This window comes from Saccostrea echinata, unplaced genomic scaffold (genome assembly GCF_033153115.1).
Source record: "Saccostrea echinata isolate AGI-Se365-2 ecotype Australia unplaced genomic scaffold, CSIRO_AGI_Sech_v1 ptg000033l, whole genome shotgun sequence".
NCBI classification, from domain to species: Eukaryota; Metazoa; Mollusca; class Bivalvia; order Ostreida; family Ostreidae; genus Saccostrea; species Saccostrea echinata.
The window spans coordinates 28268763-28340851 of NW_026889782.1; the positions used below are offsets into that span (position 1 = coordinate 28268763).

The following is a 72089-nucleotide window of genomic DNA, read 5'->3' on the forward strand; positions in this document are numbered from 1 at the left end:
ATGCTGCAAAAAAATGATTTGGATATCCCTAAAATGATGGTAACCATGGATACATTTTGCATACAATTTACAAGCTGAAAATGCTCAGTATTCATTAACGATAGGTGTAATGTGATGAAACCTAAATGCCAATAGTAAAAAAAAATACCCAAACAAAACAAGTACTTGGCCTTATGCACAAAGACTATAGCAATCTATTTTGAAAATAGATATGGTTACTATGGTAAAATATCATAGAAACACACAGTTTGTGGTTAAGGTTTGATTAATACTGTCAACTTAATGAATGAATACTGCTAAATATATATCTTCAAGACCTTGTGCGTGACACAGACGGTATAAAGAAATATTGAAAGTTATTGCTATATTATGGTGTAGCCATGGAGACAACATAGCTGTATTAATTAAAGTGATAATTTTGGATGTTCCAAAGGGTGCATCTGTCATAATGGCTGGGGACATAATCAAATCCAGGAAGTACTCTACTTGTTGAGATGAAACTTTTTATTTGACTTGCTTTTTGTCAGGGACAGGAGTTGCAACACCAAATGTTGCAGCATGTTTACGTGCAGCAGAATACTTATAACGAGTCAGCTCTGGGGTATTTTTTTCAAATCATTATAGCTGTAGTGTTGAACTAATAAACTAAGAATCTGTCTCTGAGCTCCCCAACTTACAATACTATTATAGGCACAAGAGGCAGATTCTAACATCTTCTCTGTATCTGGCATTGAATATAAAGCATTTTCTATTTTCGATTCCTGTTCAGGGACCTGAATCTGTAAAACACCATGCATTATTTGCTTCCCTTTCTTGTCGTAATCATTCTTTGTCCTCTCAGAAGCTAGGTCAAAGTCAACACTCAGAGTTTTTTTTTATGGGGCTTATATCTACTGCTGATAAAATTCAGTCAGTGCTGCTTTTCTTATTCTTGAGGGACTCTCCTGAGAATCCTTCCACTCAGAATTCAAAGAAAACTGTGAGGAAGCTGTTTCTGTCACTGAAAATTCATCCTCTCCTTGGCTGTCCATAAGCACTTGCCCCTGGAAAAAAAAATTTAAAATTACAGTACCATGTGCTGTGTCATTTACATGAAGCTAAATCCATGAAGGTGTAAAAATCATGCATAGTGCCATATTTCAGCAAATATGTTCTAATGATTTGGGTTACAAAAACATAGTCATTGCATATGTTTGATTTCACGTTTTGGACGGACAGACAGAAGGCACAAGACAAATTGTGATCAGAAAAGACCACTTTCACTTTCAGCTCAGGTGAGCTAGAAAGTCTGGAAAAGTAACTATAACAGAATGATAGAATAATGGAATGACAGAAGGAAAGGGGCAAGACTTGCCCCAACCATTTCATGGTGGGGATATAAAAAATAATTGGCTTTATGTTTGCATTCCTTTACCTTATTAGGCTGTTCACTCCTAGCTTCATCCAAGAAAGATACACTACTCTCAGCATCCATTTCTACTTCAGAATACATTTCCTGAGCCTGGAATAATTTAAGGAATATACATATTATCTTACCAGTTCTTTAGAAAAAAATTAAGAAACTCTCTCTATTTTTACTGTTTCTTTGATTATTCCCCCTAGAAAGGGGCATGATTCATTTGAAAAATTTTGAATCCCCTTTACTCAAAGATGATAAGTTTGGGCGAAATTGACCGAATGGTTTTTGAGAGGAAGTTGAAAATGTGAAAAACTTATAGACAGACAGATGCCAGATGACCAGTAAAATTCACTTGAGCTTATAGCTCAGGTGAGATAAAAATCAAATGTAATCATTTGTTCTTCATCAATGAATTTAGCTTATCATTTGATGATACTGATCTTATATCTTAGAATATCACGACAACTATATCATAGTTGACTAGGTCATTCCTAAATATCCCCTCACTTCACCTGATCTGGCAAATTAAGTTTTTATTGTATATATGTACATTGTTATTTCACTCTCCTGTTACCTTATACTTGTACAGGTCTGTATTTGTTTGATGGATGAGCTGTAAGGCTCAAAGACAATAAAAAACTGGACTCAGCATTTACACAGCAGTGGTGTAATTTAAACATGCATAATTGACAATTTATAGTGTGCTCACCAATTTCAGTTTGGGGCGTTTCTAATTAAAGGATTTTAACATTGTTGTGTGTTGTGGTGTAATATTTCTCAGTACATATTATAATTTGTTAAACAGAATGTTTATCTTCTTTTGAAATAAATATATTTGACAATGATATATTGTAATTTATATGGTAACTAGTATACATGCATGTACACTGCAATATATTTCAGGGTTCTCCACATTTGAAAATTTAACCATGGAGGAAGCTGCGCGAAGGTGAAATGTGACCGAAAACACGAATGTGTGTTAGACTTCCTAACCTTCATTAATCAATGATTGGTTTCACAAAACTTATAACCACTGCAACACAAAATGTTGAAATAACCAATAATTTTTAAAGCTAAAAATAAATAAGATTATGTATCTTACTTTACAAATGTGTATCATAATTGGCCCAAACCTATAGGAACAGTTTGAAGGAATTAAAACAAAATATTTCAGTGATAGAGTAACCATGGCAACATTATTCAAAAACTGATGTACAGAATTGATGTTGCCTGTTGTATGAAACTTTTTATTTAAATTTGACTAAAACTGATAAATGGGAAGTATTTTGAAAAAAAAAAATAGTTACAGACACACAAATAAACAGACGCACGAACACCGACATCCTGTCTATGTCTAAGCTTTTTAACTGCATGAAACCTTACTGATGGCATGCATGGTAAAAGTAAATTAATATAACCAGGGGCATATATTTGACATAACTGTAATTTTCCTTTTCTATTCTGTTTTTTCTTCTAAAACTTCTTTTTTTTTTTTTTTTTTTTTTTTTTACATATTGCAATTTTCGCCGAGTTTCCTCCATTGTTTACTTCTCCACGTGCCCCAGTGCTAAAAATAGCAGCACGCGACGTTTCCTAAAACAGGACGTAACTCTAAACCTAAGACGTCGATTGGCTCTTATGTACATTTTATTAGAAAGATAATAAAGTTAATACTTAAAAACAAAGCATGAGGAATTGATTAAATACAAAGAATAGGAAATTTTGAAAGGGTTAATTTTTTTCTGGGCACAGAAACTTGAATCGGATGCGTGTCGATTATCATGTTGTTACTGCTCGTTATGTCATCTTTTGTAAATCTGTATATCGTATAGTGAACACTTTGGAATTTCCCGAAATTACATGTGTAAAGGATAATTAACTCTCAAGATATTGATCATCAGCTGATTGACTCTCCACGTTTCACAGCATATTCGCCGATCAACGACCGTGTTTGTTTAGCCCAGTCGGACGCTTCCCCTCGTGGCGTGCGAGGTGCATGGCAGTCGTAGTATAAACACAATTAACTACTCGTCATTAAAAAGGAGGTATCAATACTGAAATTAAATAAAAAATTAATCATGGCGGCCGCCGATTTTAACCATGACGCAGCTTGTTTAACCATGGCGCACATAAATTTAACCATGGCGGGCCGCCATGGTAAAACTCCTTGTGGAGAACCCTGATATTTACCATTATAGTACTGTCTTTTGTAGCTTCCATTCTTTGGAGCAGTTCTGTTCTGGGTTTATTCCCCGAACGTCTACTGGCTAAAAAAACTATTTAATTATCACACTCAATTAAGAGGCCCTCTAAGGGGTCCAGGTAGAGTTTACCTGTGTTACCTTGATTGAACAAAGTAGTCAAAATCAAATAATTTAATATTTACTGATAAAACTGTGTACTAAAGCATAGATTTATTGATTAAATACTTGCTATAGTTGAAGGCACTAAACAATTAAATATTTTTTCATGTACATGTACATGTAATAAATAATTTATTATAAATTATTTTCAATTAAGCATAACTTTTTTTAACCTTACACTTGGCACTTAATTGAAGCATCACTTACACCACATTTTAACATTTTAAGCTTTGTTTAATCTATATTAAACATGGAGAACTTTTTTCACATTGCATTTACAGGTCCATAGAACGAAAAGGGGAGAGGGGGCATTTTTGTGAGCAAAGACTTTTCCTGTAGTATAGTCTATTCCTCTAGATCTAATATGTAAATTTTCATTTAGATGTTGCCCCCTCTTACACTCTGTTGCTGTAAGGTCGGGCACTGGCGAATATTCCAGCACTTGAAAAAAAAATCTACAAACAGAGAAAGTCCACCCCTTCCCATACACGAACACACAAAATAGGATTTTCAAGGTTTTTTTTTAATTTATTAAATTTTACTTGTTAGATTTCGCTGGGGATTGCCCCTTCTCCCACTGTTTGAACCATTGCTACCTCTTTGTTTGGAAGCAATATCTAAAGTTGGGGGGGGGGGATTCAAAATGATTTTTTTTTTCCAAATATAATCGTATCTTACTCTTCTTGATAGATTTTCTTTACCCAAATAAATTACATGTATATTGTGATTGATTTTTATGATACAAACTTACAAAGATTTTGAAATTATTTATTGTTATAATATTGAAAATTAATGCTTTGAAATGATGATTAAAACGAAATTAAATCAAAAGTATCTATAAAGCAAAATTTATTTAAAATGACATATGATCGATAGATTTTTCCTGTTTAAGAAAGAATGCTACTTACATGTTCACGGAAATTTTATTTTACCGATCTTTAAGACATCTCCTCTGAAATATGGCTTAAATATGGAAAGATCGATATTAGTTTAAATTATTTTTTATGAATTTTGGGGGCTTTTTTAGGAGAAAATGAAAAGATTGTTTTAATTGCAAATAAGATCCTTTAGAGTTTAAAGTTTGCCCTAAATAAATGGATAATATAAATATTTAATAGAAAATGTCAAGAAAAATCAGATAAGGGTTTTTTTTTTTATTTTTGCTAAAAAATTATTTATGAAAATAAAACATTATTTTTAGCATTTTTTAACTAATGCATAAAATCTTCAAGATTTTTACATTTCCCCTGAAAAAAAAATCATGTTAAAACAATAAATATCTTTTATCAATATTTCCACGCTGAAACCATGTTTCAGAAGAGATGTCAAACATTATTGTTGCTGTAGAATTCCTCCTTCAATAAATACATGTAAAGCTAGTTCATAAATGATTGTAGATCCTACCTGTACCCCTTAAAGGGCCCCTTAATTGAGTGTGATAATTAGATGTTGGTTTAGTCCAGTAGACGTTCGGGGAACACACCCTGTTCTGCACTTCCCACATATTCCTACAAAAATGATTGATTATCAATATATTTTTGCATACAATAATGTGTAAGTTTTCCAGGTTTCACAAGATGTTGACTTGATAGTAACAAGTGACAAATAACTTTCTCATGAAAGAATAAAAAACAAATAAATCCTTTAAAAATTAAAAGACCTGAGAAACTTTTGTCTGATTTATTTCATAGCATTCTTGACATTTTTGATAAAATAAAAATAATTGTGAAGCAGCAGTTTACCTGAGCCAACAGAAATAAGTATATTACCTTTATCAAATATAAATTTGCTTTGTTCAATGCTGACAGATGTGACAGATGTCTTCTCCAAAGCTTTATATGGTTTTTTACTTCCTCCCTTCCCACACTGAATCTGCACCATGCATAAAGATGATCGTCACCATTCTGTGCCGTATTCTGTCCTATATGCACAGGTCAATCAGTAATGCTGAAATTTGGGTCAAAAAAGCCTCCCCGCAGTCTTTGCAAATCAGCTTCACTTTGTATATTTTCCTTCGATAAAATAAATTTGAAAAGGTGGTCCCAGATGTCTTTTTACATTGAGAAATTGATAGTATGTTACATTTAACTGTCTCATCTAATGTCCTCAGCCTGCCTTCACCACATATTTTACTTGATATTGCTTGAAATGTACATGGGAAATCCATTTTTGTAATTCTGAAAACAAGCGATAAAATTACTCAAAAATTTAATTCATTTCGGAAGTAACATTTGTAAACAAGTTAAATGATGATCAAGAAGTTCACATTTAATATGCCGGGTTTATAAATGCAAAACAAGATATTGATCTCATGCCATATTAGGGGATGATATAGGCCCTTTATCATATTCATTTTCAGTAATCAGTGAGTTAATCCATTTAAATAAAATCATCAAAATATTTTATTAAATGGTGTATATGTAATAAATTTATTGAATAAATACAATATTCATACTCCGACATGAATTTTGTTATGATCGATTTTTGACTGTTGATATCAGATATGTATTGTAAACATATATAGGTGTGACATCTGCAAATCAAGACATTTTGTATGAATTTGAAATTATTACAGATTCTAACTTCACCATTAACTAACTAAGAAAACTTGATTTGCAGGAAAAAATGCAAATGTATACATTACCTTTCAGGAAATTGTTGCAAGTTGATGTCTGATGAGCACTGATTATTCATTTCTTCCTTTAATTCTAGAGAGTTCGCATCAAGGGGGATAATCATTTAGTAAAATAGAAGGAACTAGTGTAGAGTGTTTTTAGCTTTTACAAAAAAAGAGTAAATTGTTTTACTGTTTTTATTTACTATATTGGTAGCATAAGCAGCTGTCTTAAAAAAGGCATGCACAATTAATGATAAACTCGTTGTGCCTCAGAAAAAATAATGTCTGAAAAGAAGTTATAAATGCTCTTTTCTGACCTTCATTGATGACACATAGTAACACGATGCACAATTCCAGTATTTTTTACTTCTTTATAATTTACTATCACTATGCACAAAAGTGTGAAAGTTTCGTTCAGATTTGTGATTTTTGCACTTTCCACTTTTTTAAAGATAATTCTCAATGGTTACAGACAGCTTCTCTTAAATACATGCACAGTTATATTAAATGTCTGTTAAACTGCCAAATACATGTGATTGTTTATAGAAGATATTTATAGATTACACTCAACATATACTTTATTGTAGATAAAGTATTATATTGACTTTTTAAATCGTATCAATATGGTATCATTTACTACTTCGTTTAGGTCGAATATATGAGCCATGAAATAAGAAGGTAACAAGCAATATATAGCTCAAAAGTCCCTCGAAAAAAAAAATAAATTTGGAGCCGAGCAAACAAGGATCTGTTAAAACATGTTGCTTTGTTAACCTATACTTTATACTTAACTATCACTGACTTCGACTAGTCTAAACCCCGCTCAAATATACTTTACAGAATTAGATATTACGTTTATAGACTACATTCAAATAAAACACACTAGATCGACTTAGCTATCACTTACTAATGAGCCATCACTATGATAGTTTTTCTCTTCTTTTAACATTTTGCGTCCTACGCAGTACAGTTAAGGCAAAATTTTCTATAAACAGGCACCGAAAACGATACACTTAATATTCAACCGTCTTATTTTTAAGCATGAAACTTCTTCATGCCCTTTTTAAGAGTTTGTCCATCGCTTTTCACATCGGTATTTTTTGTCATCATGTGACCCTCTACAGTCACGTGGGCTCCTATTTAGGTCAAAAAATTAAATGTCGAATTTATCCAAAAAGTGCTAGGGCAAGACAAACAAAAGTTTTATTGCATAATGTTTCAGTGTGCCCTATGTATCTATCCTATCTCAAATGTAATGCTATTCCAGTCAGTAATCCGAGATATTTAAGTTATTCAGTGAAAACAAACACCAGTTTGTACGTATTAAACTGTACAAACAGTATTAAAAAATACTGTTTGTATTATTGAGTATTAAAATACTGAAAACAGTATTTTTTCTTTAAAAAAATGGAGACGCCACCATTTGCCGGTGGAGAGCTGCATATTTCTGTCCTATACTCGGCACTCAGGGCCATTGAGCAGTGAGGTATCTTTTTCGTGCCAACACCTACTGCGACACGGGACCTCAGTTTATACGGTCTCATCCGAAGGACCAGTTTCCACGTCCCACAGTGGGATTCGAACCCGCGACGTAAGGATCAACTCTTTACTTCGCGACTCTAGAGCAGACGCTCTAACCACTGCACCACGCAGGCGACTGCAGTAGAAGAAGCTAGGCCACTACCAAACAAACCTTCTCAGGTTCCTACAGCCATGTAGTGTAACTTATATCGACTAAATCAATAGAAATACCACATTTTGAGTTCAAGCAGTTATCTTACTCACTATAATCTAAACATACGGCGCGATTGGGGGGTCCGAACAAATATATAATTCGTCCGAACAAACATTTTTTTAAATCAAATCCTTCAGCGACGTCGTACTTAGACATGGTTTGAAAAAAAATAGTTGGACTCAATTTAAATTTTAAGGACTGCTCGCCACTTTTTCAAGCTTTTTTTAAAACTCTTATTCTCATTTACCCCCCCCCCCCCCTTACTCTAAACAAACATTACAGTTACATATGAATTTACCGTTTGTTAACTCCACATATTTCACTGTACATATTTGTGTTATTCTCTGATAGTCGCAGATTAATTTCAGTCTGATATGAATCGCAGACAAAAGTTGTGAATACTTGCTGATTTGGTGAGATGACTACAGACAATGGCATAAACAGCTCGAATTTACTTACATCACGGGATGTTAAAGTTTGATATGCTTCCTATTCATTAAATTATTGGATAGACGGAGTTGAAAGTCTCTTCTGTAGTATATTTTAGATAATGTCTTGACACTTAATGAAAACAAGCTCTATACGCCAGAGATAAGAGATCTCCATTTATTTTAAAGAGAGAGAGAGAGAGGTTGTCAGGGACGTCGAGGTTGTTTTTCCGCTTGTCGGAAAGGCCAGAGAAGTTGCGATTGGATTGCAGACTGTAAAAACGCAGATCGATCACCAGTACCAGTACTTTAACTTATTTTCCCCAAGTTTCACATTCCTATCTCATCATCTTACAAGTATTCTCTGTTTTCTTGGGGAAGGGGGCGGGGGGTCCAAGGTAATTTTGGGATAAATATAATTCTTTTTTGCATATCTCTTAAAATCCGACTTTTAGATTCTTCAATGTCCGAAGATTATGCCCTGTCTCATCTCCTCCTATGGTTGTTTGTATACAATTGTATAATTTACATTTTTAATTATATCCTATTCATTTGAATTTTGCGAAGAAAACAATTGGTTCTCACAAATTAAACAGCAGCAAAAAGGATGCTTAAAGTAAATTCTCATCCCCATTACTTGGTGATGTGTCTTTAAATATTTGGTGTGTAGAAATTGATTGCCAACCATTTTTCTCCCCTGGACAACATGGAATGGGTGTGAGTAGAATTAACCCCACAATTGGTCTTTGGCTGATATAATTCAAGGACACTTCTTGTATCCCTATGCTTTCCATCATTTTACAGTTCTTAGATACACCCTCAGTGACTCTTAATGCAGAGCTAAGTTGTTGTAAGAACATAAGGTGTGTGTTCAATTTTTGTATGAAAAACATATTAAACATTGAGTTAATGATTTAGTGTAATTTGTTTTTTTAAAATACAATAATCTTAATATTACATGTTAAAAATTAATATTTTAATGTCATACAATAATAAATTGGCAAACAAGGTTATTTTCCCTTATATTCTAATTTGTACAATATTGAAATTTATGTAGATAATTGACTGAAATGGGACCTCGTTATTTATTCTGTTAATAATGATATTGAGCATATTATTAAATCTGTAGGTAATTACGTTGAGTTTTGATACGACAAATCGAAAGTTAGGTGAGGGATTTTCAATAAGATAAACATAAATTATACTTTTTTTATTTTTACTTTTAGCCTTAAAAAGAGTATATGTAATGAATTTGAAACCGAAAGTACAGCGAAGGGAATTCCCGTTTCAAGGAACAGGTTTGTCTATTTTATTAACAATTTCACTTTCTGATTATTTAATTGATAATTTTTTTTTTAAATTCCTTGAACCTTTTTTAATCTCAGACCTGTTTACTCCTACGATTTCGCCGTATTTTGTACGGATTTTAAGTCCAAAATACGTCTCACGTTTTGCTATTATGAAAATACGGAAATTTTCCTGTCAACCATTTCCAAGGGTCAGGTTATCAATCTCCACGGTGTGTTCCTGCTTTGTACACGTATGATAATTAATATAGAATAATCTTAGTTTTACCAGTGTGTATATGAAAGAAAAATGCATTGACTTACATTTTAAAGATGCTATTAATAATTCTACTCTTTTCCGTTTTACCAGCAAGCAAAGCATTTAGGTAAATATCTAACCTTGAAAAATATTCTTTTTGCGCATATTTTTTTTATGTCTGATCTAGATATGAATGCAAAACGGGAACAAAGCATAAGGAGTCATTTTAAGGTTTAAATTTATAAATCTTACCTAACTGACAGATTAGGCTCAGTAATGGACTAAATATAGCATAAATGTTCTGGTTTGATTCGCCTTTATTTTTAATTTAAAGTTTTGAAATAATTCTACACCCTCTCTCCTAAAAAACATATTTTCTTTAATCTGTATAGGACATTATAAAGTTTGAAAATTTTTGGTTAAAGTGTTGGATGTAGTGTTGTATTATGGTAAGGGTTTCCTTTTCTCCTCGAAACTTCTTGTAATTTTTTGTCAGGAATTGAAAAAAAAGAATCCTATTATCCTGGAGAAGTTTTAACTAATGCATTCAAAATTTATTGGACCATTACAACCTTAGGAATGATTCAGAATGTCTTTCAACAAATTCAAAGGGATTTTATATCACTGCTTTTTATATGTAACAGCTTGATAAATCCTGCATACTCGGTTGTCCCAATTGTTTCAATACGGAGAAAATAATGTTACATTTTCTTTTTCAGATTGCTGCTATTAAATAATTCAATAATACCTTGGAATGAATCACATTCCTCGACTATCAGAGGCGGTGTATGTGGGACTGTGTCGTGAATTAGGGAGTCCCACAGAAGTGAAGTTCAGGAGAGAAGTGATGGACACTGAAGAGGTTGTACATAAACCTGTGTACATCATGGGGGGATATGAAAGAATGAATAGTGGGAGTAAATGTAAGGGATTCAGGCTGAGAACCTCAGATGAAGATTTAATGCTCTGGCGTCCAGATCATATAGTGATCTGTGATCTCTCTCAGATAAATCTTTATCGTATCCCACAACACACTGTGATTCTGATGGAGTGTGATGATTTACCACCGGGATTCACTAGATTGAATCTGATGAGTCAATCAAATAATGAAAAAATCTTATCATCGTGTGTAGTTTTGAACAACAATATATATATTTCTAGTACATTGTTCCGCGATAACTTTTTATGTTCACTCCAGAACATCTCTGTCGCTTCTTCATCTTCTATTCCTCACGGACCTTGTTCTTCATTTGTCATAGACCAACAAGTAGAAGTTGACTTTGCATTCTGTTTCCGGTCACATCACTGGCCTACAACAGCTCTACCATGGCTACAAAAATGTCTTCAACAAGGTTGGCCATCAGAGATTATTCTTTCGGAAATATTAAGCGGAGGATTCCATGTTGTTCCTATCGGCAGCACACCTGAAAATGTAGAAGAATGGAGAATTTCATTCTCACAAGCAGAACAGAGGCTTGTGTATTCAATGAATCACTGTCAGTTTTTGTGCTATGGTCTCTTCAAACTTTTTCTAAAAGAAGTAATTAACTTTCAAAATAATACACCAGTTCTTTGTTCATACTTCGTGAAAACAATTTTATTTTGGGTTATTCAAAATAATACTTCCTTAACTTGGACGCCTGATAACTTATTGTCTTGTTTTTGGGAATGCTTTAAATTATTAATACACTGGGTACATATTGGAGAATGTCCAAACTTTTTTATTCCACAAAACAATATGTTCCGAATGAAAGTCATCGGTTCTGTTCAAGCTTCACTGTTCAGTCAGTTGCATGATTTGTATCGTAAGGGTATACCATGTTTACTATTAAGCCAAACCTTGAGACCTTACCTCAGTAAGTCTTTATTAAACAGAACGTTGAGAGTATGCACAGACGAGAGTAGTATCATATCTACCACCAAGTTAGAAATAAGCTTATTTGGAGAATTACCATCATTTAACATACCTATTGATTGCATTGAGGAATTCGTTGTTTGTATGAAACAAATAGAGAGAATGATTATGAGAAAGTTATCGCCCTATCAGACAGTTACATTACAATGTAGAACATCAGTTGTATTACGAAAAGCTGCCTTTATGCTACATGATAATATATATCCATATAAACATCAAAATAAGGTTTACTACAAAACTAATAAGGTATCTGCATTACTGAAACGGTCGTGTACATTTGGTTATGCATCCGACATTATGTACCTTGCCATGTTCTTCTATAAAACTCATAGGTATGAACATTCACTCACTTGTTTACAGAAAGCACAGTATAGAATGTCATTGCCTTACATGATATACCATGATCATGCAAATATAGATATGCATATATAAACTGCATGAAAGTGGTGTCTCTTGGCAAAAAAATCAGGAGAGCCTTAGTGAAAGATATTGTGTTAGACAATGACCTCACTTACATTGATGAACTAGTTTTGGAGCAGAACATCAGTAACAAGAATGGAGAATTTAATTTATATATCCCACCTCTAGTGGTGTTACACATGTTGTATGTACTGAATTACCAGAGACTGGGTGACACAGTCAGGTCACAACAATCTCTACAGGATCTACAGACTCTGCTGCTCTATGATGGCGGGGTTTCTGTACCTTCTCATCTTAGAGATATTTCATGGCAAATACTGGGTATCTGCCAACACATCTTTGGGGACTATGTAGGATCTCTACAGTCGTTTCAATATTCGTTACAACAAATACCATATCACAAGATTCAGGATGCGACATATTCTAGGATGAACACACATGTTCACGGATTGTTGTAATTTTATTTGTTGTAATTTCAAGTTTTTTACATATTACATATTATCTAATTCTCTTCATTTTTTTTATTGATATTTTTCATTTCTGTACTCAATAATCTAATTTTAATTGGTTACATTTTTTTCATCATGCATGATGGTGTACGTATTTCATTCTTTATTTTCTGGTATTGTACACTTTATTTCATATGATGTTCTTTTAAAAAATACTGATGATATCTGATGATCCAGGAGAATATGAAGAATAAAAAGAGGGTTCTCAAGCCTCAACGCCATTTCAATCTTTTGATGCTTTCAAGAGTAAAATCGTTTTTGTAAAAACATTTTATGCCAACCAATGCACTTCTACACCATAAACAGCCAGAGTCCGAGCTTGTTTTGCGTAAAATAGACATACCCTAACAAAAAATACTATAGTTAACTATAGTTTACTATAGTTAACTATAGTTAACTATAGTGAATCAAAGTGTCAAAGTTATCACTATAGTAAATCAAAGTTTTCAAAGTTATCACTATAGTAAATCAAAGTTTTCACCATAGTAAATCAAAGTTTTGGTAGTGATCACTATAGTAAATCAAAAGTTTTCATAGTTTTCACTTTAGTAAACCAAAGTGTCAAAGTTATCACTATAGTAAATCAAAGTGTCAAAGTTATCACTATAGTAAATCAAAGTTTTCATAGTGTCAAAGTTATCACTATAGTTAACTATAGTTAACTATAGTAAACTATAGTTAACTATAGTATTTTTTTGTTAGGGTAAGACCCATATTGTGTGAAAAGGTCATTTATTCACAAAAGCACTTTACTCAAATTATTGAATAGTATATAATTAGCATTTGGAAAATGCATCATTTGATATTATTGAATAAATGACATAGATTCGCAAAGGTGGGGATAAATAATGTTACCACCTAAGATCAAAAGCATCTAGAGTTTCTGGCAAAAAATGAGGGAGGTCGGTGGGTGGGATTTAAATCGTCTTTACAGCGAGAAGCCAAATCAAAGAATACCACGAACGATGCATACCCCTGGAAAAACCCAGGACGACATGTACAAAAAAAAAATTAAAAGCGCGCATTCCGAGGTATACAGAATGTTGCAGAGTTAACTGCGGCTGACAGCTAAAATTGACTCGCATTGAGTCATATTTTATTTCCGGCAATTAAGTACGCTTAAACTCTATATGCTTAGGTTGAATAAACAGTATGAAATAAACACAATAAAAAAGTTATATTTAATCGTGTTGTCATAAATTATTTTATTTTTGTTCATAAAATCAATTAGAAGTTCAATTTGAGAATTGCATATCATTCTTATTGTGTGTATTATAAGATATTTTGCAACTTTGATGACAGTTTTATTAATTCATAGCATATAAATAAAATGTTGAGGTATTTGCCCTAACAAAAAAGTACTATAGTTTACTATAGTTTACTATAGTTAACTTTAGTTAACTATAGTGATAACTTTGACACTATGAAAACTATAGTTAACTATAGTGATAACTTTGACACTTTGATTTACTATAGTGATCACTATGAAAACTGATTTACTATGGTGAAAACTTTGATTTACTATATTGAAAACTTTGAAAACTTTGATTTACTATAGTGATAACTTTGACACTATAGTGTTCACCACTATGACACTATAGTGATCACTTTGAAAACTTTGATTTACTATAGTGATAACTTTGAAACTTTGATTTACTATAGTTAACTATAGTATATTAAAGTTAACTATAGTTTAGTATAGTATTTTTTGTTAGAGTGAAGCTGACCGATGGTAAAAATGGCAATTCTGGATTCACTTTTTATATACAAAGCAGAATGGCATGTGATAATTAAAAAGAATCTTGTAGGTTTCAAAGTTAAGAACTAAAACTATATTTCAGAGCATAAATGTGTTAACTGTTACAGAATCTGTATCAGGGGGCATATTTGATCATGCAGGAATTTCTTATTGTCTGTCATAGCTATTCATTTATGCGACCAAAAAACTGTTTATATTATATTCAGAGTTCAATTTTGAATGTTCAATAATGCCTACAAGGTATTATTCGTAGTGTATGTATTATCAGACATTACCAAATTTTTAGTATCGTCAATATGATTTCAAAATAAATATAATGCAAATGAAATATTAAACTAAATTACGCATATAACATTGTAGCTCTGCTGAAAGCTCAAGGGAGTCTTTCTGATCACATTTTCGGCATCAATCACTTTCCTTCTGTAAATAAACATTTTCGACTTCTTCTTCAGAGCTACTGAGCCAATTTCAACCACAATTGCCACAAGGCGTCCCTGGGTAAGGCGAATTCAAATTTTGCAAATTAAGAGCCAACCTCTTTTCTAATTAGAGATAATTAAGAAAAGTGAAACTTGGGTGCCATCTTTTAGAAATCTCCTCAAGAACCACTGGACCAGAGAAAAAGAAACTTACAAAAAAGCTTCTTGACATAGTGAGATTCAAGTTTGTTCAAATCGTGGACTCCATAGGTAGGGAGGGGGTCACAATAGGAAATCAAAGTTTTACATCGGAATATATTTAAGGAAATATAATTTTAAATCTTCTCAAGAACAACAAAACCATGATTTTTCATATCCATATACAAGAATTCTTAGGTGGTGTAGATTCACGTTTTTTCAAAGCATGGTGCCAGGGGGTGGAGGAGAGCCACAACAGGAAATCAAAAGTTAACTTAGAAATATATCAGTAAATAATTCTTCTCAAAAATCCTCAAGTTATGAAAAGTCAAATTAATTTTCAAGCATTATTAAACATCATGGTAGCTCAGTCGGTAGAGCGCTCGCTCCGTGATCGGAAGGTATTGTGTTCGAATCACGGCGGCGACTGACCTAAGTCGATAAAAAATAGGTAGCAACTGTTCCTTCGCCAAGCGCTCGGCACTTTGAAGTGAAAGTTGCGGGTCCTTCGGATGAAAGCCGAGGCCCCGTGTCACGGTAGGCGTTGGCACGATAAAGAACCCTCACTGCTCAGTGGCCCTGAGTGCCGAGTAAAGGTCTAAATATGAAGCCCTTCACCGGTATAAGGTGACTCTCTATATGAGTGAAAAATTCTCGAACGGGACGTATAACCACATACAATCAATCTATCAAGTATTATAAAGTAGTGTTGATTCAAGGTTGTTTAAATCATTGCCCCGAAATGAAGGTTGGTTTAGTAATAGGAAGTCAAAGTATTATACAGGGATATTTATAGTAAAGTATAAATCTACTCAGATGATGTAGATTGAAGTTTGTATAAATAATGCCCACTTTCCCCGGGGATAATGTATGGCCACAAGCATCACAGTGTGTATGGATTTAAGTATGTTTAAATCATAATCCTTTAGAGCTAAGATGCTAATATGGAGTCAAAATATTTCATGGAAATAATTTAGAGGAAATAACCACTTCAAAATCTTTCATTAAAGAACTGCAGGACCAAGGAGATTAAGTTGACCGTTGTGGCCAATGCGGCTCTAATTATGTTCATTTGAGTCAAATCTTAAAGCATCCTTAGGAAAAGGAATTCAGGTTTGTTTTAATAAAGGGCCACATGCTCTTTCAAAGGAGCATAATTAATTAATGGCAACATACAATCAAATACGTATGTTGGATCATTATCTTTTATCATTTAAAAAGCTTTCTTCTTCTTTATCGATTTACATGCAACCAAATTCAAAATCATTTTGAATTTTAATAATATACATAATAATTATTAATTATATTAATATTATATTATTTATATTTTATTTTATATTATATTATATTATATATTATATTATTATTTATGTATGAAAAATTTATATTAATTATAATAATTATAATAATATAATAATTATTAATATTTATTAGTTATTAATAAACTATTAATTATAATATATAATATATGTATTATTATATATATAATAATATATATATAATTATAATATATAATATATATGATATATTGGTTGAGTCTGATAATATATTAATTTATCCTGCAACTACCCCTTGTATTGACCTAATAAAGGTAACCTAATAAATCAAGGCTTTATTCGGTCAATGCCCTAATAAAGCCTCGTGCACGTATTGCAACGTTCTAAAAGCATTGTTACGTCATGAATATTGCAATGTTTACGCCATGGCGTCTTAATTTCAACTGCAGAGATGTACCTAAATCGGTTTAAAACAGGTCTTTTTGGAGGTCCTGTAAAAATTTGTTGCAGGATAAACAAAATACATGGAGACTGTCTTGAAATATAAGCGATATTTGGGCTCGGGTCGAAAACGTGATAGAGGGCTCGGCAAGCCTCGCCCTCTATCACGTTTTCTTACCCTCGCCCAAATATCGCTTATATTTCAAGACAGTAACCATGTACTTTATACATCTTTATAAAATAATCATTATATATATATATATATATATATATATATATATATATATATATATATATATATATATATATATATGACATATGGCTTTAGGAGACCAAGGAGGATATATTTTCTGGCTTAGGGAGACCACTGGATTAAGGCGACCTTTTTCGGTCTCCCTATTATTTTGACCTCATCAGTATTGCAAATGTCTTTTTATAGATAAATAAACAGTCTGCCATTAAATATTATTAATCTTTAACTCTGTTATTTAACATTCAAAATTTGTTTAATTTCTATCATCTTCCCTAAAAAAGAAAAGAATTTATAACCTACGTATAATTTCAAAGGATAATTTTTCTGCATTTTGGAGACCATGAAAAACACGCAATTAAACAAAAATTCTAGCATATATATTTTTTCCGCTTTTGATTTGTTCAAATGAGTGTTTCTTTAACTTAGTTTTCCATGTTTTATGTTAAAAACCTAAAAAGGAAAAATATTGTAAATTTATGAACCATGTTTTGAATTCTTAGCAAGTGCTTTCCGTCATTTGTTCCGAATGCCATCGGAATGCCCCTTCAGTTTTCAGAAAATGACCTCTGAACACCATGGATGTTGAGAAATTTGGGTAAGTAACTAAAATGATACAGTAATAAGTTGTAATTAAGAATACACAAGACAAACATTCGTTTGTTTGTTTTTTTCCTAGTAATTTAGCTTTCAAGAGAAAAAGTATGATTTTAAATAATCGTTAGACTATAGTTCGGTATATAAAATCCTGAAGGAAATTCGAAATAAAGTTAAATGATAGGCCCCTATATTTTTTAATTCTTTTATGGAAGTCCACAAACAAATTAAATATTTAAAGATTAGGCCAAACGTTGAAAAAATAGTCTCGCAAGTTGACGCAGCTATTTCGAGCTTAAAAATTTAAATTAAACTTTCTGTAAACATCATGCAGGACATGATCATCATGATATAGTATAAATGAAACAGACCCTGTAGGAAAAAAATAGCTGTAATTTAATAATTGTTTATTAATATAATATGGTCCTCTGCTAATAGAATATAATATATGCTGTAAAAAAATCTGAATCAGGGTGAAGCAGATTTGATACAATACATGGCTGAAGGAACGGGGGGGGGGGGGGAGGCCCCCTGTAATTTTGCTGAAATTTAGGTACACTATAGAAAACATTGCTCCTTTATGCTTGGGCCCCCTCAATAATAACCTCTGATGATCTATTTTTCTTTTGCTTTTGGGCCCCCTCAATAATAACCTCTGATAATGTATTTTTCTTTTGCATATTAAAAAATTTTTGGTTTGTAGCCTCCCCCAACCTGAAACTGAAAAATGTTGTTTGGTTGTGCTCACCCCCCCCCCCCAACTAAATTACGTACGGGCCTATTCTCCATCCCTGAGGTTTTCTTTCACCAAAGAAAGATTAATTGGTAACAGTTCAGGTGTATATAGCAATATTTACGGAAGGGAATATTCTCGTTTAATTATGAAGATGTGACAGTAACTCAGTCAAAGCCACAGTGAGTGTAACATTTATTTAATATTATTGTTAATGTTTACAAATAGTGAAATACTGATACTGTGAAATTTTAATGGATATATAGAAAATATAAAAGTACAACCATTTATTGTAAATCACATACATGAAAAGCTTCTTTTTTTCAAGCAATTGGAAATTCTTCATTTTTTCATGAAATTATTTTATTTCGTATGTATGATAATTTATTTCGTATTTTAATTCAGTCAACAAATCATTGTCGCAGCCTAGTTCCCTTCATTATTTTCAGCAGTTCAGTGACAGAGATAAAATTTATACCCCCCCTCCCCACCAAATGAAACTGAAAAATGTTTGGTTTTGGTCCCCTTCAACTGAAATTGATTCCTACTTACCATGTTTACAGGCTTAACTATGAAGATGTGACAGGGAGTGTAATAACAATAATTGTTCAGACGGATACATATTAAGCTGATATACGCATCAAATTTTAATGGATAGATAGAAATTAATAAACAATTACAACCATTTATTATAAACTACATAAAGATAATTTTTCAAGCAATTTGAAATTCTTCATTTTTTATGATAATATTTTATTTCGTATATATGTTTATAGGTTTATTCGTATCAACAAATCTGTGTACGAGTTAATAACGCAGCCTGGTTCCCTGCATTTTCAGTGACAGAGAACCAGAATAAGATTGTAGGGAAACAAGCCTTGTTACAAGGTTTGAGGTTTGTTTATTTTATATTTTAATTTACACTTTTTAAAAATTATTATTATTATGCAAAAATCTGTGTGCAGATGAATATTTACATTTTAATGTTATAAGTCGTTTTGTGGTTCATATTTGCGGTGACTGTCCCACGTGTGTTTACCTGTTTACATTCACCTACTGACCTAGAGTCTTCAAAATATACCTTCTGTAATCATGACTGTTGTAATCTTGTTTTTATGTTAGTTTACCGTATGTAACTTGACTGTTGTATAGATTTATAGCGATCACTGCAAGCTTTTAATATTTAGGTGAAGAGAAATTTCAGACTATCAATCACAGGCACTTGTTTCATATACGGTGCACCCCTACTTATTTTTACTACAAGGTATCTAACTCAATTTCAGGCACCCCCGCTTCAAGCTCATATTTTGTTCATGTATCATTATCAATCATTAACCTACTTTAAAATGACATCGTTCGCTTCAAGAGACTTTTTTCTTGTCAAATAAATCGTTTCAGATGTCTCTGGTCGAGTCTCTTTATTGTAAAGCACTCATTTATTCCACGAAAATTACCTCGATACATTTTAAGACTTTAGATGGGATACATCTTCCAGTTGGGGGTAGAATAAAACCAGAGACTTCCGAGTATTCCATTCCGAGGTCTCTGGTTTTATCCTTCATTTATAACCCCAATCGCAAATTTGTATCGAAAATTACCTTGATACATTTTAAGACTTTAGATGGGATACAAATTTCATTTTTTTCACATGTCACGAGGTTTCAACTTAAAAAATAAAAATTCTCACCGTTAAGATATGTTGGAAATTTTAGCTTGATGTGTTGATAATTTGCAAAATTATTATGTAATAAAGGGGACTTTATATGATCACCTGGCGCTGTCGCTTTAGTTCAGTCTTCACAACAATTCTTTTTCAGCACATGCCCGAATGTAGACCTATCATTTTTACCCAGCCCATTCAAATTTGTACATGTCCTACTCAAAATTCTTACATTTACCAGTATTGTGCAACAAAAAAACCCATTAGATATAAAGGTTTTATATTAATTTTTTCAGCGTCGTAAACCAACCATGGTCTGTGATTGCCATTTTCTAAAGTGTTTTTGTTCATAAATAACTTTTGAGTTGCATGCTGGTCATTTGTTGGCCGGTTTAGCTGAACTGAATTTCAGAAATGGGATCATGACTGTAGTGCCACAGTATGTGGCATTGATGAACATCTCGTAATTTAGCAAGCAACTTCGAGAAAACAAATAGGTTAAACTAAACACTTCAATGATCAGATTGACAATCATTTGACAGGTCGTATTGAGAATGTAGACAGGCAATCCATCGACATTACATATAGCAACGTTTAAGTGAATAATGGGGGTAGGACAGAATAAATGGCAAGTAAAGATCGTATGATGAAAGAAGATTCACATATGCCCTCTTCGGACATGTAATTTGGCAATTTTTACATGCCCGGCTGCAAATTTAACAGGTCCCTGGCATTGGACTCCCGGGTTATTTGGAAGACTGTTAGTTTAGTTTCATGAGGTCCGACAACATTGATTCTCAATGTCTGCTCCCTCTACCCCATACACTTATCTTGATAAAATTATATAAATTGATATAAATTATATAAACCGGTCTTGTTTATATAATTTTACAATGTCATAAACAGCTGCTTAAGTGCATATAATGTTGTAAATGGATTTATATATAGGATTAGGGAAAGATCCTCACTTGATTATGGCAGCATATTTAGCTCATAGGAGTTTATTATCTACCACACATGATCAATGTCACTTTTGGATGTGAATGACTTTTGACACCCTAACTTCAGTTCAAATCAACATTAACTTTATGTGACGTCTCTCTGAATCTTTTTTGGCATGTAACTTGGGTTAAAACAATTAAGTACTCTTGATGCATTTGATTTCTCTTAGCCCGTTTAAACATTTCCAAGGTCTATACCAGTTTTTGCAGGGGCAAAACTATGTAGAAGTTGGAAAAGAAACCCATCCCCTTTTTGACGTATTTGGTTTTCGAGGGGTGAAAATTTTCAATATTACACTCAACTACATGCAATATTTATTATATTCTACTGAATGTTTTATACAAATACAAATAATAGTGAACCTTGAGTGCATAAATCTGCGCAGTCACTATTTTTTGGAATATCACCCGTCGTTAAGCAATGTTGACTGTTGTGACACTGGGCGTGGCTTCATTATTCAGCGGATAATAGTGCTTTTTAACAAATGTTTCTTGACGAATCAGATTAATTCATCTAATATACCTGAAAGTACAATATTAATTAATTGTCATCATTTTCCTGTGTTAGCATTTTTACTAGTAATGGTTTTGAAATGATAGGAACATGCACTGTTCAAAAAGTCTTAAAATGTTGTTTTGGCTCAATTTCTTTGTTAGATTACTGCGTTGAACTAAGGCAGGTCAATTAAAGTAACATCATCCTATAGATTCCATGTACATTTAGTACTGTAAAGTAGACAAATTTATTGTTCTCACAAGTAGTTCTCAAACATTGATTTAAGTTGGTCTCCTGAAGGATGTAATAATGCAATTGGTCTGCTTAAGGTACAGTGTATAATATAGACATGCATATTTTATTTTGAATTTGTATTATGTCAATCATTAGAAATATATGAATCTTAATTAAAAAACATTGTTTTCATTAGAATTTAAGATATGTATAATAGGCATATATTCTTCATGCTTTTCCATAGTTAAGTCCTTTTTTACAGGGTCTCTGCTAGAATCATGTGGACCCCAGTGTAACAAATCTATGGAAAGAGAGAAAATCTCAGCTCAAGGGTCAACATGTCTTTATTCCAAGAAAGGTAAATTGATAATTTTTTCTGCTAAAATACTCTTTTATAAATTATAATATCAATGCAAAAGAGTGAACAAACAATGTACCTAACAACATTTTGAAAATGAAAGTGCAATAACAGTTAATAATTATGATCAATCGAATGAATGTTAATAATCCAATCAAAGTCCTTGTTGTATATCATTTTTGCTAGGGCTGTGTGTTGAGCAAAAAAAAAAAAAGAAAGACATTTTTTAATGCGATATGCAATATATTGAATTCTTTAACAATTCTGTCAAAAAAGTCTTATAAATCATTATGCATGAATTTTATAAAAATAATAATTGTTTTTTACTCATTTTTAATTTTTTGTCTCACCGTCTTTAAAAATTACACTTCAAATTCAAACTTTTCTTGACTGTAAAATCAACATGTTAAGTAAAGTTGTCTATGTATTTTTATGATTTTGTAATAATCATTTAAGATGTGCTACCTCCTTAATGATTATGTCATTTTTGATCAGTTTTAATTCAAAACAGTTACCAGTAAATATAATCTTTGGTGATTGAAATTCCCAAGTTTTTCACAGAATTACATAAAAAAACTGCCTGCCCAAAATGTATTGGAATTAAGTTATTTTTAGCTCACCTGAGCCAAAGGCTCAAGTGAGCTTTTCTGATCAAAATTTGTCCGTTGTCTGTCGTCGTTGTCGTCTTTGTTGTTGTTGTTGTAAACTTTTCACATTTTCATCTTCTTCTCAAGAACCACTGGGCCAATTTCAACCAATCTTGCCACAAAGCATCCTTGGGTAAAGGGGATTCAAGTTTGTTCAAATGAAGGGCCACACCCTCTTTCAAGGGGAGATAATTAAGAATTAGTGAAAATTTAGTAGTACATGTATCTTTTAAAAATCTTCTTCTCAAGAACCACTGGGCTGTAAAAGTTGAAACTTAGGTGAGACCTTCATTACATAGTGTAGATTCAGGTTTGTTCAAATCATGACCCCCTGGGGTAGGGTGGAGCCACAATGGGGGATCAAAGTTTTACATAGGAATATATAGGAATAAATCTTTAAAAATCTTCTCCTCAAGAACAACAAAGCCACGATTAGTCATATTGATATGGAATCATCCTCAGGTAGTGTAGATTCAAGTTTGTTCAAATCATGACCCCCAGGGGTAGGATGGGGCCACAAGGCGGGATCAAAGTTTTACATAGGAATATATAGAAAAATCTTTAAAAATCTTTTTCTCAAGAACAACAAAGCCACAATTAGGCATATTGATATGGAATTATCCTCAGGTAGTGCAGATTCAAGTTTGTTCAAATCATGACCCCCAGGGGTAGGGTGGGGCCACAATGGGGGATCAAAGTTTTACATAGAAATATGTAGGACAAATCTTGAAATTGTTTTTCTTAAAAACAACAAAGCCACAATTAGTGATAATTTATATGGAAGCATCCTCAGGTAGTGTAGATTCAAGTTTGTACAAAATCATGACCCCGGGGGGGGGGGGGGCATAATGGGGGATCAAAATTTTACATAGGAATTTATAGAAAAAAATCTTTAAAAACCTTTCTCTCAAGAACAACAAAGCCACAATTAGTCATATTGATATGGAATCATTCTCAGGTAGTGTAGATTAAATTTTGTACAAATCATGACCCCCAGGGGTAGGGTGGGGCCACAATGGGGGATCAAAATTTTACATAGAAATATGTAGAAAAAAATCTTGAAAAATCTTCTTCTCAAGAACAACAAAGTCACAATTAGTCATATTGATGTGGATTCATCCTCAGGTAGTGAAGATTCAAGTTTGTATCAAATCATGACCCCTCGGGGTAGGGTGGGGCCACAAGGGGCGATCAAAGTTTTACATAGGAATATACAGAAAAAAAAATTGAAAAATCTTCTTCTCAAGAACAGCAAAGCCTTGTTAAGTCATATTGATATGGAAGCATTCTCAGATAGTGTAGATTTAACTTTGTTCAAATCATGACCCCCAGGGTTATGGTGGTGCCAGAATTGAGGATCAAAGTTTTACATAGGAATACATAGGAAAAAACTTCAAAAATATTCTTCTCAAGAACAGCAAAGTCATGTTTTGTCATACTGATATGGAAACTTCCTCAGGTAGTGTAGATTCAAGTTTTTTGAAATCATGACCCCTGGGGGTAGGGTGGGGCCACAATGGGGGATCAAAGTTTTACATAAGAATATATAGGGAAAAAAACTTGAAAAATCTTCTCCTCAGGAACAGCAAAGCCATGTTTTGTCATATTGATATGGAAGCTTCCTCAGGTAGTGTAGATTCAAGTTTGTGTTCAAATCATGACCCCTGGGGGTAGGGTGTGGCCACAATGGGGGATCATGGTTTTCCATAGGAATATATAGGGGAAAAAACTTGAAAAATCTTTTTCTCAGGAATAGCAAAGCCATGTTTTGTCATATTGATATGGAAGCATCTTCAGGTAGTGTAGATTCAAGTTTGTTCAAATCATAAACCCCAGGGGTAGGGTGGGGCCACAATGTGGGATCAAACTTTTACATAGGAATATATAGGAAAAAATCTTTTCATCAACAGAAAAGCCATGTTTAGTCATATTGATATGGAAGCATCCTCAGGTAGTGTAGATTCAAGTTTGTTCAAATGATGGGGGGGGGAGGGGGGGGTAGGGAGGGTCCACAATGGGGGATCAAATTTCTAACAAGGGAATATATAGGAAAAAAATCTTTAAAAATCTTCTGCTCAAGAACAGTAAAGCCATTTGTTATATTGATATGGCAGCATCCTCAGGTAGTTCAAAATCCAAGCCCCCTCCCCTTTAAACTTTTCAATACTGAAGTGATTTGTGCTTTTTCCTAGCCAATGTGCTCAGGTGAGCGTTGTGGCCCATGGGCCTCTTGTTTTTGATACGATATATTCATTAATCTAGATATGTATCGATATACAGGTAAACTTCGGAATCTCGAACACCGGTATGGTTTTCGACCACGGATATCTCGAAGTGAATCAACGGTCCCGGCCGTTTTTATTATATTTATGATTTTAAAAAACCCCGGTATCTTGAACACGGAAATCTCGAATACCTCGCTTATCTCGAAGTAGATTTACGGTCCCAAGTGCTATAAACACATGCGTTATCTCGAAGTCCAACAAATTCTTGCCTCGCTGAATTCACACCTTAGTACACAATAATCCCATTATGCTAATTTTATGGTCTGTTGAACGTTTCCGTTAGGTCTAGCACAGGCTTCATGGGACCATTGCTGATAATCACACCTTATTAGTCCTAAGCTGTTGTTTTTGGTAGTTAAATTTAATTACGCAGGCCAGGTGATTTGGAGGTGTTAATAAAATGCACTCTCAGAGATACTATGACACGATAATGAAACAGCGGCTTGGGGACGATTACTGTACTAGAAATTTAAATTATCGAAAATACACGCTTATACACATCATTACATATCAAAGTAAACACTGAACACATCAAAGTGATATTGAACTCAAGAAATTAAACAATTAAAGACATTATTTTGAGTATAAAAGTCAGTACCAAAAATCAAATCTTCAGTAAATATCATGTCCGATAAGGCAGTCTAACGAAGGACCCGGTAGCCAACCAGGGGGGATAGTTAGATTATCTGACCGTGGTGTAAAAAGAAAACTTAAAGTTCATACAATTGAAACAAAGTTTGCTTTTGTTTATTCATATTGGCAATTTCAATAAATTATTGTAGAACGATAATTCCTGTTGTTACATTTAGGCATGTGGGTATATGTACATATCCTGTTAAAGTCTTTGTGTATCACATTATATCATGATATACTTCAGACAAATTAGTACACCCGCAGTTTTGAATACAATTCATACATTGATTTCATTTGCCACAATGATCTCTTTAATATTGCAATAATGCATTTGGTCTTCCTAATGCATGTATAATGCAGGTACTGTATATACTCTATGTCCAGCTTATAGGTGAGTCATAAAAAAATTAGTATTTTGAAACCAGGTTAAAACATCAGAGCATTGATTTGAAATTGTCAATTGATTCTGGCAAAAAGTTGTACCGATTTATAAGCGGGTCAATAGCAAATCCCTCCAAAATAACCTCAAAAAATACAACTGACTTATAGGTGGACCACCTTATAGGCAAGTATATATACGGTATAGTTTTTGTTGAATTTTGCTAACAGCAAAACACTATGAATAATGAATTTTGGAAAAAAAAGATTATTAAGTTTAATGATGCATGTATGTAGTATAGAAATATTGTTCATATGCCTGTACATGGTATAAATATGCATTTTACAGAGTGTACATATGCCAGAATCATATGGACCGCAGACTGGCCCTGGTGATTCCGTTAGAAAAAAGAGGAAAAATCAGTGCTTGTGCTCATTGGTCATTGGACAAAGGTAAATAGATTTATTTCATGAAACTAAACATGTAAATTACTAGGATATTAAAATATCACAATTAAAATACATGTACTGATTTATATATATATATGGATATCAGTTGGTCTCCTTGATGGAGTTAAATGCATTTGTTATCCCTTTTAAGTGGATCATTTAAATATTATGCAGTTTATTTAGAAGCTCTTTATTATCTGCACTGTTCACTTTTACAGGGTGTATGCCAGATTTTTTCAAGAACAGTCTGAAGCTGACATGGAAAAAATGAAGAAAAACAGCCTTCCCGTTTATAAATCTACATTCTGACAAAGGGTAATTTTGTTTAGTTCAATTAGAAGTGCACATTTAATTTCAGCTGCTTTCCTTAATGATATATTATAGCATTTTTATTCCCTTATGAACAATATGTATACTTGTAAAGCATGTATCACAAAATCTTCTGCAAACAAAGTTTTGGGTGTATAGTGTTTGTTGTTTAATGTCCCTCTTGAGAATTTTTCACTCATATGGAGACGCCATCACTTGTCGGTGGAGAGCTGCAAAATTTTGTCCTATACTCAGCACTTACGGCCATTGAGCAGTGAGGGATCTTTATCGTACCAGCACCTACTGCGACACGGGACCTCGGTTAATACCTCTGTCTCATCTGAAGAACGGGTCTCCACGTCCCACAGTAGGATTCAAACTCGCGATGTAAGGATCAGCTTCTTTCTCCGCGACTCTAGAGTAGACGCTCTAACCACTGCATCTGCTCTACTTTGGCAACTTTGGGTGTATATAAGCATAGGAATCATCATGTCCATCTGTCTGTTCATGTGTTTGGCCACTTTTATGATTAGTTTTTTTGTTCCAATTCTGGCTGAGATAAATTGATTTAAGTCATCTAAATACAAACAAATTAAGGGAAATTACTATGGTATTGGAATGAACATTTTGGAATACTGTCTAATTGTTCCATTGTAGTTGGTTTCTTTAATGTTGAAATAATGCATCTGGTCTTCCTAATGCATGGCATACACTGTATGCATGTGGAATGTTAAAGTTGGCTGAATGTAAAACAGTTCTTGCGTTATGACAAAGGTAAATAGATTTAGTTCATGTAACTAAACATGTAAATTATTAGGGTATTAAAATCTCAAGTTTTGAATTCTGATTTACATGTGGAGAGTAGTTGGTCTCCTTAATGCAGTAATAATACATTTGGTCTCCCTTATGCATACTGTATATTATATAAATTTAATGACTGACATGTACGAGGGTTGATCCAAAAGTTCATGGAATTTCTTCATATTTTATTTATTTATTAGTGAAAGAGGTTGAATACTGATTTACATGTGGATAGTAGTTGGTCTCCTTAATGCAGTAATAATACATTTGGTCTCCCTTATTAATACTGTATATCATATAGATTTAATGACTGACATGTACGAGGGTTGATCCAAAAGTTCGTGGAATTTCTTCTAGTGTTGTACCAATAATCAGAAAACATCGATTGTCGACAAAAAAATGCTACCGATTCCGATGATCGATTATAGTTTTTCATAATCGATCATCGGAAACATACTTCTAATACAATACATTCCGGAATTATCCATTTCTGGTTTAAAATTTATTTCTTCTTAATGAAAGAAAATGGCATCTGCATCTGATACTAGCCAACTAGCACGAAGCAGAGGTGATTAAGAATCGAAGATGCATATATAGGGCCTAAAAAAAATTATTTTTGTTTCCTGTAATAACCCGACCGACCCATTCAATTTACCCCCGGGTGAATTTTTTTTCTGCCAAATCTGTGTTTGCTCTTTGGTTTGATCAATCAGCTGATTCTTTTTATTCAAAAAATATTAATTGTATCTTTTATTCGAGATATAAAATATGCAACTTAGTCAACATTTACCTTAAATATAGAGTGATCAATTCCCCCCACAACTTTTTGAAGTTCGTTTTCTGCCGCTAGGCAGCCATGTTGAGTGTCCACTGTAAATATTTTTAGGTCTAGAAAGTGTAAAAGAAGCAAAACAACAAAGAAAATAATATATTATGTATTTTATATATTCATGTTAAAGAAATAAATGAAATTATTGTAATAGTCTGCTTTTTGTATACAAAACTATGAAGAAATCCGATTATAATCGGTGAAATCGCATCAGAAGCAGTCACCGATTCCAACCGATGATCAATTATGAAAATTAACTGATGTCTCATCACTAATTTCTTCATATTTTTTTTATTTATTAGTGAAAGCGGTTGAATACTGATTTACATGTAGAGAGTAGTTGGTCTCCTTAATGCAGTAATAATACATTTGGTCTCCCTTATGCATACTGTATTTTATGTAAATTTAATGACTGACATGTACGAGGGTTGATCCAAATGCTCATGAAATTTCTTCATATTTTATTTTTTTATTAGTGAAAGTGGTTGAATACTGATTTACATATGGATAGTGGTTGGTCTCCTTAATGCAGTAATAATACATTTGGTCTCCCTTATGCATACTGTATATTATATAAATTTAATGACTGACATGTACGAGGATTGATCCGAAAGTTCATGGAATTTCTTCTTATTTTATTTATTTATTAGTGAAAGTGGTTGAAAATTACAAATAAGAGTATAGACACTTGTTGAATTTTTTTAATAAAAAAATATTTTAAATATTAATGATAGTTACTCTATGGCAGTTGCCATAGCAAAGGATGTTTTAAAATGCAGGGGAGACATTTACTCGTTCATTATCATTTTAATTCTTAATACGTGATATAAGAAAAAACCTGCGCTAAGTGGCAAATAAAATGAGAATTTTGTCATTATTACGATTGCTTGACCACTAATATACCTGTCTGTGAGAGTTTTACTGATTTAACTTGATATTTAGATTATTAGTTGATGATTTCTTGTTCATCTTTTAATTGTTAGAGAACGTCGCATTTCAGTCAAGTTATAAGTTTTGTTAAAATCTTAGGAACACTCTGACTTAAAGGGGTATACTACTGATACAGGCTGGAGAAAAATGCATTTAGTAAGTAATTTTCCAGTGGTGTGAGAAATTTAAGAACAATAGAACTTCCAAGGAGGTTGATTAAAGGTGTGGCTGCTTTTGGAGGGTCTGTTTTTCTCGTAGACAAATTAAGGGTTGATGGATGTTGACCGCTGACGTACTATGCTTGACTTTGCTACTGCAATTGGAACATCATATGGAAAGATGGGGAGTATTTTTGAAATATGAGTGTAATATAAAGATAAGTCGATTGGTGGATACCCAGGCTTTTCTTGAGAGAAAAAAGGAGAAAAAGGCAGAATATTCTGTAGAATTACTTAGTTGAATTGAACATGAGGGTGAGATGCTCCTATAACATGACATGACATACTTAACTTGACGTTACGCCGAAGTCTCCCCCGCATTTTACAACTATCAGTGTTCAGAAAGCTCATGTGACCTTATTGGTAATTGGAACGTGGTGAAATTTTCCAGTATTGTTGCATAATGACTCTATATTATAAATATGCCTATTGTTTGCTTTCATCAAATCACAATAAAATTTTAGAAATGATTAAATTCCATGAACTTTTGGATCAACCCTCGTATTAGAAAAAAGATGGATCTAAGATTGAACAGGTTATAATTCATCTGAGTAATTTAAATTCCTTATTGCTATCTGTTCTTGTTCAGTCATCATGTGTCAAGTATTGTCTGTAAACTATTGAACATTTTCAGCTTCTTTTCTGGAACCAGTTTCAACTAATTTCTCGGTTGAAGTACTGTATAGGGGATTAATTTCAGGGGTTGTAATTTTCATGTTTTTCTCTCCTCTGAAACGATCGCGGTTTGTTGAATTCGCGGAATCGGTATATAACTAAGGTTACATGTACCTCCCTTCAATGTCTATATCTGTTTAATCCATAGCATAGCTAGAAGGCATTAATCAGCGTTATGTATTCACTTCACGAACAATGGTAGATTTATATATAAATCAGCAAGTTCGATAGTTATTTGAATGGTTTTTTAAAACCAAAATGTTGATAAAAACATGATAATGCAGGTAACAAATACATGTCGTAACATAGTTACGTACGGGTATTCAAAACCCATGACCCTAGTGTTTTGATTGATGAAACATGTAGCGTTGGCTATTAAAACAGTTTTTTTTTTTTTTACAAGTACAGGTTATTATCTGCTGGGTGATCTAAATTAATGTCAAGCATGATAATTAAAATAATTGAATGACAAGTACTACTCGTAATTACTGAAATGCACTGCACGTATATTTACCTATCGTAGTCTGTGCTCAAATTTCCAAATATAACATGTAGGTTATTGAAAACTTATTCACTGTTTCTTGAATTCACGGATTTATTCACACCGTAAATATAGCGAATATTAACACCGCGAGTTATTTTCCCCCTATACAGTATACAGACATAATATAGAAATGATTTTATCGACTTTCTCAATCTATCATGAATTTAAAAATGTAAATATAAGCATTTAATTGTAAATATTAAACATTTAGCATCTCATAACCAGAGTTGGAAATTACTGACTGCCCGAGGCAGTCTGTTTTTCAGGTAGGCAGGGACAAACTTTAGATTAACCTCGGTGGTCGGGGTCATTTAAACAGGTAGTTCCTGTTTTCCTTTTTTTTTTTTCAGGATATAGTAAGTCTATAGAAATTAAGTAAAATATAGTATATCAAAGGAACACTTCTAGTGAAAAATATGAGATGACCTATAGGACCAATATTGGTTTCAGTCTTTAGAAAAAGCTTACCGATATATGTTCCGGTCACTGACTTTAGGTCACATGTGTGTAGTTTCTTGTTTCTCATGTATTGCTTTAGTTCTACATTAATGGTAATCTAACAACCGACCTTTATGATAAACGCGATGACTTTAACTTTTCAATCGTCAACTTCCCTTACTTATTCAGCAATATACCTTCATCACCTGCATATGGGGTTTATATCTCTCAGTTGATTCGATACGCAAGAGCATCTTCTATGTATGAACAATTTTTAAAAGGAGGTAAGTTATTGACAAACAAATTGCTGAAACAAGAATATCAGCAGTCTTGTTTAAAGTCATCATTTTGTAAGTTCTATGGTCGATACAATGACCTTGTCAGCAAATACAATTTATCATTAAGTAAAATGCTGACTGACGTTTTTCATACTTACTGTTAGGCCATTATTTACACACTGAATTGTGTATGGATTTTTCTATTGTTTCCCAGTTGTGACAAGGAGCACGTCACAGCGGGTGTGACTGGTCTGCAGGGGATGCTCACTCCTCCATGGCACCTGACCCCACCTCTGATGTTTTGGAGGTCCGTATTTGCTCTGCTCCTATTTTGTATTTTTTGATGGGCTTTTGAGCTTGAATACTGATTGTTATCTCGATATATTTCATTCTACTCAACTGTGTGTTCATGTGATCCTACCTCAGCATTTACAGATTGATACATCCTTTGTTTGAGGGTCATTCTTGATGTCTGACTGAGTAATGGCAATGGGACATAAAACCTTAACTGACCTTACCACATTCTTTTCTTATCTGAAAACCCTCATGCATTTTTAGCATAACATATCGCCAATGCACACATTTTTCCTGAGGAATGAACTGCATCTACTCTGCATAGAACAGTATCTCTCCCACTGGCACAACAGTACTATTACACGTCATTATATTCATGACACCTGCAGTATCGAGTAACACAAAGTGAATGATTCATGTCCTCGAACAAAGAGTGCTTACAATGAGGTTTAGTTCCGGTTGATTGCGTTTAGTTAAAGAGAATTTATGATCTGCATTTCCATAGATGTCTTTTATATCAACACCAAACATGCATTTAAGGAAGAAAATATATTAAGTAAAATGCAAAAGCCTGTATTAAAAAATCAAAGGACAAGTGCACTTAAGCAATGCTTAATGGGCCCTTTTTCAGTGCCATATTACTTTAGAATGTATTACCAAATTGTTCTCTTTTGGTAATAGTTAAACACAAGTGGACATTTCTAATTAAAATCACATTAAAACATCACCTAAATCAGCATGGATTTGAAACAAATGAAGTTTTTTAAATGCCTATAGATGCCCCAAATCCGGAAAAGTCGTACCGAACCTATTTTGAGTTTCCTTTATTTAAATCAAGGGGAGGAGACATTTAAATCAGACACTTGAACAATCTGATGGTGGATCATTGACAGGCGTGTTTGCCGAATGATACTTCTTGTGCTATTTTACCCGAGAAAAAAATTGAATGAAGTTGTATAGATACCTGTATTCATTAGTGATCAAACTAAGAAATTTGCATGCTTGCATTTGAAATAATACAATAAGTATTAACATTAGTTCCTTTAAATTTTAAAATGAAAAAAAGTGTATTTAGGTGGCTTTCAATACCAGTACCATTGTAGTGCATGAATGTTAAAAATGTTTGACACTTTTATTTATGATGACATTTTAACGACACTAAACTCTCCTAACCATCCCGTGTTCCTAAAACCAAATACATACAAACTTCTCTATGCGGCTTGACTTCGATATAATGATACAAAACATGGTTATGTTTTACAGTGAGCATCTTTGAGGAATGTTTACCTGGGTAGAACTCACGTGACTACCAGTATTTTAAATAATTTATTCCATGGGTGGGTTCAACATAGGTCATACAGGTAAATACCTCTTGCTTGTTATAGGAAAAACATTGAACTTTTCATACATTTTTAATATTTTAAGTACAAGCCTAATCATGTACAAATTTCCTACTTTCACACAAGTTTTCTAAATGTATAATGCATTTTTTGTCAATCGCACAAGTTTGTACAATGTTAGGCTGACAATAAACAAAAGCTTTGAAATGAATGACCATCCTCGATTTACTATAGAAAATCACGAATGTCGGCTGACCCCTACCACATTGTATGGCTTTGCTCTTTGTATATTCAAGAATTTCAGCGATAAAATTTGTTGAATTTTATGGTTTAGATATCAATTAATGATCTGAGATGGAAAATTATGCTTAATTTAATCCTTCATTTTTTCACATTTTACCGAGGCCCATAAGTGCACTCGTTCTTTAGTGTTTATACCGTCAGGTAAAAAGTTTGAAAAAATAAAAATGTGCCAACAAATGGTTTTGAACCAGGACACTAAAAATATTCATGGTGAGAGTCTGCGGTCTATCGTTCTGGGCTATGCTGACTATGAGGACATTTGTAATAAATATAAACCAGTATGATAGAAATAGGTTTTCACGTTTTTTGTAGTTTTTTTTTTCTATGAATTTCGACCCTAGGCACCTCTAAAAGAACCTTTTTTTTAAATAATTGCTTACTAGATCAAAATCTATCAAAATTTCATAATTTAATTTAGGGGCAGGCAAAGGGTGATTATATTGCATCTATCGGGTATAATTTTCTTATCAGAAAATTGTAGAGATATGCAAGGTTAATTAATGACAACATTTATTTTTCCTTTTTGCCTAATACTTTTATGATTTTCACTAATAAATTGATTATTGAAAAAAGCCTTTAATATGACTGCTGATTTTATCTCCATCTGTTAATTTTCAACACCTTTTCTCATGATTATAGTAGATAGAGAACAGATTATGATTTCTAACATTTACTTTTACAGATCATTTTTTTTGAGATAGGTGGAACCAACAGTCAAATACAGACACTTTTAAGAAAAGTAAAAATCTGGCTCAGGTAAAAAAAAAAAAAAAAAAAAAAAATTATTTACAGTTTTAACAATTAGTAATTTTACCTTAATTAACTGGAAAAATCTTATTTGACGAAATACAGGTCAAGAATGAAGAGTTTAAAGCCTAGTAGGGATTTTGGTCAATCATTACAGGTAATCTGCAGTCCCTCTCGAGAATTTTACACTCTTATGGAGACACCACCACTTGCCAGTGGAAAGCTGCAAATTCTGTCCTATACTCTGCACTCATGGCCATTGAGCAGTGAGGGGTCTTTTTCATGCCAGCACCTACTGTGACATGGGACCTTGGTTTATAAGGTCTCATCCGAAGGACTGGTCTCCATGTCCCACAGTGGGATTCAAACCTGCGACATAAGGATCAACTCCTTACTTCGTGACTCTAGAGCAGACGCTCTAACCATGGCGCCACGCTTGTGACTAGCTCAGTTTTAAAGAAATCATTCAAGATATTTTTTATCAAACTTAATATGCTGATACATATATAATTAGTAAGACCTATTCAACTATTTCAAAAACTTTTGACCTTTCCTGTGACCTTGACCTCACTTTCCTTCAATTTGCATTTTGCATGGTTTAAAAATATTGATATCTAAGGCTATGCATCTATACATAATTTGGTGAGAATTTATCATCTATGTCCATTTTTTTTAGATTTCAATTTCAATTTTAAAGAAAATTTTCAAGATATTCTCATCAAACTTCATACACTAACACAAAATTTCATGTTGCATTACTATACACTCGGCGGGCATACATGTCCTATGGACATATTTCTAGTGTATTACTATTTCTGTTGTTTGCTTACTTCCGGTCAGTAAGTACCCCCTAGGGGCAAGCCCCAGTCCTGTTTCCTTTTCCAGGGTTGCAACAGCGCCCCCTAGAAAAACAAGTTGCACCATCCAATCAAATCGTGTTTTGTGCTGCTTTATGCCAATGAAATTAAGGCTGGATAGCATATGTATTATATTCTGACCAATGGGGTTGCCGTATTTTCAAATAATTAGGATAGACTTACCACTTCAGCATTCCTTTCATCACTGAAGTGATATACATGGTCAAAAATTGACTAACTTTCATTTTTTTGTCAACTGCAGAGCAGAACGACACTTAGAGATCACTTTACCTGGTGTCTGTCTGTCCGTCTGTCACACCTTATATCTCCAAAATTTTGAGAGGCAGGGTTTTGATAATTAGCATTTATATATGTTTTTGAGCTCATGATACTATACTTTGAAACTGTATGAAATTCAGTTACCACACAAACTTACATTTAAATACTATGAAAATACATTGGGATCAGTATTCCACAATGAATCGTGTTGACTGACAAAGTGACAATTAAAGTAAAGACAGTCTGAAATTCCTTTCCTCCGAGGATTGTTGGAAGCACCTACATGTGTATTAATAAAATGATAAATAGTTATTCCTCATAATTTCAATTAAATTATTCATTTGAGGACTGGGGAACCATATTTTCTTTGATTGCCAGATTCTATCCCAGTCTTTTACTTTTGGATCCTTTTTTTTTCCTTGCAGGCAAATGCATGAACCTCCATGCTAGTATTAAATTAATAGCTGACCACTCTTAGATTTATTTACCTCTTTAATGACGATACCTAGCAGGTGACATATACATTCCTTGAAACACTCTAGTTCCTATTTGATTTTCACTAATATAAAGATTATTGAAAAAAGACTAAGGTGCTCTATAGTGATCAGTCTATTCATTCATCTGTCTGTCAAATACACATATCCCTTGTTCAGAACACAGGTGACTCTAAATACTTCAAACTTTATATTTTTTAATTAGATACATGTAGATGCTTTGGAACATCTGAAAGGTCTATTACATTATCACTAGTTTTCTTCATGTAAGTTGAATATATTTTAAACTTTTAAATTTTTATTTTTTCCAGGTAAGAAAGAAATTCAGGAGTTCTTAAATTGCCCTTGGAGTTCTTGGATTGCATCAAACTGCTAAAAGACCTCAACAAAAACAGTGTCTTGAAAATAAAAATGAAAATATTCAGTGAAAAAAAAAATGATGAAAGAGCCACTAAAAATCTTCAAGCCTTTGAGCTGAAATCTGGAAGTCAATCTGTGGACTTTACCAGTATGTCATAATTACCAAGTCATCATTTGTGTATAATAAATACACTGAACTGTAAACACTTGTTAAAATGTGTATAATTTTTAGATATAATTTGTAGCTCACAGACTTCAATAGTTTCATGTAATTTAAGTAATAACGAAAATTTCCTGTTGTCTAGCTAGATTAGAAACTATTATTGTCCAATTTTGGATATTGTGAAATAATTCATCTAGTATGCATACATGTGTGTACACTTACGTGTAAATTAATTGTTATAGCAAATTCAATCGACCATTAAGTTGAATGTTGACTAATGTTTTTCATCAAAATTGTTTACACTGAATTGTTTGCGGATTTTTCCATTTGCCCAATCATGTCAAGGAGCACATGGCAGGAAATGCTTTCTCCTCCATTGCACCTGGTGTTTTTAGAGGTCTGTGTTTGCTCTGCTCTAATTATGTATTATTTCAATGGACTTTAAAGCTTGATCACTGTTGGTAATCTTCATATTTCATATACTATTAGAGTACTTGAAGAAAACTGTAAAGATTTAACATACAGTATAATGCATGTATATTGCACTTTAAGTACAGTGTATGTGGTTAAGAAATGTTAAATCGTCTCATAGTGCATTGAATTTGTTGAAAATTAGATAATGTGTTGAAATTTTTTTTGAAATAATGTTAGATTGCAGATTTTTTTAAATCATGCAAGGAGGAAATTGCTAAATATTTTTTAGCTTTTCTGGACAGTCTAGATGAGTTCTTACTATATACCTAGCATTGTCATCCCAGTTAAAATTTAAGGAGCAAGGTTCATTCCTAAGCTCTACCTGGACAAACTTGCATGGATTAAAGCACATTAACAGATTTACTTCAGATACTTGACCTGATCTACATTTTCCTCATGTGTTTTTTTTGTTTTTGTTTGTTTGTTGTTTAACATCCCTCTCAAGAATTTTTCATCCATATGGAGATGCCACTACTTGCTGGTGGAGAGCTGCAAAATTTGACCTATACTTTGCACTCAGGGCCTTGAGCAGTAAGGGATCTTTTTTGTGCCCACATCAACTGCTAGGCGGGACCTCGGTTTATATGGTCTAATCTGAAGGACTGGTCCCCACATCCCCAGTGGATTTGAACCTGAGACTTAAGGATTAAATCCTTACTCGCGACTCTAGATTACAAACTCTATCCTTTGCGCCACATGGGGGACTCCACAAGATTAAGTGTTTTGAGCAGTCCTATTGTCATGTAATTATAAACTCTATGTTGAACAAACCTGCAAAGATGATGTATGTACATGTAAATGTTTCAGGGTACCAATCCTTGATTTGACTTAGATTTTCTGGATTAATGACCAGTTTTTTAGAGAAGGTTCATTCAAAGTAACAATATACTCTTTGGTGATCAGTAAACATAGATGATGTATCCTGCTTCTGATGCTGGATGTAACATACATTTTCAGGGTTATTAACCCAGACCAACTTGCATAGATTTTGGATCCAGGTGATATACATTACCAGAGTGTTTGTTGAGTGAGACTTTGCCTTACTAGTAGATAACATTTATAGAAGTGAGCTTTGTATTCTTTGATTAGGTATGTTTTTTCTTTGCTCAGGATATATATACCATCAGTGCCAACTACCATACATTTTATATGATAGATGTAGCTGTTGTTCAACTGAATATGATAAAACTGTGGATGAAAATAATTTGATTTTTGTACCTTTGAATGTATTGAATTAATTTGTAAAAGCTGTTATGATACAATGTTTGATATTTTATAAAAGTTTTTAGCATATGCAATCAATAAATGTATCAACATTTTTATTTTATTATACTTTTTACCCTGCAAACTTCTTAAAAACAGAATAGTAATGATCCATTTAACTGATACTAGGTTAGTGTCACAATGTACTGGTATATCATGTATACTGAACTGTAAATAAGAAACATCTAAATAGGTAAAATCACAGCATGAATCATTGGATTATGTAAGAAGTGCACTATCTTGTGCTTTGGTATGGTATTAATAATAAATGTTAAACTATCATTTTTTTTTTCAAATTAACAAAGGATATGCTTGAGTGACTGTATTTTGACTAGCAGTAAAAATAAAATGATTTTTAAGCATTTGAATTATTTTGATTCATGGTCTCTGCAAGTTTAATGATAGCAAATATGTATATTGAACATGGCATCCACATATTGCTATACTGGATGGGGCATAACTTTTACTGAATCTTAATCACAACCTTGAAATTTTATGTAGTACATGTACTCTTGGTTTCAACTGGTCAAATGTATTCTTAAATCAGAAAGAATTTAAACAAATATAGGCATAGGTCAGAACTTTATCAATTAGTTGGAAAGCGAATGCACTCAGTGACTATATGGTTTAAAAGAAGCTGGGTATAATTAGCAGGAAAAACTACTTGATGTCCACTGTGAACTTTGTGTCCTCAACAAAACAATATGGAGTATACTATACTTGGTCTAAAGAATAATCTATGTCTGCATTCACTTTTAGGTTAAACTGTTTTGGGCATTGAGAGTTTGTTTGTTGTTTAACGTCCCTCTGGAGAATTTTTCACTCATATGGAGATGCCAACACTTGCTGATGGAGAGCTGCAAATGACCTATGCTCGGCACTCAGGGCCAATGGGCAGTGAGGGATCTTTTTCATGCCAGCATCTACTGCGACACTGGACCTCTGTTTGTATGAAGGACCGGTCTCTACGTCCCACAGTGGGATTCAAACTTGTGACAAAAGGATCAACTAACTCCACGACTCTAGAGCATAGGCTCTTTCCACTGCACCACGTGGGCGACAGCATTGAGAGTTAAATGTGGATATCAGAACAAGCTACTCTGGGCTTATACTCTCTATATATTGATTGATTGTATGTTGTTTAACATTCCTCTCAAGATTTTTTCACTCATATGGAGACACCACCACATGTCGGTGGAGATCTGCAAATTTTGTCCTATACTCGGCACTTACGGCCATTGAGCATCGAGGGATTTTTTTTTCGTGCCAGCACCTACTGCGACACACCGTTCACGGTAGCTCAGTCGGTAGAGCGCTCGCTCCGTGATCGGGAGGTCGTGAGTTCGAATCTCGGCCGCGACAGACCTAAGTCGATAAAAAATAGGTAGCAACTGTTCCTTCGCCATGCGCTCGGCACTTTGGAGTGAAAGTTGCGGGTCTTTCGGATGAGACCTTAAAAACCGAGGCCCCGTGTCACGGCAGGCGTTGGCACGATAAAGATCCCTCACTGCTCAATGGCCCTGAGTGCCGATTAAAGGTCAAAATTTGAAGCCCTTCACCGGTATATGGTGACGTCTCTATATGAGTGAAAAATTCTCGAATGGGACGTAAAACAATATACAATCAATCAATCAATCAACCTACTGCGACACAGGACCTCGATTTATACGGTCTCATCTGAAGGACCGGTCTCCCCATCCCACAGTGGGATTTGAACCTGCGACGTAAGGATCAACTCCTTACTTCGCTACTCTAGAGCAGACGCTCTAATCACTGCGCCACTGGGGCAACTACTCTCTATTTAAGTCACTTGTGCAATGACTTTAGTTTAATTCAAAGTTTTGTACTGATCATACATTAGCACAAATATCTTTCTGCTGACCTTGACTAATGACCATCCGCAACTATTCTGGTTGGAAACAATATGTTAATTAATGCATAATAAGTGAAATTACTATGAAAGAAAAATGGTCTACTTAAACCACAAGTTATATTTATAAAAAATATACACTGGTCTCCTCAAGTCATATGAGAGAAACATAAAATATTAAGGAGACCATTTTTTTCATATATTTTTAGGAGGCATTTATTATGAAAAAATAAAGCAAGAGTCGACTAAATGGTGTTCTATAGATCTTTGATCTGGTATTTCTTTTTAGAAAAAAGCAAATTTAAAAAATCTGTATATTGTCTCCTTAAGCCATATATAATGGTCTGGTCTCCCTAGTCCTTAAATCAGAGTTATATATATATATATATATATTATATAATATATAATTTATAATTATAATATATTTATAATTATAATATATACTTATTATAATTATATTATAACAATTAAATATATATTTATATATAATTATTAATTATTTATTTGTCCATTATTTTTGGTATCAAGAAGTTGTACATTGTACTGCCCAGCTGTTAGCCAGTTTGTCCAGTATATACTATAACTTGCTGGCATTCAGCTTGGTTTCATAATCAGGTAGTAAAGAAATGCACTTTTTTTCATTCTATTTACTTCATTCTTGTAAAAAGAACCAACATAAGGCAAAATAGTTGAGTTTAGCGTGAAAATTTACACAAATTTTACCTCGTAGGAGGAAGATATGATTTAAACAAAGACAATCGGGAGTCTCTCAATTCCTTATCACCGTCTTCTGGATATCTGCAACTGGGAACTGCTCTGAAACAATACAACCCAAACCACTGCTTTTCCAGAAACTGAAAGTATGTTTTGGAGTGTGTAATAATCTTAATTCATCAAAACTGAAATTTATCATATTGACATGAAAAATGGTTTGATGATTAACATGTAAAGCCCACTACTTTTAATTATGTCAAGTGCCTGAGTGATAAACATGATAAAACTATTTCATCTTGAAATAATAAACCTTGTGAACATTTGTGCATAGGTTAAAACAAGTATGGTTGTTAACTTTTCTTTTCAAGAACAACATATTGTATTTATAAGAAATGTTTAGTTGTGTAGTGAAATGGGAACCTGTTTTTCACACTCTATCAAGCCATACATGACAGTAAACAGTATCCCTCAGAGTATACCTATTTATAAATTAAGGTATGTCACTCGTCAGCCTTTTAGAAAATTTCAGTCAGAACCTCTTACTTAAAAACTATTTATTACAATTCAATCTTTGTAACATATTTAAATTAAACAATGTAAAATGTTCAACAATCAATTAAAAAACTGCTAAAAAATTCACAAAGAAGCAAGATTTATTAGGGACTATTTCTTGTGGCGGAAGGATATTTAGCTGAAAATTCTGCAAATCTCCACATTTATTAAATTTAATATCTTGGAACTTTAGCCTCACATACTTTCACTCAGAGAATATTTTCCGTTATGATATGCCTGGAATATTAAATATAGGTCTCAATTTATATTTTTATAACAAAATTTACACCTTCGCTCAACAAACATTGTCAAGAAACGAAGATATATTAAGGAAGTCAAGAAAAAATTTACACAGTTTTTTGCCTGAAAATTGCATATTTTGACCAATATTTCAAAATTTACATCACTGACCCCAACTTTTTCTTTCATTATTTTAAACTACTCGATACTTTTGACCAATCAGCACTTAAGTCGTAAAAAGTTTGATACAAGAAAATATTCTATTGCCTATTTAGATTTTTAATACCCCAAATATGAGACTTTTTTAGTGCAAAAAGGTCACGCGATAATTTACGCGCATTAATTTGCATGATTTGTTCAATGATAAATATTATTTAAACTATTTTACGTAAAATAAGATTATGTTTATTGCCATGGATACATATGATAAAATATAATAACGGTTAAAGTGATTAACCAAAGAATTACAATTTAAGTGCAAAAAGGTCAACTTAATTGTACCGTAGCTCAGTTAGATGCACACTGACCCCCCATTTTCTCTGCGATTTTGAGTCATACTATATGAGTACTTATCCAAAATATACTTCTCAAAAAATCCTTTATATAACAAATTTCACGAGTGACATACCTTAAAACGATCTGTTAGATCACAAAAATATTATCCGATATAATCATCTTCCAAAGTGGCAACAGTAAAAAGTATTTCCTTGCTGTAGTGGTTTTTTTTCTCTCCAGCGTATAACATGTATAACAGTATAAAGATCTACTTTCACTTTGAATATTACTTACTCGAAATGATAGGGGGTTGATCCTTCAAACTGTTCGTCATTTTATTCTGATTCTTCGAGAAAATCTCCAGTCAACAATAAATCAAGATTATCTTCTTCATTTTTTAACAGAAAATCGCCATAATCCAATTTATATGCTGAATGTTCACTTGTTTACCTCTCATCAACAATGCCGGAAGGGTGAATTAAAATAAAATGACCACCAAACTCATTTTTTGAGGGAAAAATTCAATTACTTATAACATATTTTTCACTTGTATCATCATACTGCTCATGCATTCTAGTTTAAAATCCTGAAGTGGCAATAGAATAGACAATTGGATTAAAAAGTTTCAGAATTTTTATTAGTAAAATTTCTTTTGAAAAAAGAAAATATCATTGTATCTTCATTTTCCAAAATAAAAATCAGAAAATCATATAATGATGATAGTTTTTTCATGCTTGGGAGCAAAACAACAAATGTTGCACTCCTGACATTATTGGGTATGCACATATACTTGACTCTCATTAATGCTGCTTGTGATTTATATAACATTTTTAAGTTTTAAAATGTATATCAGTTATTGTTTTACACTTCGAAAATTCTTTTTTGTCTTAATTTTCTTTCAGAATTTTACAATTGATGTTTTTTTGGTATAATTACATTTTTCTGTTGCACTCCTGACATGGTATAACATTTTTTTAAACATCAGCCATGTCCACAACTTGATAAAACAAAAGTTACTACAGTCAAAATTTAAAGCTCAATACTTTGAATATTATCAGGAAAGTTTTATTTTCAACATAAAGCATTATTATTTATTTCACAGATCTCCAAAAAATATTTTAATTTCAAAATGTTACAAAAAGGTGTTGCACTCCGGACAATTTTAGCATCATTTTTGGGCATAACTTTTTTGTTAATTGAGATATCAAAGAGTATTTTTCAGGTATTTAGACAGTATCTAAAAACATATGCTGAGACATAGAAATCTATTTTCATTGCCTGTATTTTTAGTGTGGGTTGATAAATATGCCTTTGGTCATTTTTTTTAATTCACCCGGAAGCGCTTATTGCGGCCTCTTTTTTCTTTCGCTCAAACCGCGCGAAAATTCAAATGTAATTGGCTTTTCAATGTGGATTATGTATAGGATTTATTCAACTGACAACTTTAAAAATTATACCAAATGAAAGCTACACTCTTCTACTTTTCAAAAAACTTAATTTACATTTTCCTATTACGCTTTTAATTTTTGTCGATACGTTTTTAAAGTCGATTGTTTACGTTTTACGCCAATACCTGTTTGACCACTGCATTAAACCCACGAATTTTTCAATTCTTTCATTTGTGTCCTGATTATTTAGGTAATAAGTTTTATTTCGAAACTTTACTTTTGATTTTTACAACAACGAGGAAAGTTGTAGAAAACGCACATTAATGAAAATCATAATTTCGGATTTTTTTTCATGCAGTTAAGTCAGAGTTAATCGTTCATTAAGACATTAAATATTTACATTTCATATTTGCATATAATTTAATTCTACAGAGTCTCACGATTAAAATGGTACCCGTTTTTTTAATCATATAATTCTAAGCGAAACTATTAATTTTTTTCAGCAACATGTAAGAAAAAAGAAGTTCTACTATCTGAATTTTCTTGTGCTAATTAGTAAAAATTAGCAGAGTCCGCTTAATTTTTGAACGGTCCTTTTTATTACGACCTTGGTTGCGTACACGTGTATTGCCATAATGTTATGTAATTAAAATTTAATTGAATTTGTATTATATCTTTTAAGAATGATAGTCACGTCACTTTCCATTCATTCTTATCTTGAAAATTATGTAAAAGTCCAAAGACTTATTTACTTATTATTTACTTCTTTACCTATATTTACTAATTATTGAAATTGGAAATAAGACTAGTTTTAATTTATGTAAATAATAACATTGAGGATATTCTTCAATCAATAGGTATAAATGACAGAGTATTGATATTAAAAACTGAAAGTAAAAATAAGGGATGTCCTTTTTAATCATTTATATTATATGTAAACTGTTCTACCCAGGAGAGACTTTAGAGTACAAGTAATTCCACCATTTATTGATAATACAAACCGAAAGTACATGTAAGGGAATTTCCGTTTCTAGGGGTCACTTTCCGAGGAAACAAGTTTGTCTATTTTATTCATAATTTCATTTTGTATTTTTAAAATTCGTGATTATTAGTAGATAGAAATTGTTTAACATGTGAAATTTCTCGATTCTTGTTTAGTCTATTTGTTTGATCTTTTAGCATAATACCACTAGGATGTTATGATTCCGCTTTTAACATTTTGTGTTTGAAAAATTACTGTGTTCCTAAATAGTTAGGGCAACCTGAATAATTTTGTTAAGATGTTCATAAATTCTAGTTAGTTCTATTGTTAGTATTCATCCTTCACTTGGAAATTTGACGTAGATATTAGGAAGCAACAAATAGACTGTAATATGATGATATCTTAGCCGTCCTTAAAATTCTTGTCACGTGATCATTCTCTACGGAGTGTTCCTATTTTGCACACTTATAATAATTTATATAGATCAGTCAATGTTAACTGAGTTTTGATAACATCTTCATTTTTCCACGGTAAATGAAAAAGAAAATTGTAGTATTTTACCTTTTAAAATCCTTTCCTATTGACCATTAAACACTCGCATTTAGGTAATTTCTAACCATGACAAATATCCGTTTTCCTCATATTTTTACACGTAATCTAGATATGTGAAAACAATTCGAGTCATTTAATAGTTTACACTACAAATCTTAGCAAACTGACAGACTAGCATCAGTAATTGTCTAATGGTATCAATTATTTCTGTTTTAGGTTCGATTCGCCTAATCTTAAATAAACGTTTGAAAATTCTGCACAAAAATATTTACTGTAAAAATCCATATATATATTTTTTTATTTTGATATAAGGAACTATTTGTCGAGCACTATGAATATCGTGTTATAGTTCGGCACAAAGAAGCATTTTCTCCTTCCTGTAGATTTTAGTCAGGACTTTAAGAAGTAACCTATCATCTTTTTAGAACTAGTAGCTGCTGTCAGTCAACATTTTCTTAGACCATGTTAAACTAATCAACGATTCAAAATGTATTACATAATAAGTGCTACATACACCGTTTGTTCCAGAACATTTTGCGTTACGAAGTAAATAATGTGACGTTTTCTTCTACAGAGTTCTGTTATTATTTATTACGAAATGCCTAAGAATGGACCACATTCCTCGACTATCAGAGGCGGTGTATGTGGGACTGTGTCGTGAAATAGGGAGTCCTACAGAAGTGAAAATAAGGAGGGAAGTGACGGATACCGAGGAGATTGTGAATAAACCTATACACATCATAAGAGGATTCGACAGAATGTTGAGTGGGAGTAAACGTGAGGGATTCCGGCTTGTAACTTCAGATCTAGATTATATGTTCTGGCCTCCAAACCACAAGATAATCTGTGATCTCTCTCAGATCAGTCTCTACCGTATTCCACAGCACACTGTGATTCTTATGGAGTGTGATGACCTACCACCGGGATTTACGAGACTGGATCTAATGAGTCCCTCAAACGTTGAATTAATCAGATCCTCCTGTGTGTTTATGAATGACAAAGTTTATATTTCAAGTACATTATTCCGCGATAACTATTTACGAGATTTCAATACCAGGTATGGCATCTCTTCTTTCCCTCATGGACCTTGTTCTACATTCGTTGAAGGAATTAAAGAAACAGACTTTGCTTTTTGTTTCCAGTCACATCACTGGCCGACAGTAGATCGACCATGGATACAGAGATGTCGTCAAGAAGGCTGGCCATCCGAGTTTGTTCTTTCGAAAATATTAAACGGAGGATTCCACGTTGTTTCAATGGGCAGCACATACAGAGGAATGGAGAATCTCATTCTCGAAAGCAGAACAAAACCTTGTGTATGCAATGAATCACTGTCAGTTTTTGTGTTATGGTCTTCTCAAGATGCTAAAAGAAATCATTAATTTGCAAAATAATACAACTATTTTATGTTCATATTTCATAAAAACAATTGTATTTTGGGTAATTCAAAATAGTCATTCCTTAATCTGGACACCTGATAACTTATTACCCTGTTACTGGAAATGCTTTGAATTATTGATATACTGGGTACATATTGGAGAATGTCCAAATTTTTTCATTCCTCAAAATAATATGTTTAGAATGAAAGTCACTGGTTCTGTACAAGGATCATTGCTCCGTCAGTTGTATGATTTATATTGTAAGGGGATTTCATGTCTACTTTTAAGTCCAACTCTGAGACCTTACCTCAGTAAAGCTATATTAAATAGAACATTGAGAGTCTGTACTGATGAGAGAAGTATCATATCTAGCACTGAGTTAGAAATAAGATCCTTTGGAGAACTACAGAAATGTATAGATATCCGTAGTATTGAGGAATTCCGAGTTTATATGGAACACATAAAGAACATAACTATTGGAAACTTGACACCACATCAGATAATTACCTTACAATATATGACATCAGGTGTTTTACAGAATACCGCCTTCTTGATTCAGAGTAGTATTCCTCCAAATAAATATCGCAATAAGGTTTATTACACAGCTAATAAAGTATCTTTATTTTTTAAAGTTTCGTGCAGGTTTGGCTGTATGTCAAACATTCTGTATCTTGCTGTGTACTTGTACAGAGATTGTAGGTGTGAACATTCACTCAATTGTTTACAGAAAGCACAGGAGAGAATATCACAGCCATATATTATGCATTATTACAGAGTTAATGTAAATATGTACAGACAGTGTTTGGCTGGGATATCTTTGGGTAAAAAATTGAGGAAAGCTGTAGTGAAAGATATTGTGTAAGAGAGTGACTAACATACATTACCGAATTGCTGATGGAGCAGGGGATCATTAAGAAGCATGGTATACTTATATTACAAATCCCACCTCTAGTGATGTTACACATGTTGTTTATACTGAATCACCACAGATTGGGTGACACAGTTAGGTCACAACAGTCTATACGTGATCTACAGACTCTGCTGCTCTATGATGACAGGGCTAATGTACCTCCTCACCTCAGAGATATTTCATGGCAAATACTGGGAATCTGCCAACAAATCTGTGGGGACTATATAGGATCAATGGCGTCTTATCAATCTTCTTTACAACAAACACCATTTCACAAGATTCAGGAAGCGACATTGTTAAGAATTAACACACTTGCTCATGAAGAGGTGTAATTGTATTCATTTATATAAAGTTAACAGAGATTTTTGAAAGATGTTTTTAAAACTATTTTTCTTAAATAAACACTTTGTTTTTGTCCTATTTTACTACTGACCATTTGTATCTTTTGTTTCATATTGGTCATTTTTTATGCTACTGTATAGTTTATTCCTCCATTTTAGATGTCATGATGTTTCATATAATATTAGACGATAAACCTGAGGTATAGTGTTCCTCGTTTTAATACAATGTAATGTTGTTGTTTTTTTTAATCTCAGTTCCTTACAAGAAACATCATTACACAAAATTCAGGAAGCGACAATGATTGGAATTAAAACACTTGCTTATGAAGAGGTGTAATTTTTTTTTATTTATGATAACAGAGAGATTGTACAAAGATGTTTTAATTATTTGTTTAAAAAAAAACACTGTTCTTTTTCAATTTTACTGATCAATTCTATCTTTTGTTCCACGTGGGTTAAATTTGTTCATGCTACTGTATAGTTTATTCCTCCATTATAGATGTTATTTTATTTCATTTAATATCACACGATGAACCTGAGACAAAGTGCTACTCATCTTAATTTTATGCAATGTTATTTTTTTAAACTCGGTTGTGAAATAAAAGGAAAATAGTATAAATTTCGACATTTTGAATGTAATTTTCATGTCAATGTTTGCAGAATATGATGTAAAGGCCTCGTCTGCAGGCGCCCTTGAGTAATCAGACTGTCCATCACATCCAAAATCACTAGTTCGGAGAATATTTTCTGTCTCATTGGCCCTGTCTGGCTTACCTACACCAATCAAGTGTTCTAGGGTGTGCAGTAACATTGAACCACGCTTCTAAGCCAGAAGTCAAGGTCATGATGGATATTTGTGCAAGTAAAATAATTTTCTTGAGCATATTTTTCTCAATCTTCTGCCCGTCTGATTTATACTCCAATCAAAGAGTGACAGTGGTTAAAGTGTAAGGCTAATGTGGAGGCTAATATCTGTATATAATTCTTATTGTGAGCATATTTACAGTGTATGTCCCATTTGTCTAAACTGGAATATATTTCGATCAGAGTGCATGACAGCTAAGTGTTGGTTGAAACCTTACACTATGATTCTAAGTCAAAGGTTAAGGTCAAAGAAGTCTTCTATGTTAAAAGGTATGAAGATTAGTCTGGCTAACACGTGTGGCATCCACAGAGAGTCGTTGGATACAGGGTGTCTAATGTTTGAACCAAGTAAATTGTCAGGATATTTTGTGAAGACTCTTGGTAGAACTTTATTAAAAAAATAATAGAGAAAAATATTTGAATAGCATTTTTTATGAGTCAAAATATTTTGTGGATACAAACTGGTCCTCCTCTCTCTCTTATTTAGAATAATCTAGCTGTGTCTCGGGACAGGCCCTCACCACAGTTGGAATACGACCCATATAGTTGCAGCGGAGCAAATCGGAGCAGATCCGCTCCGAAACGATTTAAAAAAATACAAAAGGAGCTGCGCTGATACTAACTACTAAATTAATCATAACAAACCCTTTTGAGATTGTAATGCCTTTTAACCTAAACAAGGAAATTCAAAGAATTGTGGTCCCCCACAATCGGAGTCTTGGTGGGTGAGGTGCCATTATCTATGGCATATTGTGTCATTCAAAAGTAATCAACAAAGTTATTTTTTTAAAAAAAAAATAGGTCAAACATGAAGGTCAAGGTCAAGGGATCAAAAATCATAGCATGCTCGGAAACATCCTGTCACAGATAATGCACATGTCAAATTTGAAGGCCCTATCTCTTCTCAATCAAAAGTTATAATGAAAAAAAAAACATTGTTGAAAAGTTAATGGTAAAGATCACAGGATCAAAATCATAGTATATTTAGAAAGGTCTTGTCACAGGTAATATACTTGTGTAATATGACAGCCCTATCTTTTCTCTTTTAAAAGTTATGATCAATTCAAAGTAATGATAAAATTTTTGAAAATTAGGTCAAAAATCATAGCATATTTGGAAAGGTCTTGTCACAGATAATGTACATGTGAAATATGAAAGCCCTATCTCTTCTCATTCAAAGGTTATTAACAAGGTTAAAGTTTTTGTGACAGACTGACAGATGGACAGACGAATATGATTTTATGTCCCTTCGCTTTCGCGAAAGCGAAGAACAAAAATAATCCTTATAAAAACGAAAATTCAATTTTAACTCAATTTCTCAACGTTTTTTCTCGCTTTACACGCCATGTTTAGTCGCTCGCGTGGCGCAGTGGTAAGAGCGTCTGCACTAATTAGGTCAAAATTTTCAGCTCTCCACCGGCAAGTGGTGGCGTCTCCATATGAGTGAAACATTCTCGAGAGGGACGTTAAACAGCAAACAAACAAACAAAACACGCCATATTTACATTTTGAACTCTCTGGAATGTTCATAGTAAATTCACTGACTAAGAGTTATCGCCCGTGTTTATTTTGCTATATTGCCAGGCCCGTATGAAGCAATTTCATTTGTGGGGGGGGGGGGAACAGACAAAAATTTTCAGTTTGGGGGGGGGGGCACTATCAACTACCAAAATTCTTTGACAAGCAAAAATAAAAAAAAAAAAAAAATAAAAAAAAAAAAAAGGTCATCAGATGTTTTTATTTTGAGGGGGCACAAGCATATAGTACCTAAGTTTTCTATAGTATTCTATATATCGACAAAATTATTGGGGGGGCACGCCCCCCCCCCCCCGTGCCCCCCCTCCCCCCGGTTCCTACGGCCATGATTGCAAATACACGGAACGAATTCTATCCATTTTAACGATAGAATGTTCTATCTAGTCCTCTCTAATTACAGTCCTTTTCAAGCTACTGTTATGTTAATGGCTATTACTGGGGGTTCTTTGAGTTGAAGTCTTAATGATATGTACTTAACATTTTCATTTAACGCATTTTTGCTTTGTGAAAGAACACAAAACGATAAGTAAATTGTGCGAATTGAAAGTAATCGGTATCGAATGTGTATATTTCTGCACTACTGTACGTGTTATATATAGCACAATAGTAGTGAGCAAAAGTTATCATATCGCCAGGGAAAAGTGTGTATGGGGAGAGGGCTTTCTGGCTGGCTGGTTTTTTAAAGACATGACTTTATAAAAATGTTCATTTAAAGGCTGGTTGCCCTCACTTTCTGTTGCAGTCTCGTGCAATTAGCTAAGGCGATAATGAATAATGGATTTTTTTTTTTTGCTTGTCAAAGTAATTCTGGAGGAAATTGAAATTTTCTTATGTGGCTACCCCCCCCCCCCTTCAAAAACAATAATAATTGCATAAGCCATATTATAAAATCAACTGAAATTAGCTCGAGACAGAGTTTGAGTTCAAGCAGTTACTTTACTAGCTGCAATAATGTAGCCCTCTCCCCCTTTTTTTTTTTTTTTTTTTTTTTTTTTTTTGGGAGAGGGCTACAACTCCTTAGGATCTCCGTAATGGTGCAAGTGCGGGAGTGATTCACTCCCGCACGGATTTCGGCTTAAATTATCAGTAAATAGCTATTTAATTAACATTTCTTACCTGAACTCCAAAAACGTAGTTATGCAAAACATAAATCAATCCAAACATACACAGAACAATCCTTATATCGGTTATTTTTCGTGTATGTCAACATCACAACTTGAATTTATCCGCCATGTTTACTGACCTTGATCGATTTTATTTTGGGACAGCCAATGAGACTAAGGATCTCTAGGGAGCGGATCTCTGTAGGAATTACCTTATTTTAGGCATAAATATCGCTGTTTACGAAAAAATGTCACATGGAATAGTTTTATTTATCAATATTTAGTGATGCCATACAGCACAATCATTTAGTAACCCCGAAAATCTACTTTACAAAGTAATTTGTAATTTTCAAGCGCAAGTCTCAGTGCATCACGCGAGAACTGTCATGGCTTCTGATGAGAGCGACTGGTAAACAAGCAGATTTATTTTATATGGTTTTCACGTTTAACGGGCTATGTTGTTGATAGTGAATAAAAATTTCACCTTTTTAGAAGTAAGTTGAATGTAAAAACAATTTATTTTGCCTGCAGTCGCCCGTATTTAAAAAATATATTTGCACCATTACAGAGATGCTGTGGAATTGTAGCCCTCTCCAGAAAATATCAGATAAAAAAAAGCGGAGAGGGCTACATTATTGCAGCTATTACTTTACTGCCTATAATCCTAACACATGCTTAAAAAGATTGTTTGGACGATTATTTATGAAAGACATTAGTGACGCAGTCAAAAGAATTCAAAGGAGATGGGCGAACATAACATGCAGAAAGCCTATAGCTTCAGATATATAAAAACCATGTTCAATTTTGGAATTCAGTATTTAGAGTAAAGTTCTCATTATTGAAATATATGAAATTATGATAAAAAAAATTCTGAGGAAAATTGTCGCGGCAAAATTTATTCTTTTATTAAAAAATAATGTGGTATTCGTGGGGTTCGAACCCCCAGCAATAAAATAAAACCTGAGTAACATTTTCTTTCGAGACCAGCACGCTAACCACTAGCTGCAATAATGTAGCCCTCTCCGCTTTTTTTTATCTGATATTTTCTGGAGAGGGCTACAATTCCACAGCATCTCTGTAATGGTGCAAATATATTTTTTAAATACGGGCGACTGCAGGCAAAATAAATTGTTTTTACATTCAACTTACTTCTAAAAAGGTGAAATTTTTATTCACTATCAACAACATAGCCCGTTAAACGTGAAAACCATATAAAATAAATCTGCTTGTTTACCAGTCGCTCTCATCAGAAGCCATGACAGTTCTCGCGTGATGCACTGAGACTTGCGCTTGAAAATTACAAATTACTTTGTAAAGTAGATTTTCGGGGTTACTAAATGATTGTGCTGTATGGCATCACTAAATATTGATAAATAAAACTATTCCATGTGACATTTTTTCGTAAACAGCGATATTTATGCCTAAAATAAGGTAATTCCTACAGAGATCCGCTCCCTAGAGATCCTTAGTCTCATTGGCTGTCCCAAAATAAAATCGATCAAGGTCAGTAAACATGGCGGATAAATTCAAGTTGTGATGTTGACATACACGAAAAATAACCGATATAAGGATTGTTCTGTGTATGTTTGGATTGATTTATGTTTTGCATAACTACGTTTTTGGAGTTCAGGTAAGAAATGTTAATTAAATAGCTATTTACTGATAATTTAAGCCGAAATCCGTGCGGGAGTGAATCACTCCCGCACTTGCACCATTACGGAGATCCTAAGGAGTTGTAGCCCTCTCCCAAAAAAAAAAAAAAAAAAAAAAAAAAAAAAAAGGGGGGAGAGGGCTACATTATTGCAGCTAGCTAACCACTAGACTACACAAGTCCTGATGAATATAGTGGCATTTAAATCATGTTTGTGATATGACCCTTGACTTAATGGACTTCAAGTATTTCTCAAAAAGATGCGAATGATATGTCATAAAAGTATATTTTTAAGGTATAGTGGGTCTTTGCTCCATATTTTTGGAAACCAACAAATGTATATTTTTATGCAAACTTCGAGGATTAACTTTCAAAAAAATGGAGCGAAGACCCACTCATATCGAAAAATAGTGTTATAGTGTGAGAAAATGACTCTTTTTTGCCCTCTTTAGTGTGTGTACAATATTTCATAAGCAAATATTTTCAATTTTTATGAGATTTTTGCAAATTGTAGAGATTTTACATAAAGTCTATTTTAATGTTTGATGAAATATCAAGGAAAATTTTGATATAATTGAGATTTAATTTTTTACCCTCATGTTTTTCACACTATAGGCTTTTCGCTCGTCATGTTCACCCATCCTCTTTCGCTCAAAACGTCTTTATCATAAGTTGTTTAACTTTAATTTGATAGAGCTCTAACTCCTTTTTTATACTCCCGCAAACGAAGTTTTGGGGGCATATAGAATCAACTTGTCCGTCCGTCTAGCTGTCTGTCTGTCTGTGCAAATGTGTCCGGTCCATATATTTCTTACGGAGGACCATTAGAATCTACTATTTCATACAAAGATTGCTCATGACCTGAGGGTGTGCCATGACCTTGTATCAAGGTCATTTGGGCAAGTTCAAGGTCACTGACAGAAAAAAAAATCATCATTCGTGTCCAGTCTATATCTTTCTTAGGGATAAACTTGGTGAATTCCTATTTTACACAAAGATTGTTTATGACCTGATAATGTGTCATGGTCTTTACCCAAGGTCATTCGTTTAAGTTCAAATATTCATAGTTCATGTCCGTTCTATATCTTTCTTATGCATAAACTTGAACCTGCTACTTCAGAAAAAGTTTGCTTATGACCTGAGGTGTGTCATGACCTTGACCCAATTTGGCAAGTTCAAGGTCACTGAAAGAAAAAGCTCATCAATTGTGTCTTGTCCATAACTTTCTTATGGATAAAATTGGTGATTTCCCATTTTACACGATGACTGCTTATGACCTGAGGGTGTGACATGACCTTGACCCAAGGTCATTTTTGCAAGTTCAATGTCACTGAAAGAAAAAGTTCATAATTTGTGTCTGGTCAATATCTTTCTTATGGATAAATTTGATGCGTTCCCATTTTACACATAGATTGTTTATAACCTGAGGGTGTGTCATGACGTTGATCCAAGGCCATTTGTGCAAATTCAAGGTCACTGACAATCAAAGTTCATAATTCGTGTCCGGTCTATATCTTTCTTATGGAGCATAATGTTGGAATGTTGGCAGTTTCCACTTCAAACAAAGATTGCGTATGACCTGAGGGTGTGTCATGATCCTGACCTATAGTCACTGTAGAAAAAAAAAAGGATAAATAATGCATCCATACTTTCCAATAGAGAAATACTTGAAAAATTGTCATTTATTTTTTTCAGTGTAATAAAAAAACAATGTTATTATTAGTATTGATGTTTTATTAGCCTGGGCCTTAGTTTCATTCAATATAAAAATATAATGAGCATTTACCGGTAAATTTTCATTCTAAATGTTTAAACAAATTGTGATCACCTCTTAGATCCATTAAATACTAATATTAGTGACGTGGCACCCTCTCTTTAAAAAAACAGATGGGGGTATTTGTCCATTTTGGACAGTTCTAGTTAAATACAAACTTTGTTTTTGAAATTCGTTCGAGCAGGAGTGCAGCCATTAAAAAACAACAATAATCCATTTCAAGGATAGCTCTTCACTTGTTTTAGAGCCTTTATCCCCCCCAACACACACATACACATGCACACCCATTACACAATTAGCATAGTATAAGAATATAAGAAGAATTTACTGTAAATAAATGTTACTCGTTAAAAGTCGCGAATGATTTCAATCTGATGTAAATCTCTAAAAGAAACCTCGAATAATTGCTGGTTTATAATATAGCATTGATAAGTTGACTAGACAACACAAGTGTAAATACAAATCACCCCCGTTTAAATCAGAACATATAAACGGCGGGGGATCCAGCAATTTATGTAAGGTTGGGGGAGGGGGGTCAAGGGCGATGCCCTCAACACTTATACATAGAATCACACCACAGTTGTTTCAGACCGAAGCAATGGTTTTCAAATTGGGGGAGGGGTGCAACATCTGAAAAGAATAGACAAGCAGAAAAGAAATTTCAAATGCATGCAGCTAGAATTTGCGTATGTTTGACCGACCGGCAAAAAAAAGTGGGGTCGGGGGAGCAGCGTCCAAATCAAAAACTACAGCAAAAGATATTTCTCAGAAAAGGTTAGGGGTCGAGACCATCCCCCCTGCGTACTATGCGGAACTTTTTTCTTCATTGATTAAAATATCTCTATACTATAAGGAGAGAAAAATTCTCTTGTATATACTCCCATAAAAGATTTTTTTGTGCATAATTCTTAAAGTTAGTTACTTCAGAAGATGGTTTAAAAATGGTATCTGGCCAAAGTCTTCAGATGATATCAAATAAATTATCATATATGGTAAATTAAATAAAATAAATTTATTTCTATCACACTCAACTAAAAACCCTTCGTGGTGGCCTTGGGTTGTCGGGGCCAGGGCCGGAGTCGTGAAGGTACAAGAAGGAAAGATTCATTGAACTACTTGTTTTATTCAATCTATACTACTATATTAAAATAATAGACTCGAATTTTTGGCCTTTAATACCGATAAATCGGAAGAGTACTGTCGTTTGTTTTATATATTCTAAACATCATTGGTACTTGAAGATTACCAATTTGTTTTTATTTTTTCTCAATTAAGCTTCGCTAATTAATAATCAACGAAAATTCCTCAAAAAATTCCGGAAATCATCTGGATTTTTTGGATTTTACAATCTTGCGCGTGCGTATTACATGCACGCTAAATCACGGTGTTCAAATCAGAGAAGCCAAAAGTAATTTGTACTAAGTAGATATATCTTTGTTATTTTATAATTTTCTCTAATAAGAAAATCATAAATATATATGAACAAAATATATAGCAAACTTCCAATGAAAATTTACACGTATTTGTATTAATGTTTCTGAGTTTATCCATGCAAGTGTGATATTGTGGCCACGTGGGTAATCCTTCGCCATCTCGGAGACACATCTATTATATGTTATTTAATGTCTCTGGTCATCTCAACGGAGGCAAAAAGCTCATGATTGTAGGAGCAGTATTAATGTAGCTAACCGATTTTATTTTATCCTTCCTTTCTTTTATGCTTTTTTGAGAGGAAAGGGGGGGGGGGTTACAACTCCAGCTAGAATCACATCTTAGTGAAGTAGGCATTCTTTTTCCGCCAAAAATTACAATAACATTATTTTCATTTCTTAACTTTGAAATAAATCAAAATAATTAAATAATGTCAATATTACCGATATTTTCAATTTGAAATGTGTCTAAATGATTGCAACTTGAATTTGTTCGCCATGTTTACTATTGCCTTCACTGCAGAGATTTATAACTTCACCTCCAAAAATTTCTTTAACTTTAAAAAAAAGTGGGTGAAATATGTAAATTATTGTTATTAATCTTCGGTACGTTATATAGAAGGGACAGCCTGTACTTATGAATATGTAAAGGTTGTCGTGGTAACTACGCTTGATAGGTAGTCTGAAGTCCGCCCTTGCGGCCCGTACACTTCATTCTATCAATGCTGCTAATATATCGATTGTAAAATTTAATCCATGCATAGTAAATCTCAAAACTATGAGGTGGGACAAAATTAAGATCGTAAAAATATTTATTCAATGATGAAATGAATTATATTTAATCGTAGCAAACAAACTTATGTTTTATTAAATCGCCACAAGAAAAAATACACCAGCGTGAAAACAAGTTGTCTTCTTCAGAAGCCATGACAGTTCTCGTGTGATGTAATCACTTAACAGATATATAAATGTTTATGAGGTATGCATTTTATTTTTGCTGCATTATTTACGTATGAAGTAATAAAAATTCCCATATTCAGTTCAAGATCCGCTCCCAAATTCTCATTGGCTGTCCCAAAATAAAATCGGTAAAGGTCAGTAAACTTTAAAGTTTGCGGTAAACTCAGACTTTACTAAATATTTTGGAAAAAATTATGCTCTGAATAATAACATTAGAAACATTTATTTTAAAATGTTCCTGATTACATTGTATGATTTTAATTTAAAAAAATGGAAATGATATTGTATGATCCAAAAAGAGTTGTACCCCACCCCCAGGAAAAGACTTCATTATTGCAGCAAGATGTACCTTCAAGTTCCTACTTTCCTACTTAGGATACCCTTGCTTGGCTTATCTAAGATTATGATAATTCATGTTTCCCATATATTTCATACTTAGTATAAACAAGAGGCCCATGGGCCACACCGCTCACCTGAGCAACTATGGTGAATTACTCTAACCCAAACAGCTTTAACAAATGAGAAATATCTGAACAAATTTAGTTTTTTACATTAAGTTTTTGATACATATTCTAACTTTGAGATTTTTCTCCAAAGATTTTCATAAGTAAAATTTACAGTAAATATTCTGTTCCCCCTCTCCCATTGTGGTTGTACCCTATCATGACCCGCTGTGATCGTCATCATCAAATTTGAATGTACATTACTGTGGAATCATCATTGTTCGTGGGGGATCAAATTTCGTGGATTTCGTGGGTAACCCTAACCCACGAATTTACATCCCCATGATCAATTATTTTGTCAACGTACGGATTGTTTAAATCTACCAAATAAACGAGCTGCCCACGAAATTACATCCCCACAAACCAGTAAAATTTTGCTTGCCCACGAACACTGACCCCAACGAATTTAAATGATTCCACAGTATATGAATTTACATTTCAGAAAACCTCTCTGGTCAAGTAGTTTTGGAAAAGAAAATTCATAAAAAAAATCCTATAAATACTCCCATGGATACCCCTCCCCCATTGTGGCCCCACCGTACCCCCAGGGGTCATGAAAGGTCATGATAAGATTTAAACGAAATTGAGAATGGTTCCACATAAGTTTCAACATTCCTGGCCAAAAGGCTCTTGAGAAGAAGATTTTTAAAGATTTTCCCTATATATTACTATATAAAATTTCAAACCCCCATTGAGGCCCCACCCTATCCCTGGGGGTCATGAATTTAACAATTTAGAATCTACACTACCTGAGGATGCTTTTACATAAGTTTCAACTTCCCTGGTCATATGGTTCTTGAGAAGAATATCTTTAAAGATTTACCAAAAAATTTCAATATTTCTTAATTATCTCCCCTTGGCAAAGGGCGTGGTCCCTCATGTTAACAATTTTGAATCCCCTTCACATAAGGAATTGCTTTGTGTCAAGTTTGGTTGAAATTGGCTTAGTGGTTTTGGAGAAGAAGTCGAAAATGTGAAAAGTTTACAGACAGACAGACAGCTAGACAGACTGAAGACAGACAAAATGTGATCAGAAAAGCTCACTTGAGCTTTCAGCTCAGGTGAGCTAAAAAGTAAAACACATTACATTTGTTGAATCATAAAAGATGAAAAAACTTTCAAATTGGTTACTACATGTATTTATTTCGAATTTTCAATAACTATAACAGGTTTAAACACAACTGAAGCAAACATATTGTTTCCAAAAATTATCAATAATCAAAATTATTCAAAAACCGAGGTTTTTGTTTTAATCGAATCGATTCAAAATATTATTAATTCAAGGATATTACAATAATTTTTATCAAAACAGACAGTCATGAGAGCATTTTTTTATATTATATATAAAGTACATTTGATATTCTTAATTTTTATTATGATCTCTTGAACAACCAGTATGTTTTTTTTTTTTTTGGGGGGGGGGGGGTATTTGCAAGATAATCTGTTCTGCTTCACATCTGCTAAATTGTGTAGAAATATCAGTATAGCACATTTGTCCATTTTCATTTCTGCTTTTACAGATTATATACATGTCTATTACCTGTGTATATATAAACTATATGTATTAGCAGTGCTTAATAACTCTTTTATTGTTGAGGTCATATTTCAAACAAGTTGAGACCTGCAGTGTTAAAATTGTTACAAAAATTTTTACACCTTTAGTTTAATAACTAATTGTGTAAAAAAACCCAGCTAAACACAGTTCTTCATATTCATTTTCACTACTTTGCTTGATATGTATCAGCAGTGCTCAGCTTTTTGTTGTTGTCATATTTTCAATAAATATCCATAATTTCTTTTATTAAATTTGTTTGGAAAGGTGAAATTTATGTAAGCTCCGGCGTGATTCGAACTCATGACTTGATTTATAGCTAACTTTGGGTCAAACCCATTCTGCGCTACGCGCCGTTTTTGAAAAAAAAAAACAGCAAAAAAAACCCCCAGAATTATATTCACATTCATTGTTTATTTCAAAAGTACCTTACAATATATGAATGTGTCGATGTATCTATTTTGTAAATGTCCGATATGCACATGGATGCATTCATAACAATGTCAACCCGTGCACGCACGGGTCAAAGTCTAGTTGTTTTATAAAATATCTAATAAAGAGATCTCTCTCTTTCTCTCTCTCTTCAAAAAATAAATGGGGGGGGGTCCAACCCCGGAAACTCCCTCCCATCTGGATTCGCCAATGTACATATGGAATTTTCTCACAGTTAACAAGTTTATAAATTTTTAGACCTAAATATACTAAATAAAAGATCACTGAATGAATATGTCATTATCAATTTAAATGTTTCATACGGTTCATAGGAGTTGGCATACCTATCAATTTTACCAAAATTTTTCAGCAAGTACGAGGGGTTATCAAAAAGTTCGTGGACTAACGCCATAAGTTTAAAACCGCTTTAAGTACATCAATGAATTTTAAGACATTTAGTAAGCATCATCTTTTCTATCTATAGAATAAACCATACATCATAAGTTTTAATTTTTAATAAATAATTAATGTTTTTGTAAGTAATGGTATGTCCAGGCGGCGCAACCTCAAATATGACGTTTTTTCTACCTGGGTATAATTGAGAAAAACTCTCTTGATATGAGCATTTGTCATAAAAAAAAATCCCGTTAATTCAGGAATGTGGTACGACACAATTGTTCCGTAAAATTTGCAATTTTTACCCCATTCTGTAAGTTCTATGAAATTTTATGATTAATTTTATATGGAGTGTCCAAACAAGGGTTTGAAAATGACGTCAAAAAGGGGGAGGGTTTCTTTTTCCAACATTCTATACAGTTTCGCACCTGGAAAAACTGGTAATGACTTAGGGAATGTTTAAAGGGGCTACAGAAAAATGAAATGCATCCAGAGTGCTTATTTTAATACCCACAAAGATTCAGAGAGATGAAATACGCACAGTTAATGTCGATTTGTTGTCAGGGTGTCAAAAGTTAGTCACGTCGAGAGTGACGTTGATCATTTGTGGTAGAAATTGAACTCCAACAAGCTAAGTATTCTGGCATAATCAAGTGAGGATCTTTCCCGATGTATAGATTCATTTACAATATTATGTGCTCTGAAATCAGCTGTTTATGACAGTGTAAAGTCATATAAACAATACTGGCTTATGTCCTTACTTAACTCCAGGTAATCTCATCAATATAAGTGTATGAGGTAGAGAGAGCGGACATTGAGAAACAATGATGTTGTCGGACGTCATGAAACTGAACGGCGACAGCGCCGGGTGATCATATAATGTCTTTTTTATTTTAGAATAATTTGGCAATTTATCAACGTATCAAGCTAAAATTTTCAACATTTGTTAAACTTTTATTGTTTTATGTTCCTTATAAATTTTGTAAGCACAGACTGCCTAGTATTAATTTTATCGCATCAGTCCACGAACTTTTTGATAACCCCTCGTAAAGAAACGTTACGCCATAATGAAAACTATTTATTATTATAATATTACCCTTTTTATTATTTACTGAAAATTTCGGTCAAAATGACGGATAAAAACATGACACGGTTTGTATAAGCAAGGATGCTTAGAGACGAATTCGTCAAAGCTAAAAAGGTTTATCAGACATCCACCGGGAATCTGGCTTTAAACCATGTTCATTTGGATTGTAAACCACTTTATGTGAGCATTACATAATTTTAAGCTCATTTTAATTATGATATCTTTCACTACCTTTATATACTGAAACGCAAAAGAAACGCAACAAGCAGTAATCTACAAATATTTGAACCTTTTAACTAATGATTTTCAAAACTGATTACAGTTGAGTTAAACTAGATTTAAAAACATCAGAGATTTGATAACAATGTTAAATGGTTATCTTTTAACTTTAGAAAGTAACACATGACTGTTACCCCCCCCCCCCCCCCTTCTTAGCCATTCAATTATAGCGTGGAAGACTGCCATGCACAACAATTGCAGCTTGATTTCCACGATGCAATAGGTTCATCAATCTCGAGATCTGAGCGAAAAAAATATTCTTTGCCATTTTTAAATGTCCGTTTTTCAGATGACGAAGTCGAATTTTCTCTAACCTAGCGCAGTGTAGTAACACTTGGACTTCCGGTCCACGGACTATCATTCATGCTAATGATACGTATGAGCCTGTTGAGGTGTGTTGTCGTGCATTTTTGCATCTGCAATTCTCCATCACCTTTATTTTCAGATTTTTCAGCTAGAGCATTTGAAATGCGTACTTAAGTCATTTTCCGCCATTTACAAAACACGGACAGGTGACGGAATCACGGATGTACGGAAAATAGAAAATAGTACAAATCATGGATTTTTTTTTTGCACGGATGATAAATTCGTCCGTGCATCTCCGTACATTTAAAAAATTATACCTATCATTATGAATATTATTCCGTGAGTTCTATAATTAAAAATAAAACAATAAAACAATGCACGGAATTTATTTGTCCGGAGAAAATGTTACAAAATTTAATAACAAAGATTTATAGGATAAACATCATTTATGAACTCATTTTCAGGAAGCCTTGGCATCTCTTCCGGAAGCGAAAGAAGAATTTATTTTGCGGAATATTGCTGCATTACTTATGATTAACAGATACAAACCCTTAAAACCCCATATTTTTGTCAAATGTTTTGTTAAACATGCAATTTTTGAATTCTGTTAAGCGGGCTCAAACTTAACTTCCGGTTATGGCATGAAAATCATTCAACCGTTAAATTATCGATACTTACAATGTTAAAGATATCCGTTCTTTTTAGATACAAAATTATATCCTTTATATGATTTTCCCCTCTAAAATAGGATGTTGCGTTTCTTTTGCGTTTCAGTGTGTAATGCAAAATGTTCTTGGGTCATAAAATAGGCCGGGATTCATAATCTCGTAATCATTTTTAATGCTACGTGCAATAGATTTATTTCCGGTGTTGAGTAAAGGTAAAGGTAAGTTTCTTGTTTACTTGTGAAAAACCCCTTCATTGTTAGACAGACGTAAAGTAAAGGGGTACGTTGAATTCCTGTACATATCACAACACTATTTTAAATTAAAACAGTTTTTATGATAAATAGTAGGGGAAATTTTGGACGATTGAGACAAGTTAAATCTGTTCTTGCCTGTGTTGAAAATATTGAAGAGCAGACGACATTCTAAAAACATCTAAATTGTCCCAAACTATTGATAGAAATATCAATGATGACTAAACGGTAAAGTGCATGTAATTTAGTATTTTCTGCCTCAGATGATTGTAGTCAGATACCAAAATACGGAAATCCATTCCCCCCTTAACACTGTGTGACCAACCCCCAGTGCAATATAAAACGTGTCGCTTCCCATTCAATAAAAAAGAGTGTAAATGATATTGTGTACTAATGTAGGAGTGTGGGGTATTGTCTCTATTAACACCATTTGTTATCTACTGTTACCTGTTGATGACTAGGTACATGATCATAGTGATTTAGGGTAGAATGACCTTGATTTTGTGTAATTTTCCATGGCTGTGAACACTTAATGTCAAAGTTAATTTTTACTTCCTCTGGATAATATGTAGTTCCTGCTCAAATAGATGATATGCATATAATGTAAGAAAATTATAAAGTGTTGTACAGTTTTTTGTTTTATTCAAGATCTGTGAATATAATTATTTTTGGACTGGGTGAAACTGAAGGTAAGAACAGATGATGTATGATAAAAAAAAAAGAATACTACTTAATGTCTATACCACCTTCAGAAATCTGTCAAGATTATCCAAGTTCTTGATTTAAAACCTTTCTTCTGATTAGGGTGGGTGTGTGATATTTATCACTTTGCTGAGAGAACAGTATATCAAAATGCTGTTTTCATGAAGAAGAAAAAAATGAAATCCTAAAAAGTTTTTTTTTTTGGTTGTCTTTTTTTGTCATTTTTCAAAATAAAAAAATATTCTTGGAAGAATTTGAGAAGGCAGATTTTCACACTTAAAGTTAAGCCTAAAAATGGAACTTTTTAATAATAAAAAAAAATAATTTAAAATATGTATTTGGAAACATTTAATTGTGTTGCTTTCATTAACGATCAGACAGGTAGGATAGCTTTTTGTGTTTTTCTTGCCATATGCAGGTATTCACATCAGAATACCCCTTGACTAAATGCCCGAATAATTTATTTACATAAGAAAACTTCAATGGTTAAACCTTATTTTATATGATTGTACATGTATTGTAATACATTAATGAAGTTAAAATATTATTTGTTACATATTTTGTTCATAATTTCCAGAGTAGTGATAATTATCTGCTGTCCATTAAAGTAATTTAAGTGTAAATTGACAGCTTGATAAGGTCACAAAGGTCTGTCTATGTCAACTCTTCATCCTTTATCAGGGGTTTATCAGTTATACTATCATTAAGTGACTTGCTTGATTTAGGTTATTCCTCTGGACTTTATTTTATTTAATCAATAAAAAGAAAATTGATGATTGAAAGAAGACATTTATATATGTACATGATTGCTTGTCATTGGCCTGTTAACTCAATAGTTAGATTACCTGACAGTGTGTAGTTTAATTTTGTTTTGTTTTGTTTTATTTTTTATAGGGGAGGGAGGGAGGGAGGAGGGGGGGGGGGTCTTAAGTAATGGTCTGGTCCAATGTGTTTTTCAATCCATAAAATTAGAGCATTAATGATGAAGATGAATGCATGATGTGAAAAATCTCAATTAGTCCTGTTACAGAGAAGGCTTAACTTCAGATTCCGTCAATGTTTAAAACTCTGAGTCTTACACTTTACAGTATGGGGAAGCCTGGTGAAGAAGTAGACACATTTGTCAGACTTGATGACAAGATTTTATGGATTTCCATGGCAACAATTATCTTTAATCCTCTGTTTTGGAATGTGGTATGTACAAGTAAGTTTATTTCTGAATATTTTTTAGGTATACTGTTGATTTGTATGGTGAGAGAATCATTCGAAAGGAGCTAGTATATTACCAGATGTTTTTGTTGACTTTTTCTGAACAGAAGTTAGCCATATTTTAGATTTCCCTTTCATATTTTAGCTTAATTAAGTAATCAATTAGGTCAGGTGTTTTAGTGCAGAATATTTAGTGCATATTTCATAAGATACTTTCAATAATCATTAAATTTAAAGCACATCACAAAATGATAAAGAGACATCATAAATTTAATTTTGTCATAATTAAGACAGTGCAGGTGTTCCATAAGTAGAGATTAACATCTTAAAGTATCTCAGAATAGAATTTCCATGGCCATCAAGGATGATAATATAGCTGATATAATTTTTAATGAAAAGTGACTTAAATTTGAGACAAAATTGGACATCAACACTTAATTCCTGTCAATTTAAGAAGTTTCTGGAATTTCCAACAAGACTGGTGTCAGAGTTGTGCTTTTTGATTAGTTGTGACCATTATCTTCTTTTTTCACATTTACAGGTCGCTAGATTAGAATACAGACACCACATAATATCTTCAATATTCGGGGGCCCAAGAAAGGGTTGTGTTTTTCTGGCCATAACTATTGTAGGACTAGGATTTTTCAGGGATTGGTGGTAAGTGCTGATTTCTTACGCTGAGTCCTGATTTCTTATAATAACTTATTATGAGTCTTAATTACTTAAAATTACTTATGATGAGAACTAATTACTTATATAGCTTGTAATCAGACATCATTACATATGATTATTTAGGATGAGACATGGAAACCTATAATGAGAAATAATTACTTATAATGCATTACTTATGATTACCTATGATAAGAATTGATTACTTATGATAACTAAAAATGAGACCTTATTACTTATGTTGTGACCTGATTACTTTTATTACTTATTTAAGACCTGATTACTTACAATTACTTTTGATGAAACTATAATTACTTATGATGAGACCTGATTACTTTTATTATTTATGATGTGACCTTATTACTTTAATAAGTTATGATGAGACCCGATTACTTTTATCAGCTCAGGTTCAAGTGAGCTTTTCTGATCACATTTTGTCCGACGTCCATCTGTCTGTCCGTCCGTCCGTCTGTAAATTTTCATATTTTTGACTTCATCTCAAGAACCACCGGGCCAATTTCAACCAAACTTGCTACAAAGTATTATTGGGTAAAGGGGATTCAAGTTAGTTCAAATGAAGGCCCACGCCCTCTTTCAAGGGGAGATAATTAGGAATTAGTGAAAAATTACTGACATCTTTTAAAAATCTTCTTCTCAAGAACCACTAAGCCAGGAAAGATGAAACTTATGTGAAAACATTATCAAATAGTGAAGATTTAAGTTTGTTCAAATCATGACCCCTGGGTATAGGGTGGGGCCACAATGGGCAATTAAAGTTTTACATAGGAATACAAAGGAAAATTCTTTAAAATCTGCTCAAGAATAGCAGAGCCATGATTGGTCATTTTTATATGGAAGTATCCTCAAGTTTTGAAGATTCAAGTTTGTTCAAATCATGACCCCGGGGATAGGGTGGGGGTGGGGGGGACAATGGGTGATTAAAGTTTTACATAGGAATACATAGGAAAATTCTTTAAAAATTTTCTTCTCAAGAACAGCAAAGCAATGATTGGTCATATTTATATGGAAGCATCCTCAGGTAGTGTAGATTCAATTTTATTCAAATCATGACCCCCGAGGGTAGGGTGGGGCCATAACGGGTGATCAAAGTTTAAAATAGGAATACATAAAAATTCATTAAAACTCTTCTTCTCAAGAACTACTTAGGTAGTTTAGATTCAAAGTTTATTCAAATGATGACCTCCAGGGGTAGGTTTGGGCCACAATGGGGGATGAAAGTTTTACATAGGAATATATAGGAAAAAATCTTTCTCTCAAGAACGGAAAAGCCATGTTTAGTCATATTGATATGGAGGCATCCTCAAGTAGTGTAGATTCAAATTTGTTCAAATGAGAACTCCTGGTGGTAAGGGTGGGCCCACAATGGGGGATCAAATTTCCAAATGAAAGAGACAAACTGACAGGAAGCATAATAAGTGATATTATGTATATCCTCTGCTATGTAATATTATGTATATCCTCTGTTATGTGATATGTTGTATATCCTCTGTTATGTGATATTATGTATATCCTCTGTTATGTGATATATGTATATCCTCTGTTATGTGATATATGTATATCCTCTGTTATGTGATATATGTATATCCTCTGTTATGTGATATTAATATCCTCTGTTATATGATATTATGTATATCCTCTGTTATGTGATATATGTATATCCTCTGTTATGTGATATATGTATATCCTCTGTTATGTGATATTATGTATATCCTCTGTTATGTGATATATGTATATCCTCTGTTATGTGATATATGTATATCCTCTGTTATGTGATATTATGTATATCCTCTGTTATGTGATATTATATATATCCTCTGATATGTGATATTATGTATATCCTCTGATATGTGCTATTATGTATATCCTCTGTTATGTGATATTATGTATATCCTCTGTTATGTGATATTATGTATATCCTCTGTTATGTAATATTATGTATATCCTCTGTTATGTGATATTATGTATATTCTCTGTTATGTAGGTTTAAACTTGCTTGTGACAGTCAGCCAGAGTGGCCATTCCTGTATGACAACAACTTCCTGTTACTGGGCTATAGCTGTATTCTGATTGGTTCCCTGCTTGTGTTCTCTAGCTACTGGGCTTTAGGTTTCTATGGAACCTTTCTAGGTATGTATATAAACTTTATAACATCGTTGTAGGTACCTTATGATCCAGTCAATGTGTTTGCCTCTGTAGTCTTTAATTATAATTAAAATAAAAATGACCATCAGAGGTAGGGATTTCACATTCGATTTACTTTGAACTGGTCAAGGTCATAACTAAAAGTCAAAGGTTTGAAATGATTTCATTATTATAAGACACTCTCACATCCATGGGTATTTTTGATTTTAAGCACATTTTGATTGAATGGAGAATGATATAAACTAAATTGATAATTAGATTATTGCACAAAGTATATCCCAAAAAGAGTGTTGAAAACTAAGAAATCCATTTGGGTTTGATATTATGTCTTCCTGCATTTAAAAATGTTGCTTTAAGACCTCATAATTATTGTAACCACATATAGTGCAAGTTACAATTTTGATAATTGGGGCTTTACTGACTTTTATGTAGAACTGATAGCTAAAGTACTTTTAAACCTTAGTGATACTTTAGTGATACTTTACTTTTCATGTAGGAATAATCTATGAGTTTTGCAACATTCTTTGTTTGTTAATATTTCATCTCCTAAACCATTTATACCTAAGTGTATATAGAATAAAAATCATGCAGGTATAAAAATTGCAAAGTTGTAGATGAATTTTGATAAATTTTGAATTTTATTGGCAAAAAAGGTTTATAATTACAGTAATGCCTATGTTTAACTTTGGATTTTTATCATTGTAGGTGACTATTTTGGAATATTAATGGACGCTAAAGTGACAGATTTTCCATTTAATGTAATAGACAATCCTATGTACTGGGGGTCTACTCTTATATTTGGAGGAACTGCAATAGTGTAAGTATACTGTTAGGAAATACATCTCTATGGTCCTCCAAGAAGAAACAATTTCAGTTTGGTCAGCTGTGTAAAGTCACAGTAAGCAGAGGCAATTTGTCTGAACACAACAGCTGACTTTGTGTGAACATTGCACAACAGCTGACTCTGTGTGAACATTACACAAAAGCTGACTTTGTCTGAACATTGCACAACAGCTGAACATTGCACAACAGCTGTCTTTGTCTGAACATTGCACAACAGCTGAACATTGCACAACAGCTGTCTTTGTCTGAACATTGCACAACAGCTGTCTTGTCTGAACATTGCACAACAGCTGACTTTGTGTGAACATTGCACAAAAAATGACTTTGTCTTAACATTGCACAACAGCTGACTTTGTCTGAACATTGCACAACAGCTGTCTTGTCTGAACATTGCACAACAGCTGACTTTGTCTGAACATTGCACAACAGCTGTCTTGTCTGAACATTGCACAACAGCTGTCTTGTCTGAACATTGCACAACAGCTGACTTTGTCTGAACATTGCACAACAGCTGACTTTGTCTGAACATTGCACAACAGCTGTCTTTGTCTGAACATTGCACAACAGCTGACTTTGTCTGAACATTGCACAACAGCTGACTTTGTCTGAACATTGCACAACAGCTGTCTTTGTCTTTACTTTGGACTAAGTAGCGTATTTTAATCATTTCTTTTTACCATACATTCATGGGATTTTGGAAGAATATAGAAAGATCATCAATTTATTTCTATCAAAATAAGTACTTAAATATTCATTAAAGCTCAGATTTGAATTCTTTTTTTTGTAGGAAAGCTAGTCAAGCTGGTTTGTTATTAACATGCCTTGTCGGACTGATCTACAAAGTAGCCCTCTTCTTTGAGGGGTAAGGTTTTTTTTTTATTCTTAAGTAAAGCTTTATAAATAGTAAATGAGGCACTGGAGATTTTTTTTTTCTTTTGGTGAAAAGCAAAGCTTGAAGTATTAAGAATGAATAACCTGAAAATTATGTTATGAAAAATATTGTCAATTGTTGTTTTAGTTCTATTTATAAATTAGAAATTCAAAATATATTTGCATTAATTTTTATATATTCATAAAATTCAGGTTGTTCCAATTCCAAGTTGCTGAGAAAAAAATAACTGATAATTGTAGCAATCATCTAAAAAAGAAAGAAGAAAATTGTATTCTGTAGTGATCACATTAGTAGTATAAGGCCTTCATAAAGCATATTTCAGAAAGCAGTTTTATGGAGAGCTGCACTTTATGAAGGCAATGTCTGCTACGCCTTTATGTATTTATCATAATAAAATATGTTCACTTCAAAAATCCATCCAAAAATTACAATTCCATTCTTTTGTCAAGAAAAAACCTTTGAAGCCAATAAAATAAACAACAAACATCAGAGATAAACCAACACAAAATACAATTGTAATATTTGGTTGATATTTTACACTTTCACAAATCTGAAGAGTTTACATTCATACATACAGTATTGAAGAAGCATTCTGAGAGTATTGCATTAGCAGTACTAGTCCCCTACCAGCAAGTGTAATATGGTTCCCGTTAAAAATTGAAAATGCCATAATTCTGTCAAAAATCAATGAAGCGGAACGAAATGCAAACTTGATCTATAACTCATCAAGGTTAAGTTACAAACCAAAACTCAGCTCAATATCTGCAAGCGTTTAGAAAAAAAAATTGCAGAAAACCGTGAAAAATTGAAAAGGTCGTAATTCCGTCAAAAATCATTGAAGCGGAATGAAATGCAAACTTGATGTGTAACTCATCAAGATACACTTGCATACCTAAAATCAGCTTAATATCTGCAAGCTTTTAGAAAAAAGTGCAGAAAACCAAGTGGGACAGACTATAGTCCCCTCCTTTTTCACCGGTAGGGGACTAATAAAATGTGAATACAGTAAAACAAACTTATAGCGAACATGCTTATAACATGTATAATGAAATGACACTTTCTACAAAGTGATTTTCATTCCCTGTGACTTTAAAATATATTGTAACCTAATGGATATAACCAATTACACTTATAATGGTCCCTGGCACTTTGTTATAAGCATGTTTTAATGTATATGTTGTTAATGGTTTCATGTTACTGTTAACATTTTATATGATCATGAATATATATATATATATGTTCATGAAAATGCCTCAGTGAAAGATGAAATATGTTTGCTGAAAGAACCTCTTTTTCTCAACAGTCCATTTACAAAAGATATCTACAGAAAAAGTGATAAAACAGCCTAGAGACTTTATACCAAGAAAAGGGCAGCAGGAAAGAAAAGCCTGAGTAAATGTATCTCCAAACAGTGAAGAGTTTCTGATGAGGGAAGTGTTTTAAAAGTTCAGTTTGACTATGTAAATGTGCGTGGTTGTTTCTATTGTAAATATGTATATCATAATGTATTAAGTATTTATTTACTCCATGGTTGCAGATCATTATTAAAATATGTGTTACTTTGTCAGATTTTTATTATAATTATACTTAGTTATACTTAGTACAAAATAAATCATATTTATCATTAAAACGGCAAATTGGTTTGCATCTGTATGTTGATTGGTTGGTTGGTCAGTCAGGTGGTAGACCAAGTGCTGTCCAATTGATATATTGATAAACCTTTGTATGTTGTCCCAATAGGGCATAAGTGGAACAGTGCGTTAGTGACACAACACGCCATCAAGCTAACGCAACTTTTCACAACACGCCGATGAGCTATCACATAAACACATCACACCATCTTTTATATTTGTGTTTGAATCATGTTTAAAAATAAACGGAAAATTGGTTAAAAGCTCATGCAACTTAATGGTACCTCTCTATCAAAAAATATTCCACAAAATTTTTAACAGTGGTTGTTTCACCTCCGAATGGTTGTGTGGTGAAATAATTCCTATCTATAAGAATAAAGGTGATGATACCGAACCCAAAAATTACCGCCCAATAACCTTAATTAGTTGTGTTGGAAAGCTATTTACATCCATTTTAAATAATAGACTTAATAGATATTCAGAAGAATTTAAACTAATTAATACAAGAAAATCAAGCTGGATTTCGTAAAAATTATGGTAAGACTGATCATATATTTACTTTGCATACAATCATCGAAATATTCAAAAAGATAAAAAGAAGAATCTTTTGTGCGTTTATTGATTTTGAAAAAGCTTTTGATTCTATGTGGAGAATAGGACTCTGGAACAAAATATTATTTGATTGTAATATAGATGGAAAATGTTTTAGGATTATCAAGAAAATCTTTGAGGGTATCAAGACAAAACTAAAGTAAATGGTGTTCTATCTGACACCTTCCCTTGTCAACTTAGTGTAAGATAGGGTGAAAATTTATCCCCTTTTCTGTTTTCTCTCTATTTAAATGATTTAGAATCATTCCTCACCATGAATAATATAACTGGTCTGGAGAAACTATCTGTCAGTGAAATGATTGAGAATGAACTTCATGTATATATCAAGCTTTTTGCTCTGTTGTATGCTGATGACACTGTATTATTTGCTGAAAACCCTGAGTCATTACAAAATATGTTGAATTGTTTTCATGAATATTGTATAAAATGGCGGTTAAAAGTGAATGACAAGACAAAAATAATGATTTTTGGAAGAGGTCGAAAAACACAGGATTTATATTTTACTTATAATGGTTTAAGTCTAGAGGTCGTTGACAGTTATAAGTACTTAGGAATATATTTTTCAAAAGCAGGATCTTTTAAGCAAAATATAAAAGAACAATACAATAAATCTGTTAAAGCTATGTATGGAGTGATATCAAAATGTAAACAACATAATCTTTCTATGGATTGTCATGGTTGGTTGGTCAGTCAGGTGGTAGACCAAGTGCTGTCCAATTGATATATTGATAAACCTTTGTATGTTGTCCCAATAGGGCATAAGTGGAACAGTGCGTTAGTGACACAAAACTCCATCAAGCTAACGCAACT

The 72089-nt window shown here is 33.1% G+C and overlaps 2 protein-coding genes and 1 long non-coding RNA gene across 3 annotated transcripts; 2 read left to right on the forward strand and 1 right to left on the reverse strand.

Moving 5' to 3' along the window:
* Positions 1–590: 590 nt before the first annotated feature.
* On the reverse strand, positions 591–3619 carry LOC133198369 (uncharacterized). The gene is given in 3 exon segments (XM_061334465.1): positions 591–1043; positions 1415–1501; positions 3590–3619. Coding segments are annotated over 3 exon segments (570 nt in total).
* Positions 3620–19321: 15702 nt separating this feature from the next.
* LOC133198822 (uncharacterized) lies at positions 19322–37105 on the forward strand. Its single transcript, XR_009722605.1, has 5 exons — positions 19322–19500; positions 22259–22354; positions 26647–26750; positions 26966–27062; positions 36395–37105. It is a non-coding gene; the product is annotated as an uncharacterized LOC133198822 (long non-coding RNA).
* Positions 37106–64349: 27244 nt separating this feature from the next.
* Positions 64350–70603, forward strand: LOC133198825 (uncharacterized). Its single transcript, XM_061334793.1, has 6 exons — positions 64350–64454; positions 65011–65126; positions 67141–67286; positions 68007–68118; positions 68932–69006; positions 70340–70603. The coding sequence occupies exons 1-6, from the start codon at positions 64350–64352 to the stop codon at positions 70383–70385; spliced, it is 600 nt and encodes a 199-aa protein (XP_061190777.1). The 3' UTR covers positions 70386–70603.
* The last annotated feature ends 1486 nt before the right edge of the window (positions 70604–72089 follow it).

Bases quoted from the DNA above. Each gene is read 5' to 3' on its own strand.
- LOC133198825 (XM_061334793.1), top strand. From the start codon at position 64,350: ATGGGGAAGCCTGGTGAAGAAGTAGACACATTTGTCAGACTTGATGAC. The intron at 65,127-67,140 runs GTAAGTGCTGAT...TCTGTTATGTAG, and splicing joins GGATTTTTCAGGGATTGGTG to GTTTAAACTTGCTTGTGACA. The intron at 67,287-68,006 runs GTATGTATATAA...TTATCATTGTAG, and splicing joins TTTCTATGGAACCTTTCTAG to GTGACTATTTTGGAATATTA.